This window comes from Erinaceus europaeus, chromosome 2, assembly GCF_950295315.1.
Source record: "Erinaceus europaeus chromosome 2, mEriEur2.1, whole genome shotgun sequence".
Lineage (NCBI taxonomy): Eukaryota > Metazoa > Chordata > Mammalia > Eulipotyphla > Erinaceidae > Erinaceus > Erinaceus europaeus.
Genome location: NC_080163.1, coordinates 132,643,955 through 132,715,789, shown reverse-complemented (window position 1 = coordinate 132,715,789; position 71,835 = coordinate 132,643,955). Strand labels below are relative to the sequence as shown.

Sequence of the window (71,835 nt, the reverse complement as noted above, 5' to 3'; positions counted from 1 at the left end):
ATACTTATATATATTACATATATAATTTATATAATACTTATATATATTACATATATATAATTTATATAATACTTATATATATATATATATACCACATATAAATATGTGATCTACTGAGTAAGCTGCTTCCTGGCCCCTGAACAGTTATTTCACTTTTTTTTTTTTCTTTGTTTTTTTTTTATTTTATTTTATTTATTTATTCCCTTTTGTTGCCCTTGTTGTTTTTTATTGTTGTAGTTATTATTGATGTCGTTGTTGTTGGATAGGACAGAGAGAAATGGAGAGAGGAGGGGAAGACAGAGAGGGGGAGAGAAAGACAGACACCTGCAGACCTGCTTCACCGCCTGTGAAGGGACCTGCCTGCAGGTGGGGAGCCGGTGGCTCGAACCGGGATCCTGAGGCCGGTCCTTGAGCTTAGCGCCACTTGCACTTAACCCGCTGCGCTACAGCCCGACTCCCCACTTTTTTAAGATAGAGAAAGGTGAGAGGTGATCCAGGAGGTGGCACAATGGATAAAGCATTAGACTCTCAAGCATGAGGCCCTGAGTTCAATCCCTGGCCCTACATGTAACAGAGTGACGTCTGATTCTCTCTCTCTCCCTCTTCCTGTCTTTCTCATTAGTAAATAAATAAAATCTCTCTCTCTCTCTCTCTCTCTCTCTCTCTCTCTTTTTGCCTCCAGGTTTATCGAACTACAAATCCACTGCTCCTGGAGGCCACTTTTTCCATTTTGTTGCCCTTATTGTTGTTATTGTTGCCATTGCTGCTGCTGTTGTTGGATTGGACAGAGAGAAATCAAGAGAGGTGGGTAAGACACACATTTGCAGACCTGCTTCACCACTTATGAAATGACCCCCCTGCAGGTGGGGAGCTAGAAGCCTGGTGCTGGCACTACAAATCCACCATTTCTGGTGGTCATTCCCCCCCCTTCTATTTTTTTAGTTAATTTATTATTGGATAGATACAGAGAGAAATTGAGAGAGGAGGGGAAGATAGCGAGGGAAAGAGACAGAGAGGCACCTGCATCCCTGTTTCACCACTTGTGAAGTTTTCCCCCTGCTGGTGGAGACCTGGGCCTGGAACCTGAGTCCTTCCACACTATAATGTGTACGCTTAACCAGGTGCACAACTGCCTGGACACCTTTTTTCTATTTTTTATTAGACAGGACAGAGTAAAATTGATAGCGAAGGGGGAGAGAGAAAGAGAGACACCTGTATGCCTACTTCACTGCTTGTGAAACATCCCCCCTCCAGGTGGGAACAGGGCTCTCAGGTTCAACCTCCTGCACCACCATAAACCAGAACTGAGCAGTGCTCTGGTAATAGAAAACATCATGCTCAATGTAACGATAATAGTTATATAAAAAACTGGATCTGAATTTGTTTTAATCTCTTTGGGCTGTTATAAACAACCTGCATTTATTTTTCACAGTCCTGGGCCCTGGTCATCCAAAATCATAGGTGCTGGTGAAGGCTTCTTGTTGCCTGCAGAATGCCAACTTTTGTTGAGACCTCACATGGTAGATGGGGTTAGAAGCTCTGTGGGATCTCTTGTATAAGAACACTAATCCCATTCATAGGGACTTAACCCTGATGATCTAAGCCTTTCACAAAGGTCTCATTTCTTAAAGGCAGCATATTGAGCATTAGGATCTCAATGTAAGAACTTGGTGTGGACACAAACATTTAGACTATAGCAAGAGTATTCCAAAAGCAGAGGTTAACCAAAAGTTCAAGATCCTGATGTGAGAATAACCATTAAAAATGGAGACCGGTGTGGCTAAAATGAAGTCAGAAGGAAATATAGTCAATACCTTGTTTTGCTAAGAAGTGCTTTATTGGGCTGGGGAGACAGTATAATGATTATGCAAATACCTTTCATGACTGAGGCTCTCAAGTCCCAGGTTCAGTTCCTGGAACATCATAAGCCAGAGTTGAGCAGTGCTTTGGTTTCTTCCTCCCTCCTTTCTTTTCTTTCATCTTTCATTAAAATAAAATAAAATAAAATAAAAGGGGAGTTGGACGGTAGCGCAGCGGGTTAAGCGCACGTGGCGCCAAGCACAGGGACCAGCCTAAGGATACTGGTTTGTCCCCCCCTTTCCCATCTGCAGGGGAGTCGCTTCACAGCGGGTGAAGCAGGTCTGCAGCTGTCTATCTTTCTCTCTCCCTCTATGTCTTCTCCTCCTCTCTCCATTTCATTCTGTCCTATCCAAAAACGACGGCATCAGTAATAACTACAATAATAAAAAAAGAGGGCAACAAAAAGAAATAAAATATTATTTTAAAAGTGCTTTATTTTATCTTTATTGAACTTCACACTTGTTTTGTTTTGTGGCTGCTGGGGAAGATAACTCAAAAGGACTTAAATACCTGAGGCTCCCAGTTCAATTGCTAGCAACACACACACACACACACACACACACACACACACACACACGCAGGTGGTGCCAAGTGCAAGGACCAGCGTAAGAATCCCAGTTCGAGCCCTTGACTCCCCAACTGCAGGGTAGTCGCTTCACAAGCTGTGAAGCAGGTCTGCAGGTGTGTATCTTTCTCTCCCCCTCTCTGTCTTCCCCTCTTCTCTCCATTTCTCTCTGTCCTAACAACAAAGACATCAATAACAAGAACAATAATAACTACAACAATAATAAAAAACAACAAGGGCAACAAAAGGGAAAATAAATAACTATAAAAGGAGAAGGAGGAGGTGGAGGAGAAGGAGAAGGAAACAGATAAACACACCACAGCACCAGAACTTTCCCCAGTGCTATGGTTGTCAGGACTTGCATCTGGGTTCTGTATATAGCAAAAACAGGTGTGTACTCCGAGGTGGATTATCTTGTTTGCTAGCTCTGTTTTTTTTTTTTTTTCCCCTTTTTGTTGCCCTAGTTGTTGCAGCCTCGTTGCGGTTATTATTGCCATTGTTGACGTTGCTTTGTTGTTGGATAGGACAGAGAGAAATGGAGAGAGGAGGGGAAGACAGAGAGAGAGGGGAGAGAAAGATAGACACCTGCAGACCTGCTTCACCGCCCGTGAAGTGACTCCCCTGCAGGTAGGGAGCCGGGGGCTCGAACTGGGATCCTTACGCCGGTCCCTGCGCTTTGCGCTACGTGCATTTAACCCTCTGGGCTACAGCCGGACTGCCTGTTATTTATTTATTTATTTATTTATTTATTTATTTATTTATTTATCTATTTATTATATTTATTTATTTACCTCTCCTTTTGTTGGCCTTGTTGTTTTTTATTATTGTAGTTATTATTGCTGTTGTCATCATTGTTGGATATGACAGAGAGAAATGGAGAGAGGAGGGGAAGACGGTGTGTGGGAGAGAAAGACACCTGCAGAACTGCTTCACAGCCTGTGAAGTGAATCCACTGCAGGTGGGGAGCCTGGGCTCGAACTGGGTTCCTTACGCAGGTCCTTGCGCTGAACGCCATGTGTGCTTAACCCACTGCTACCACCGACTCCCCCTGTTCGTTTTCTTTTTTTTTTTATAATTTTTAAAAAATATTTATTTATTTCCTTTTGTTGCCCTGTTTTTTTTTTATTGTTGTACTTATTACTGTTGTTGTTATTGATGTCGTCGTTGTTGGATAGGACAGAGAGAAATGGAGAGAGGAGGGAAGACAGAGAGGGGGAGAGAAAGATAGACACCTGCAGACCTGCTTCACTGCCTGTGAAGCGACTCCCCTGTAGGTGTATCGCACCAAAGTAAAAGACTCTGGGGTGGGTGTGGGTGGGTGGGGAGAATACAGGTCCAAGAAGGATTCAGAGGACCTAGTGGGGGTTGTATTGTTATATGGGAAACTGGGGAATGTTATGCATGTACAAACTATTGTGCTTACTGTTGAATGTAAAACATTAATTCCCCAATTAAAAAAAAAATCAGAAAAAATAAATAAAATAAAAAAAGAAATGGAGAGAGGAGGGGAAGACAGAGAGGGGGAGAGAAAGATAGACACCTGCAGACCTGTTTCACGGCCTGTGAAGGGATTTCCCTGAAGGTGGGGGGCCGGGGGGCTCGAACTGGGGTCCTTACGCCGCTGTTCATTATTTTTATTTCACAATAGACAGACAAATTAAGAGACAGAGAGGGGCCCAGTGGTGGCATATATTATTAACTGCACATGTTATCATGTTTAAGGACCCAGATTCAGGTCCCTATAGGAGGAAAGCTTCACAATTGGTGAGGCAGTTATGTAAGTGTTTGTCTGTCTCTCTCTCTCCCTATCATCCTTCCCTCCCAATTTCTCTCTGTTCAATCAAATTAAATGAAGTTAAGGAAAAAAAAAAAAAAAGGGAGTATGGCGGTAGTGCAGCGGGTTAAGTGCATATGGCGCAACACACAAGGACCAGAGTAAGGATCTGGTTCGAGCCCCGGGCTCCCCACCTACAGGGGAGTCGCCTCACAGTAAAGAAGGTCTGCAGGTGTCTGTCTTTCTCTCTCTGTCTCTGTCATCCCCTCCTCTCTCCATTTCTCTCTGTCCTATCCAAAAACGACATCAGTAACAACAATAATAACTACAACAATAAAACAACAAGGGTAACAAAAGGAAATAAATAAATGAATAAATAATATATTTTTTAAAAGGCTGGGTGCTGGGCAGTGGAGCAGCAGCAGGTTAAGTACACGTCGTGAAGTGCAAGGACCTGAGCAAGGATTCAAGGGTTTAAGTCCTCCGCTCTCCACCTGCAGGGGCGTCACTTCACAAGCTGTGAAGCAGGTCTGCAGGTGTCTATCTTTCCCTCCCCCTCTCTGTCTTCCCCTCCTCTCTCCATTTCTCTCTGTCCTATCCAACAACAACAATAGCTATGACAACAATAACAACTACAACAAGCACAACAATAAGGGCAACAAAATGGGAAAAATGGCCTCCAAGAGCAGTGAATTCATAGTGCAGGCACTGAGCCCAGCTGTAACCCTGAAGGCAAAAAAAAAAAAAAAATACATATATATATATATATATATATATATATATATATGACTGCAAAATATTTTAAAGAGAAATAGAGAAGGTTACAACAGCACTCGGATATGAAGTGCCATAGACTGAACTCAGGACCTCATACTTGTGATTTCAGAGCTCTCCTGCAGCACCACCTGCTGGCCACTTTTTCTTTCTTTCTTTTTTTTTTTTTAAACAGCACCACTGAATTTTTATTTAACCCACTTTTTCTTTAGTTAATATTATTAATTAGTAAAATAAGTAGCAAACGCTAGAAGAAGAAGTAAAATAAGTATTTATTTACAAAAAAGAGATGAGAGAATCAGAGCATCACTCTGGCATATACCATAGGATCAAATATAGGATCTCATGCTTGAGAGTTTAATGACTGTGCCACCTCCTTTTTTAAAAAACTAAAATATTTTACAACTGTTGTTAAGGGCTGGGCAGATAGCATAAAAGTTATGCAAAAGACTTTTTAAAAAATATTTATTTATTCCCTTTTGTTGCCCTTTTTTTTTTTGTTGTTGTTGTTGTAGTTATTGTTGTCCTTAATGTCATCATTGTTGGAAAGGACAGAGAAAAATGGACAGAGGAGGGGAAGATAGAGAGGGAGAGAGAAAGACAGACACCTGCAGACCTGTTTCATTACTTGTGAAGCGACTCCCTTGCAGGTGGTGATCCTTATGCTGGTCCTTGTGCTTTGCATCATGTGCACTTAACCCGCTGAGCTACAGTCCAACTTCCGCAAAAGACTTTTATGCCTGAGACTCTGAGGTCCCAAGTTCAATCCCCTATACCACCATAAGCCAGAACTGATCAGTACTATGGTCTCTGTACCTTTCTCCATCTCTCTGATTAAAAATAAGTTTAGTGGTCCTGGAGGTGGCACAGTGGATAAGGCTTTGGACTCTCAACCATGAAGACCTGAGTTCAGTCCACCGCAGCACATATACCAGAGTGATTTCTGGTTCTTTCTCTCTCTCTTATAATTTCTCATGAATAAATAAATAAAATCTTTTAAAAATGAGGGAGTAGGGTGGTAACGCAGCAGGTTAAGCACACATGGCGCAAAGCGCAAGAACTGGCATAAGGATCCTGGTTTGAGCCCCTGGCTCCCCACCTGCCGGTGAGTCCCTTCACAGATGGTGAAGGAGGTCTGCAAGGGTCTTTCTCTCCTCCTGTCTCCCCTCCTCTCTCCACTTCTTTCTGTTTTATCTATAATGACAACAATAATTACAACAATAAAAAAAAAAGCAAGGACAACAAAAGGGAAAACAAATAAATAAGAAAAAAATTTTTAAATGTTTAAAAAATTTAAAAATATATTTTTTAAATATTTTATTCCCTTTTGTTGCCCTTGTTTTTTTTATTATTGTAGTTATTATTGATGTCATTGTTGTTGGATAGGAGAGAAGAGGGGAAGTAAGAGGGGGAGAGAAAGCTAGACACCTGCAGACCTGCTTCACTGCTTGTGAAGTGACTCCCTTGGAGGTGGGGATCTGGGGCTCATAAAAAATATTTTATGTGATCCAGGATGTGGCGTAGTGGATAAACCATTAGACTATCAAGCATGAGGCCCTGAATACAATCTTTAGCAGCACACGTAGCAGAGTGATGTCTGGTTCTTTCTTTCCTATCTTTCTCTTGAATAAATAAACAAATCCTTAAAAAAATTATTTTGGGAGTCAGGCGGTAGTGCATATGGCGCAAAGTGCAAGGACTAGAGTAAGGACCCCAGTTCAAGCCCCTGCAACAATTTAAAAAAAAAAGGCAACAAAAGGGAAAATAAATATAAAAAATTTAAGAAAATTATTTCTATTTTATTGTATAGAAACAGAGAAATTGATAGGAAAATGCAGATAGATGGGGAGAGAGAGATCAGAGCACTTTACAGCTCTGGCTTATGGTGGTGCAGGGGACAGAACCTGGGACTTTGGAGCCTCAGGCACAAGAATTTCTTTACATAACCATTATGCTATCTACCCTTGCAATAATTTTTAAAATGTATTTATTTATTTATGAGAGGGATAGAAGGAGAGAGAAAGAACCAGATGTCACCCTGGTACATGAGCCACCCGGGATGAAACCCAGGACTTCATGCTTGAGAGTCAAATCCTTTTTCCTTTTTTATTTCATTTTTTTGCCTCCAGGGTTATCACTGGGGCTCAGGGCCTGCACTGATAAAAACTCATAAAAACTGCAGCAAAGGTAGGCGCGAGGAATAACATCATTGCAAGACTGGCCAGCTCCTCATGGGGCGCGAGCGCTTCCACACTACGATCATCATCTCTGGCATTATGCTATTCCACTGCAGAATACTGTGCCCCAGGATGGTTCCGTAGCCCCCATGTCCACTTGGTCGATTCCAAATTATATTCCTCCATGAGGATAATTTCTGGAACCATCCGTTCCACCCCGGTTCCATGGCTGCCAGTTCTTAGCAACATCGCCCCGCCAGATATTCGTCGGGATGCAACATCATCTAAGTTCATTTCCCACGTCTACGCTCGACCGGACCTGCCAATATACGCGGATATCTTCGCCTACCCTGTCCAACGCTTGACGTCTTGTCACCCAATCTGGTCCCTTACGCCTACACTGAACTTCTCTGTTCCAGACTCTTGGAAACAGAGCTGGCAGTCAGCTGAGGTAAAGAACAAACACCTCATCACAGACCCCTGCAAGCGTCAACCCAGCTTTGACCTAGCACGTTATGATTGGGCCCTCCTCAATCGCTATCGAACAGGCCATGGCCGGTGCGCCGCTATGTTCCATCACTGGGGAGCCAGAGACGACCCGAATTGCCCCTGTGGCTACAGACAGACTATGACCCACAGATTCAAAGGAGGTCTCGAAACTTTACATCCGGCTCAACCTCTCCAGATTCAAAGGAGGTCTCGAAACTTTACATCAGGCTCAACCTGATGCTGTTGACTGGCTACGGAAGAAGGGCAAACGCTAGTAGTAGTAGGGCCTGCACTACAAATCCACTGCTCCTAGTAGTCATTTTTTGATAAGACAGAGGGAAATTGAGAGGGGAGGAGAAGATAGAGAGGGAGAAAGATAAGCAGCTGAAGACTGGCTTCACCACTAGTGAAGCGACCGCCCCGCAGGTGAGGAGCTGGGGGGTAGAACTGGCATCCTTGCACGGGACCTTGCACTTCCATGTGCCACTACCTGGCCCCATAAAAGTTTTTTTCATAACCATTATGGTATTCCCCTCCCTCTCCCCACCCCAGTTTGTTTATGTATTTAGTTTACTCATGAGAGAAAAAGGGAAGGAGAGAGATCCAGAGCATCACTCTTGCAATTGTGATTGTTTTTGGGATCTCATGTTTCTGAGTTCAAAGCTTTATCCAGTGAGTCACCTCCTTGGCCACCATAGAACAGGCATTTTTATCTTTGCTTGTGTGAAAAATGACATTTCAGAGGCAGGGATAGATAACAAAATGGTTATGCAAAGAAACTCTCATGCCTGAGGCTCCAAAGGCCCAGGTTCAATCCCTTGCACCACCATAAATCAGAGCTGAGCAGTGCTTTGGATAAAAAGTAATACTACAGGAGTCAGTGGTAGCGTACAGGGTTAAGCGCACATGGCACAAAGCACAAGGACTGGCATAAGGATCCTGGTTCGAGCCCCCGGCTCTCCACCTGCAGGGGAGTCACTTCACAAGCTGTGAAGCAGGTCTGCAGGTGTCTATCTTTCTCTCCCCTTTTCTGTCTTCCCCTCCTCTCTCCATTTCTCTCTGTCCTATCCAACAACAACAACATCAATAATAACTACAATAAAACAATAAGGGCAATAAAAGGGAATGTATAAATAAATAAATATTTTTTAAAAAGTAATACTAGGGGAGTCAGGCAGTGGTGCAGCGGGTTAAGGGCACATGGCCCAAAGCACAAGAACCGGCTTAAGAATCCCGGTTCGAGCCCCCAGCTCCCTACCAGCAGGGGAGTCGCTTCACAGGCAGTGAAGCAAGTCTGCAGGTGTCTATCTTTCTCTCCCCCTCTGTTTTTCCCCTTCTCTCCATTTCTCTCTGTCCTATAAAACAACAACGACATCAATAACAACAACAATATTAACCACAACAATGTTAAACAAGGGCAACAAAAGGGAAAATAAATAAATAAATAAATATTAAAAAAAATTTTAAAAAAAGTAATACTAGGAGGCTTGGTGGTGACGTGTTAAGTGCATATGGCACAAAGCGTAAGGACAAGCTTAAAAATCGGGGATTCAAGCACCTGGCTCCACACTTGCAAGGGAATTGCTTCAGAAGCAGTGAAGCAGGTCTGCAGGTGTCTATCTTTCTCTCTCCCTCTCTGTCTTCCCCTCCTCTCTCAATTTCTTTCTGTCCTATTCAACAACAATGACAATAACAACAACGATAAACAACAACAAGGGCAACAAAAGGGAAAAAACTAGCCTCTAGGAGCAGTGGATTCACATGCAGGCACTGAGCCATAGTGATAACTCTGGAGGCAAATAATAATAATAGTAATGAAAGAAAATTACATCTCAGCAAGGTATTTTGTCTGTCTTTTGGATCCTTGCCTACAGGTGTCTATCTTTCTCTCACCTCTCTGTCTTCCCCTCCTCTGTCAATTTTTCTGTCTTACCCAGTGACAAAAACAACAACAAAGCGGAGAACATAGCCTCCAGGAGCAGTGGATTCAGAGTGCAGGCACTGATCTCCAGCGATAACCCTGAAGCTTATATATATAACTTTAAGTTCAAAAGATGGTAGGGCCAGGAGAACATTTACACAGCTGAGAGAGAAATTGACTCTGCAAGAAAGAAGGTGAAAATGGAGACCTGTGTGTGTGTGAGTGTGCTTGTGCATGTGCTGGCAGTCCCTACCATTGCTGCTCTGCAGTGAGGGCAAGGTCTCTTCCTTTCTAAGTCACCCCTACACCTGTTACTACCTCCAAATGTCCTTCCTTTTTTTCCTCTTCTCTCTCTAGGTTCTGATGGAATTGGAGTTCAGAGCCCTCTTGTCACCTTCTGCTATCATTTCTCCCCTTCTGTGCGTATGGACCAAAATTCTTTTTTTAATTATTATTATTATCTTTATTGAACAGCCAGAAATCAAGAGGGAAGGGGGTGATAGACAGGGAGAGAGACAGACACACCTGCAACCTGCTTCACCACTTGTGAAGCTTTCCCTCTGCGGGTGGAGACCAGGAGCTGAAACCCAGGTCCTTGTGCATTGTAATATGTGCACTCAACCAGGTGTGCCACCACCTGGCTCCAACCAAAATCCTTTATGGGTTGCAGAAGGTGGGAGTCTGACTTCTGTAATTGCTTCTTTTCTGGATATGGGTGTTGGCAGGTCAGTCCATATCCCCAGCCTGTTACTTTCTTTCTCTAGAGAGGTAAGGTTCTGAGATACATTGGTAAAATCTTTTTTTTTGTCTGCTAGAAGGACAGAGATAGACAAAGAAATCACAGCATCAAAGCTTCCTTTAGTGTAATGTGGATGGACTCAAATCAGGGTTGTGAATTGGCAAAGGAAGAAAATATTAAAGTGAGCTAACTTGCCAGGCATTATTGATTGAGAGTGTATGTGGGGGTTGGAGGAGGGAGGGGAGAGAAGTTAGCCAGGGCCTGGCTCTGGCATACACAGCACCAGGGATTGAACCCCAGGACTTCACACATGTAAACTTTGCCTTTTAGTCCTGAGTTTTACTCTCTGGGATACTTCTCGAGTCACCTGCTCCCTGGTTTTCATCTTTCCTTTTCTCTTAAAGGGAAATAGTCATGATAGAACCTTGTCATCATGAAGGGTTGCTTTAAGGGTTGAGTTACTATTTAGAGAGCACTGAGCAGCAGCCTGGGAGGTGACTCAGCAGGTAGAGCACTGGACTTGCAAGTGTGAGGTCATGTATGTGACACTGTATGTGTCAGAGTTGTGCTCTGGCTTTCTTTGTCTCATAAATAAACAGTCTCTCAAAGAAAACAAATAGGGGACTTACAGTGGCACCCCTGGTTATGCGCACAGTGTACTAAGCCCAAGGATTCTACTTGGAGCCCTGGCACCCCACCTGCCATGGGGACGCTTCACAAGCATTGAAGCAAGTCTGCAGGTGTCTATCTAATAAATGGGAGAAAAATCGCTACTAGGAGTAGTGGATTTGTAGTGCCAGCACTGAGTCACAGCAATAATCCTAGAGGAAGGCATACACACACACTCTCTAAAAAAAAACCTGAAGCACATTTTCTTTTATTTATTTTTTATTTTTGAGAGAGACAGAGCGAAAGACACAGAGAGAAACACCAGAGCACTGCTCAGCTCTGGTTTGTGGTGGTACAGGGGATTGAACTAGGGACTTCGGAGCCTCAGGCATGAGAATCTCTTTGCATAACCATTATGCTCTCACGCCCTTGAAGGGTACTTTGAATGGTGCTTGGTACATAGAAAGTGTAATAAGTGAGGGAGTCGGGCGGTAGCTCAGCAGGTTAAGCGCACATGGCACAAAGCATAAGGACCAGAGGAAGGATCCCGGTTCCAGTCCCCGGCTCCCCACCTACAGGGGAATTGCTTCACAGGCAGTGAAGTAGGTCTGCAAGTGTCTATCTTTCTCTCCCCTTCTCTGTCTTCCCCTCCTCTCTCCATTTCTCTCTGTCCTATCCAACAATGATGACATCAATAACAAAAACAACAATAAATACAACAATAAACAACAAGGGCAACAAAAGGGAATAAATGAATATTTTTAAAAATTAAAAAAAGAGAGAGAAAGAAAATGTAATTAGTACTTGTTAAACTATAAAAGTCATTAGGTTCCAGAGAGAAAGAGAGAGTTTCTAATTTTCAGGATAGCATGTCATGGGCTCCTTCCACCCACTCCCCTTTCACCAGAGCACTGCTCAACTCTGGGTTATAGTGGTGTGGGGAATTGAACCTGGAACTTCAGACTTTTTGCATAACCATTATACTATCTCTCCAACTCTGTCTCTCTTTAAAAAGCTTTTTTTTCCTTTATAGCATTTTTTAAGATATTTATTTATTCCCTTTTGTTGCCCTTGTTATTTTATTGTTGTATTTATTATTGTTGTCATTGTTGTTGGATAGGACAAAGAGAAATGGATAGAGGAGGGGAAAACAGAGGGAGGAGAGAAAGATAGACACCTGCAGACCTGCTTCACCGCCTGTGAAGTGACTCCCCTACAGGTGGGGAGCCGGGGGCTCGAACCGGGATCCTTATGCTGGTCACTTGCACTTTGTGCCATATGCACTTAACCCGCTGTGCTACCGCCCGACTCCTCCTTCATAGCATTTTATCATATCTAAAGTTTGATGTGAAGCTATTAATTTTGGGAGGGGGTACTTTACCAGTACTAGTCTTAGTACCCCATCTAAGTGAAGGGCATTATTGGACTTTCAAGGGGCTTTTTTATTTGATAGATAGCAAGAAGGGATAGTTTATGAAGGAGTAAGAACAGGGCTGGTGGAACAGCTCACTTGGATGTTGTCTGGTTTTGCCATGTATATGACCGAGGTTCAAGTCCAGCTCCTGTCACAGTGGAGGAAGCTTTTTTTACTGTAATCTCTCTCTGTGTGTCTCTCATTGAAACAAACAAACAACCTTACTATACACAAGAAGACCAAATCCCGGTCCCCACCTGCAGGGAAAGTTTCATGAGCTGTGAAACAGGTCTGTAAGTATCTTTCTCTCCCTATCACCCCATGCACTTTTTAATTTCTCTGGGTCCTATCAAGTAAAAAGAAAAAAAAAAAAGAAGAAAAAGAAAGAAAAGGGTGGGGGTAGATGGCATAACAGTTATGCAAAGAGACTCCAAAAAGGCAAAGCTTATGCCTCAGGCTCCAAAGTTCCAGGTTCAATCCCCCCACCACCATAAGCCAGAGCTGAGTAGTGCTCTGGTAAAATAAATAGAAAGGAAAAAATGGTTGTTGGGAGTTCTGGATTCTTAGAATAGGCAACTAGCTCCAGTGATAACCCTGGTGGCAATTAAGAAAAAGAAAAGAAAGTTCATGTCAGAGAGGTAGGGTTTTGTTTTGTTCGTAAGATTTTTAAAATTTGTTTATTTATGAGAGAGAGGAGGAGAGAAAGAAAGGATCAGACATTACTCTGGTACACATGCTGCCAGGAATTGAACTTAGGACCTCATGCTTGAGAGTCCACTGCCTTATCCACTAAGCCACCTCCCAGACCACAAGAGAGAGGTAGGATTTGAACCAAGTTCTACCTTTCATGCCTGCAACTGTCCTCCTTTTTTACTTTTCCTTCTTGTTGTGGGCCCACTCCCTTCTCAATCCCCCCCCCCACCCCGCACCCTTGTGCTTTGCATCATGTGTGCTTAACCTGCTGCTCTACTGTCTGGCCCCCAACAAATCTTTTAAAATTTTTATTTATTTATTTATTTATTCATTTATCTTATCATCATCATCATCATTTTTTTTTTTTTTTTTTTTTACCACAGCACTGCTCAGTTCTGGCTTCTGGTAGTACAGGGCATTGAACCTGGCACTTCCGAGCCTCAGGCATGAGAATGTCTTTGCATCACCATTTTGGTATCTACCTCAGCCCCCTTCTCTAGTTTGAACACATACCACTAGGTGGATTGCTGAGGCTCTGTGCCAGCACTTGGAACCCAGGGATGCTGATGGCTCACCCCCCCTCCCTCCACCTAACAACCTCCATTTGTTATTTCTCTCTGACTTTAAAGTTTAATGAGAAATTGAGAGGAAGGGGTGAGATAGAGACATGGAGAGTAGAGAGACCCCCGCGGACCTGCCTTACCTCTCCTCTCCATGCAGGTGGGGAAGGAATGGGGCTCCAACCCTGGTCCTTGTTCACGTTAGTCTGGGAATTAATTCCAGCGGGTTCCTCACCACCCAGCACAGGTGCTCAAATCATTTTTCCCTGGAAGGAGGTTGGAGCAGTGGAGGAGACAGATGGGGACGGACCCATGGCAGAGACAGGGGGGGCAAAGGCAGATTTCCAGGGCCCTTATTCTGTCTCTGTGACCACCCCTCCAGGCCATGGAACCCGGAGCCTCACCAACATAAGCCTGGTGCTCTGCTCAGTGAACCCTGTCTCCTGCCTCTATCTAGCTCCTCGGAAGGAAGCTTCCAAGAACATATCTTGGGAACAGACACCCTGCCCAAAGCAACAACTAGTTCAGACCAAGAGGCAGTGCCGTGAGAGCAAGGCCAGCCCAGCAGGGGCCCTGCTGGGTTATGTCGCTGCCTTGTGGACACGGAGCAGAACGCAATTTACAGGAAAAGAGCTGGGGGGCGGCACCCCCCCGCAGGTTATTAGGGTATCCTGACCGGGAAGAGCCTAGCAGGCAAAGAATGAGAGGAGAATGCTGAATCAAGGTCAAGCAGACATCTTAAGCAGGCATACTTAAGCAGAACTTTATTTTTATAGTCTCATAACACTGAGATTAAGGCAAATATCTCCAAGGCTTTGGTCACTAATATAAAAACCACCAAGGCTTTGATTATTAATACAAAAATCACCAAGTAAGAACAGCACAGGTAGGGAACACCTCCTGCTTTGTAGAACATTCACATCCCAGGGGCACTTTTCTCCATAGAGATCACATCACAGCTTCTATGTCTTTTATTATTCCTGTACCTGTGTGTTAGGCAAATGTCCTATTGAACAAGATTAATATTCAACCTGTATATTTATGCCATTCTCTTGCCCATATGCATCACAAGCTGTGGTCCATAGAAAGTTCAAGCTTAGAACCTGAAATGTAATTGGCATATTGCCCCCAAGTAAAAGACTCTGGGGTGGGTGGGTGGGGAGAATACAGGTCCATGAAGGACGATAAATGACATAGTGGGGGTTGTATTGTTAAATGGGAAACTGGGGAACGTTATGCATGTACAAACTATTGTATTTACTGTTGAATGTAAAACATTAATTCCCCAATAAAGAAATAAATTTTAAAAAAAAAGAAAGAAAGAAAGTTCAAGCTTATTATGTTTCTAGGGGCCTTAAACAGCCCATTTTTCATAAAATCTGTTCCATTGTTTGATCAGGGAGTTTTGTTTTGTTCCTTACTTATAACCTACTTATTTGATAAGAGATAGCCAGAAATCTAGAGGAAGCAGAGGCGATATAGAGGGAGAAACAGACCTGCAGCACTGCTTCACCACTTGTGAAGCTTTCCTCCTGCAGATGGAGACTGGGGGCTTGAACCCAGGTGCTTGAGCATTGTAACATGCACTCAACCAGGTAGACCACCACCTGATCCCTGTAGCTCTCTTTATCTCTCCCTCTCTATCTCCTCTCCCCCTCTCAATTTCTCTATATCCTCTTCAATAAGGTAGAAAAGAAGGGAGGGGGAGTGGCTGCCAGGAGCAGTAGATTTGTAGTACTGGTACCGAGCCTCAGTGATAACCCTGGTGACAATAAAAAAAAAAATAAGCAAGTAGTCATGCACATTATTATAATTTCTTGCAGTCTGCCAGATGACCTCATTTTGACTTGTGTTTTTGGGTGTTGAAACTGGGACTGCCACTGTTCAATAGAAGAGTCCATGATACATGGTAGAATTATTTTGGGTTGGTTTATAAGACTGGATGCCAAGATGAGTGACTCAGGAGCCTGTTCCTGATGCATAATGTGAGGAGGAGGGGCACAAACTCACTTTCCCTGAGGAATAATAAGTTTTATCTAGTGGGGAGCTGGAGGCTCCTTAACTGGTACCTGCGCTTTGTACCACATGCGCTTAATTTGCTGTGCTACCGCCGACTCCCAAGAACATGATTTCTAAGGGCGGGGGAGACAGCATAATGGTTATGCAAACAGACTCTCATGCCTGAAGCTCCCAAGTCCCAGGTTCAATCCCCCACACCACCATAAGCCAGAGCTGAGTAGTGCTCTGGTGTTTCTCTCTGTGTGTGTTTCTCTCTCTCTTCATCTCTCTCAAAAATAAAATAAATAAAAATTAAAAAAAAAAGAACATGATTTCTAATGGGTGGATAGCATAATGGTTATGCAAAGAGACTTTTAAGTAAGGCTCCAAAGCCCCAAATTCATTCCCCTACACTACTATAAACCAGAGTTATAAACTGTGCTCTGATAAAACAAACAAAACCACCGTGGCTTCTTTTTATCCATACTATTCAATGCTGTTTACATTTGAATGGATGCTACCTTTTTTGTCTTGTTTTGCGTGTATATATGTATGTCTGTTCATTTTTGCTAAATACAATGTTGTAGGAATATGCTAATTCTTTTGTAAATGTATATACATACATATCTCTCACCCAAAATTTCATATATCCTTGTAATTTATTCTGTAAATTAACAAATTTTCAAAATAGTACAGAATTTCTTTTTGGACTGAAATTGTTAAATACATTGTATATTCTTTTTTTTTTTTTTCCTCCAGGGTTATTGCTGGACTCGGTGCCTGCACCATGAATCCACTGCTCCTGGAGGCCATTTTTTTCCCCCTTTTGTTGCCCTTGTTGTTGTAGCCTCGTTGTGGTTATTATTATTGCCATTGTTGATGTTGTTCGTTGTTGGATAGGATAGAAATGCAGAGAGGAGGGGAAGACAGAGAGGGGGAGAGAAAGATAGATACCTGCAGACCTGCTTCACCGCCTGTGAAGCGACTACCCTGCAGGTGGGGAGCCGGGGGCTCGAACGGGGATCCTTACGCCTGTCCTTGCCCTTCGCACCACATGCGCTTAACTCACTGCGCCACCGTCAACCCCCAACTGTATATTCTTTTCAACATTCTGAAGACTTTCACTTTAAAAAAAACAATTATTTATTTATTCCCTTTTGTTGCCTTTGTTGCTTTATTGTTGTAGCTATTATTATTTTTTTTAAAGATTTTATTTATTTATTAATGAGAAAGATAGGAGAAGAGAGAAAGAACCAGACATCACTCTGGTACATGTGCTGCCGGGAATTGAACTCTGGGCTTCATGCTTGAGAACCCAGTGCTTTATTCACTTCGCCACCTCCCGGACCACGACTTTCACTTTTTTAAAGACAAAATTAAATTAATTCGCCAATTAAAAAAAAGTTTTATCTAGTTAAGCGCAGGTGGCACAAAGTGCAAGGACTGGCGTAAGTATCCCGGTTAGAGCCCCCAGCACCCCAACTGCAGGAGCGCCGCTTTGCAAGTTGTGAAGCAGGTCTGCAGGTGTCTTTCTCTCCCCCTTTCTGTCTTCCCCTACTCTCTCCATTTCTCTCTGTCCTATCCAATAATGACAACATCAGCAACAACAATAAAACAACAAGGGCAACAAAAGGGAATAAATAAGTTAATATTAAAAAAGTTAAAGGAAGTCAGGCGGTAGGGCAGCGGGTTAATCTCATGTGGCGCGAAGCGCAAGCCCAGATCCAGGTTCCAGCGCCCGCTCCCCACCTGCAGGGGAGTCGCTTCACAGGCGGTGAAGCAGGTCTGCAGGTGTCTATCTTTCTCTCCCCCTCTCTCTCTGTCTTCCCCTCCTCTCTTCATTTCTCTCTGTCCTATCCAACAACAACAATAAAACAACAAGGACAACAAAAGGGAGTAAATATTTTTTAAAGAAACGAACAACAAAAAGGAAATAAATATTTTTTTAAAAAGATTTTATTTTATTAATGAGAAAGATAGAAGGAGAGAGAGAAAGGGCCAGACATCACTCTGGTACATGTGCTGCTGGGGATTGAACTCAGGCCCTCATGCTTGAGAGTAGTTCCTTAACCACTGCACCACCTCCCGGACCACAGGAAATAAATTTTTTAAAAAAAAAAAATTTTAATGTAGGGAGTCGGGCTGTAGTGCAGCAGGCTAAGCGCAGGTGGCGCAAAGCACAAGGACCAGCATAAGGATCCCGGTTCGAACCCCGGCTCCCCACCTGCAGGGGAGTCGCTTCACAGGCGGTGAAGCAGGTCTGCAGGTGTCTATCTTTCTCTCCTCCTCTCTGTCTTCTCCTCCCTCTCTCCATTTCTCTCTGTCCTATCCAACAACGACAACAACAATAATAACTACAACAATAAAACAACAAGGGCAACAAAAGGGAATAAATAAATAAAATAAATATAAAAAAAAATTAAAAAAAATATTTTAATGTAAAACATTAATTCCCCAATAAAGAAATAAAAAATACATATATATTTTTAAAAGTTTTATCCAATTACAGATACCACGCAGAAGGGCTCACCTAGAGACTAGACAGAGCCCAAACTAACAATATCTGCATTTGTTTACAAGGAAAAGCTACACATTGAGAGGGAGGAAATGTTACTTGCATAAAAGCGAGATTATGATATCTAAATTCTTTGCGAGCTGCTTATATACTTAAAGGACTGTCATACCAGTTTAAGTTATTTTGACCCGACCATCTTTCTTCCTCTCACCCACCCAATTCTTTTATTTTTATTTTTATTTATTAGCTAGAGACAGCCAGAAATTGAGAAGTAAGGAAGAGATAGAAAGAGAGACACCTGTAGCACTGCTTCATCACTTATAAAACTTTCCACCTGCTGGTGGGAATGGGAGGCTTGAACCTGGGTTCCTATGCATTGTTAAATGTGTGCTTAACCAGGTGTATCACCACCCACCCTTCTACCCAATTCTTTCTATGAGTGTTGTCTCTAATAAACTTATTTTTTTCTTAATATTTTATTTATTGTATTTTAGTGAGAGAGAAAAACCAGAACACTGCTCAACTCTTGGTTATGGTGGTGCTGGAGATTGAACCTGGGATCCTGGAGCCGTAGGCATTGAAGTTTTTTAATAACCATTATGCTGTCTCCCCAGCCTCCTAATTTATTGCATGATTTCCCACACCCATCTTTTTACCAATTGTAGTGAAATACACAGAACAAAATATACTATCTTAACCACTTATAAGTGTATAGTTATGTGGTACTAGATATTTTTATTACATACAATCATCACCAGTACTGTTCTCTGTATATAATTATTTTCTATTCTTCTTTCTAGTCTTTGGCAAACCATTCTATTCCTTATTCCTCCTCCTACCCCCCATCAAACTTTTTTTTTTTTTTTTGGTCTTTTTGATAGGACAGAGAGAAGTTGGGAGGGGTGAGAGACATTGCAGCACTACTTTACCACTCATGAAGCTTTCTCCCTGCAGGTGGGGACTGGGGACTTGAACTAGGGTTCTTGTGCATGGTAATGTGTGCGCTCAACCAGCTGCACCACTGCCTGACTGCCAGAACCTTCCATATTTAATGGATTTGCTCCTGTGGCGCTACCTCCCTGGTCCCCTCATTCTACTTTCTGTCTCTCTGAATTTGATTGCTCTAGCTACCTAATATAAGTGGATTCATATAGCATTTGTCTTTTTGCAGCTGACTTACTTTATTTAGCATAATTTCAGGGTCATTAATGTAGCATCTCAGAATTTTTATTTTTCAAAGTACTGCTCAGCTCTGGCTTATTTATGGTGGTGCTAAGGGTTGTAACTGGGAACTTTGGTACTTCAGGCATGAAAGTCTCTACCTTTTAAGACTGAACAATATGGGGGCCAGGTGATGGCAAGCACCTGGTTAAGTGCAGGCATTATAGGGCACAAGGACCCAGGTTCAAGTCTCTGGTCCCCAACTGCAGGGAAAAAGCTTCACAAGTGGTGAAGTAAAGCTGCAGGTGTCTCTGTCTCCTTCCCTCACTATGTCGCCCACTCTAAATTTCTCTTTGCTTTTATCAAATAAAATATTAAAAATACATGTTTTTTTGCTGGGGCCCAGCCCAGCATGTTATTAGGGTAACCTAAAAGATGAGGGGCGTCGGCAAGAATGAGATGAGAGACACATTAACTGCTTTAAGAGCATTAAATTATCCTTATTTATTAGGTAGAGACAGCCATAAATTGAGAGGGAAGGGAGTGATAGAGACAGAGAGACACCTGCAGCCCTGCTTCACCTCTCATGAAGCTTTCCCCCTGCAGGTGGAGACCAGGGGCTTGAACCCAGGTCCTTGCACACTATAATGTGTGCGCTTAACCAGGTGCGCCACCACCCGGCCACAAGATATAGATTATTAAAAATCACCAAGGATTTGATTATTAAACAAAAATCGGTAGTTGGCCGTAGTGCAACGGGTTAAGCGCACGTGACGCAAAGCACAAGGACCGGGTAAGAATCCCGGTTCCAGCCCCGGCTCCCCACCTGCGGGGGAGTCACTTCACAGGCGGTGAAGCAGGTCTGCAGGTGTCTATCTTTCTCTTCCCTCTGTCTTCCCCTGTTCTCTCCATTCCTCTCTGTCCTATCCAACGACGACATCAGTAACAACAGTAACTATAACAACAAATGAAAAACAACAAGGGCAACAAAAGGGAAAATAAATATAAAAATAAAGGGAGTCGGGCAGTAGCGCAGTGGGTTAAGCACTCGTGGTGCGAAGCAAAAGGACCGCCTTAAGGATCCCAGTTAGAGCCCCTGGCTCCACACCTGCAGGGGAGTCGCTTCACAGGCGGTGAAGCAGGTCTGCAGGTGTCTATCTTTCTCTTCCCCTCTCTGTCTTCACCTCCTCTCTCCATTTCTTTGTCCTATCCAACAACGACATCAATAACTACAACAATAAAAAGATAACAAGGGCAGAGAGTCCGGCGGTAGCACAGTGGGTTAAGCACAGGTGGTGCAAAGTATAGGGATCCTGGTTCGAGCCCCCGCTCCCCATCTACAAGGGGGGTTGCTTCACAAGTAGTGAAGCAGGTCTGCAGGTGTCTGTCTTTCTCTCTACCTCCTGTCTGAGTTTCCAAAATCCCAAATTCAATGCCTACCTTCCTTCAGATCTGAGTTAAAAAAAAAAAAAATTGCTGTGTGTGGTTTATGATGGTGCTGGAGATTGAACCTTGGGTCTTTGTGCCTCAGGCATGAAAGTTTTTTTTTCCGTTTTTATTTCATTTTTTTTTTTTTTTTTTGCCTCCAGGGTTATTGCTGGGGCTCAGGGCCTGCACTACAAATCCAATGCTCCTAGTGGTCATTTTTTGATTTTTTTTTTTTGATAGGACAGAGGGAAATTGAGAAGGGAGGAGAAGATAGAGAGGGAGAAAGATAAGCAGCTGAAGACTGGCTTCACCACTAGTGAAGCAACTGCCCTGCAGGTGAGGAGTTGGGGGATAGAACTGGCATCCTTGCATGGGACCTTGCACTTGAGTGCGCCACCACCTGACCCCATAAAAGTTTTTTTCTTTTTTTTAAATTTTATTTATTTATAATTTTTTATTGGATAGAGACAGAGAGAAATTGAGGGAGAAGGAGGAGATAGAGAGGAAGATAGACAGAGACCAGATAGATAGACACCACCTGTGAAGCGACTCCTCTGCAGGTGGGGAGCCGGAGGCTGGAACTGGGATCCTAACTGGTCCTCGGGCTTTTTATAACCATAATGGTATTCCCCTCCCTCTCCCCGCCCCAGTTTGTTTATGTATTTACTGTTTATTCATGAGAGAAAAAGGAAAGGAGAGAGATCCAGAGCATCACTCTTGCAATTGTGATGCTAAACATTGCTTTTGGGACCTCGTTTCTGAGTTCAAAGCTTTATCCAGTGAGTCACCTTCTGGGCCACCACAGAACAGGTGTTTTTATCTTTGCTTGTGTGAAAAACTACATTTCAGAGGCAGGGATAGATAGGCACCTGGAGGTCCCAGGGGACTGCAGGCTGTATTAGCTATCAACAGGCAAGGGAGTGGGGCCAGGTAGATAGACATTATAAAGGTTATGCAAAGGATCTTTCCTGTCTGAGGTTCCAAAGTCCCAAATTCAATCCCTACCTACCACTAGAGCTGAGTTAAAAAATAATAATAATAAATTGCTTGCTGTGGTTTATGATGGTGCTGGGGACTGAACCTCTGATTTTGGAGCCTCAGGCATGAAAGTCTTTTCTGGTGGAAGAAGGAGGAGGAGGGGGGAGAGGTGGAAGAAGAGAAAGAAGAAGAAACATACTTTGTGTGACCTACACTTGAACATGGTGTAAAACTTTGAATTCTTTAAAAAAATAAAATAAAATAAGAAGACCTAGTGCTTAGGAACTATCTTAGGAGTTCTGCTAAAGTCTTTCATGCCTGTGGCTTTAAGAACCCAGTTTCAGTTCCCCACACCTTATCTCGTTTAGCTTGAGCTGAGAAGTGTTCTGGTTTTTGTGTGCTTTTCTCCCTGGATCTGTATCAGGAAAAGAAAATGAAGAGAATATTGGGAGAAATACGGGAGCCCTTTGGCTGGCTCTATGGCGCAGGCGCTGCCATGCGAGCTGCTTGACACGGTACCAGCTTCACAGGAAGTTCAGCGCAGCTGGACTCTCCAGGCCAAACTGAAACCATCTTGCCTTTTGCCATGTAGAGGGCTTGGGATTAAGCTCTGTGTGGTTTTAATAATCTTGGCTCAGAGCCTGACCAATAACAAAAATAATGACAAAACCTGCACTGCACTCTGTAAGACTCATCATAATGGAACAAGCAATATCAGTAACAGAATTTTTCAGGAGGCTCCTATAGAAAGAATTGTTTCCCCCTTTATCTACACCACTTCCTTTAGTATTTCCCCTAAAATATGGAGAAAGATTGGTGGTTCCCACAGTGGAGGAGCCACCTTACATAGAGTAATTAATTAAAAAAAAAAAAAAAAAGACATGCCAGCAATGCTGACCAGACTTCCCTGGACAGACGACCCCACCAATGTGTCCTGGAGCTCCGCTTCCTCAGAGCCCCACCCTACTAGGGAAAGAGAAAGGCAGACTGGGAGTATGGATCAACCAGTCAACACTCATGCTCAGCGGGGAAGCAATTACAGAAGCCAGACCTTCCACCCTCTGCAACCCACAACGATCCTGGATCCATACTCCTGGATCCATACTCCCAGAGAGATAGAGAATGGGAAGGCTCTCAGGGGAGGGGATGGGATATGGAGATCGGGTTATGGGAATTGTGTGGAATTGTACCCCTCTTATTCTATGGTTTTGTTAATGTCTCCTTTCTTAAATAATAATAAAAAAAAAGACAGCTGCTTCACCACTCATGAAGTGTTCCCCCTGCAAGTGGAGAGTGGGGTCTTGAACCTGGCTGGGTCTTTGTGCATGAGCTTCACTAGGTGTGCCACCACCCACTTAGTCATGGCCACCACTTAGGCCATGACTGCTTTGTTTTTCATGTATTTATGCAGTGCCTTGGAATGAACCTAGGAATTCCCACATAACATCATGGTCACTTAGTGGCTTCTCTAGGCCAACTTTTTTATTCTTCTTATTTGAGAGACAAAGAGGAGAAACTGGGCTGGGGAGACAGCATAATGGTTATGTAAAGACTTTCATACCTGTGGCTCTGAGGTCCCAGGTTCAATCCCCGGCACCACTATAAGCCAGAGCTGAAAAGCAGGGGGGGGGGGGGAAGAGGAGGAGGAGGAAAGTAGAGTGGAAACTATAGTATTGCTCCACCATCTCTATAGATCCGATTTCCTCCAGCATCATTCATCATGTTCCCAAGTGGTGCTGGTAAAGAAATGCTCCACTCAGTGAGCTATTTGTTTTTTTTCTCAATTCTTTTTAAATCTTTATTTATTGGATAGAGACAGAAATCAAGAGGGTAAGGGGAGATAGAGAGGAAGACACCTGTGGCACTGCTTCACTACTTGTAAAGCTTTCTCCCTGCAGGTGGGGACCAGGGGTTTGAACCTGGGTTCTTGTGCGTTGTAACGTGTGCTCAACCAAGTGTGCCACCACCCGGCCCCAAGCTATTCATGTTTTAAGTGTAGAAATACTCTCAGAGGGGACCAAAGATAGCTTACTGGGTAGGGTGAATGTCTTGCCACAGTGTTCAAGTCCTGGTATTACATGTGAAGAGTCATGGCACTGAAGGATATTCCAGTGCTGTGTTCTCTCTTCCTCTGTCCAATTGGGGGGAAAAAAGTTCTGAGGCTAGATGGGGAAAAAATATTAGTCTAGGCTGTTTTAGAGACAGAAATCAAGGGGCAGGGGAGATAGTATAATGGTATAATGGTTATGCATAAAGCCTTTTTTTTCAAAAAATATTTATTTTTTTGCCTCCAGGGTTATCATTGGGGCTCACTGCACTATGAATCTACTGCTCCTGGAAGTTTTTGTTACTCTTGTTGTTGTTGTTGGATAGGATAGAGAGCAATAGAGAGAATAGGGAAAGACAGGTACCTGCAGACCTGCTTCACCTCTTGTGAAGTGAACCCCCTTGCAAGGGAGCTGGGGGCTCAAACACCGGTCCTTGAGCTTTGCACCATGTGTGCTTCACCCGCTGTGCTACCACCCGGCCCCATTTTTAAATATTGCAGACAGAAATTGATACAGAAAGAGACAGCTGTAGTCCTGCTTCACCACTTGTGAATCTTTCCCCCTGCAGGTAGGACCACCTAGGTCCATGTGCACTGTGAAGTATGTGCCTAACCAGGTGTGCCACCGCATGGCCCCCATAAAGCCTTTCATGCTTGAGGCTTCAAGGTCCCAGGCTCAATCCCCCATACCACCATTAGCCAGAGTTGAGTAGTGCTCTGGGAAAAAAAAATTTGCTAAATATCATTTTTCTTTCAGTAGAAATTTAAAGCTTTCTTCCTCTGTAAATTGTAGGACTCTGAACATTGGATATGACAGTAAACAGACAACTGGCCAATGTAGAGAGATTTATAAGAGACAAACATATAACTTCCCGTTAGTAATAAAACACTTGCCAGATAAAATCTCAACCATCTCATCAGTTGAAATAAAATGTTTATTTGGTCCAGGGACCATCCTGTGTAACTCAGACTCAGTACTACTGGATGAAGAACTTTTCACAGTTTGGGATTATACCTGTTTCTGCAACTGACAGTCAAAACAGCAAAAAGACAACAGGGGATGTTCCACATAGCAAATACTTTATTTTCATATTAACATTAAGACACAAACATTAAAAACAGAACACAGAAATTCCACTGTTTTCAAAGCAGGTACAAAGGATATATACAACAGTGAGAAATCTTGAATTTTCTTAAGTTCACTCAAACGAGAAAACAATCACAGAGATAGGGATGAAGTGAGATGGTAGGGCTGAGCTTGGCAGCACACAGACTAGAGTTTTGGTCTACAGAGGTTGTTATCTTACACCAGGCACAGGGAGGGAGTTAAGGTTGGGAGTAGGAGGAGATGAAGTTTCTTTTCTTTGGAGAAATCAATTGCAGCCACAACTGATATGTATTTCTAAAATATCTAAATTTACTGGAATGCAAGAATTGGCAAGATTTGAGATTCATCTAACTTCCTTTGGTTCTTATAATTTAGGAAACTAATCAACATCAGGTGAGTGTACTTCAACAGTATTTAAATCCTAACCCTGTCCCTGCTAAAGAGAAAGGCAGTCTGGGTATAATCACTAGCACTTCTGAAGAATTCTGCCATTTAATTAAAATCTCTGCTTCTGAAGCTGTAGGTATGGACAGTTGTTCTGAATCATCAACATATCAAAAGGAGTTATCTCCTCTGAGAAGCAGTGGCTCCTTCCCAAGCCATGGATGAAAGATGTCCTAAAATAAGGCACAACTGGAGGTTACGCAATAGTTCATCCTGTACAGTATGTACCTTGCTGTACATGAGGTCCTGGGTCTGAACCTTCACACAACATAAGAACACCACAAATAGCACCAAGTGTTGGTGGACAGGTGCTGTAATGTCTCTTCTCTGTCTTTCTCTCTCTCTCATCTCTCAGACAAAAAGACTGGGCCAGGCAACCTACTCAATAATATTAACACACGAGTGAATGAAGCACTGGATTCACTCCCTAGTGTCACATTTTTTTGGGGAAAAAAAAAAAAAGCATGATTATAACATGGAACTTTGGGGGATTAATATACTGATATGTTGCAACAAACCTTTGCTAGTGAGAAATGCTAGAAACAGCTCATTTGATGATAGGTCAGTTGTTTTAAATAAGCTGTTTTCAGCAACAGCCTGAGCAGTTTCTCTTAAAATAAAAATGAGATTAAAAAAAAAACAAAAAAACAGAGCACTGCTCAACTGATTTATGGTGGTGTGGGGGATTGAACCTGGGCCACTGGAGCCTCAGGCATGAGAATCTCTTTGCACAGCCATTATGCCCATTCACTACAAATGACATTTCTGTAACACTTATTTAAAAAAAAGGGCACTGAGAGCCCATACTTGGGGGCAGCAGCAGCTTAGCAGAGTATCCTTGAAATTCACACAGTTCTCCATCTAGCCAGTCAACCCACAAAATATTTTTAAAGTTTGGAAGGGAGACAAAGTAGAGGAATTTGGGACCAAACATTGTTTTACATGGGGAAACTTCTACCTGGAAAGTCCAAGTTCATGAATGTAGACCCACTCCCACTTTAATACTTAGCTTTATTCAGATAAGAACTCTTTCAAAATATTGAAAAACAAACACACAAATGAAACAAAGCTACCAAGCCCATCTGTTTTCAACAGCATTCTGAAAATGTTTATCTTTTTAAGCCTCTCCTGGTTAGCTCTTTACTCCCAAAGTCTAACACTGAGAGAGACTCAAGAAAGAGCTCCCCCCTCCCACCCCACCCCTGCTTTAGTGAGAGGAAATAGGAGTGGTTTACAAGGCCATGGCTTCCATAAAAACTATCCTGAGAACCTTGCTGGCTAGGAAAAAAAGGTCTTCCCTACTGCTTAAGTAACTGGAACTGGTACCTTTGAATGACTCTACTATATGATGAATTTAATGCACTTGACATTAGAAAAGGCCTATTAGAGCCCATCAGTCATCTTCATCAATGGGTTTTAAGACCAAGTTACTAAAAGGTTATCAGTTTGTAAAGTCAAATTCTAAGGTTCTATAGTTCTCTTGTGTGTTTCACAGATGACTTCTGCATTCAAACTGCTGGAGATGGTTTGTCTCTTCAAGATATGAGCATGGTCAAGTCAAATACTTCCAGTACCAAGACAACCCAGTGGGGTATCACATCCTCCAGAAAATGTCAGGTGCACACATAAAACATATCCCAAATGACTGCTGGGAGATGATACTTGATACTCTGAGACCCAGCAGGAAAACTGATTGAAAACAGACTCTCAACAAAGAATCACAAAGGCTTTAAATGCAAGAAATAAATACAGCAAACACACCATCTGTAATATTACAAAGACCTAGTGTCCCAGAATCATACTAAACCAAAAGAACTGTGGTCCTAAAACTTCTAGGTCATGATAATAAGCAGGGACCTTATCTTGTTCAGGACAATTAGGTACCAGCAGATGTTTGACATTATCCAACAAAATGCCTGATATACTTCAAGACCATGGTCAGATTACTCCCATTTATAGATGTGGACTGTCTTCTCTGTTAGAGTAGCTAAATAGTTGGAGTGGTTCCCCTCAAAGGGGCAGATGTCCAGGATGGGCTGATTAGCTGTCAGACTCTGGAGTAAGGAGCCACTGCTAGCATCCCACAGCTAAAGAAAACAAAGAAGATAAATGTCAGGAGTCATTCAAATCAGCCTGGGGTTTGCTTTCTTGATCATAGAGAAAATTTCAGATGAGCGCCACAGAGAGACAGATGGGGGGGGGAGGGAGGAAGGGGGGAGGGGAGAGAGAAGAAGAAGCAGCAGCAGCAGCAGCAGCAGAAGAAAACAGAACAGAGAGGAGAGACAACAGAACATCACTCTGACATTTAGGATGACAGGATCTTGACCTCAGGATCTCATGCTTGGAGTCAATACCTCATCCTCTGTGCCACCACCTAGGTTGCATCATTTTTTTAAAAAAATATTTATTTATTCTTTTTCTTTAAAAATTTATTTTCCCTTTCGTTGACCTTGTTAACATTGTTGTGGTTACTGATGTCGTTTTTGTTTGATAGGACAAAGAGACATGGAGAGAGGAGGGGAAGACACAGAGGGGGAGAGAAAGACAGACACCTACAGACCTGTTCCACTGCTTGTGAAGCGACTCCCCTGCAGGTGGGGAGCCAGGGGCTCGAACCGGGATCTTTATGCCGGTCCTTACGCTTTGCACCACGTGCGCTTAACCTGCTGCACCACTGCCTGACTCTCAAATATTTATTAATTATTGGATAGAGACAGAGAGAAATGGAGAGTGGAGGGGAGACAGAGAGTGAGAGAGACACCTGCACCCCTGCTTTATCACTTGTGAAGCTTTCCCCCTGCAGGTGGGGACCAGGGGCTTGAACCCAAGTTCTTGTGCACTGTAGTGTGAGCGCTTAACCAGGTGTACCACCGCCTGGTCCCATCAACAGTTTTAAAAGAAACTTCAGAGAAACACTGTCTGGATGGCAAAGGAGACCATCACTAACTGTTATGAAGCTGTACAAGGCTGGCATGTCCAAAAATACTTAACATATGGCCTCATGTAGTATAATGAACAATTAGTCTACCTGTGAGTGAATATCTACTATTCATTCCTGCAATCTATGTGCCAGGCACTATTCTAGACCATTTCCTTCCCTCCATTCCCCTCTCCCCTGTCCCCCCTTTTTTCCTGGTTGTCACTAAGGCTTCACTGCTCCAGATACTCTTTTCAGAGATATATATGGACAGACATACACACAGAAAGGGAGAGAAAGAGGAGTTGGGCGGTAGCGCAGCCGGTTAAGTGCAGGTGGCTCAAAGCCTAAGGATCCCAGTTCAAGCCCCTACCTCCCCACCTTCAGGGGAGTTGCTCTGCAAGTGGTGAAACAGGTCTGTTGGTGTCTATCTTTCTCTCCCCCTCTCTGTCTTTCCCATCTCTCTCCATTTCTCTCTGTTCTATCCACCACCAACAACATCAGTAACAACAACAATAATAAAAACTACAACAATAAAACAGTAATGGCAATAAAAGGGAATAAATAAATATTAAAAAAGAAAAGAAAGAGAGATCACAGCTCTATCAAAGCTTCCCCCAGTACAGTTGGGAACATGCTGGAATCTGAGTTGTACGCATACTATCCAGGTGAGCTACTGCGCTGCTGCTTCTTTTCTTTACTGGGAGGCAGAAAGGAAGTGAATCAGAGCATCACTCTGGTATATGTGACACCAGGGAAATGAACCCTGCACCTTGAATACTTGAGCGTCCACCTCTTTATCTATTGCACCTCTGGAAGTGACAGACTGACCCCCACATTGTAAATGCTCCAAACATTTCATCTCTAGCTAAACTGATGAAAATGATCACTGAATCAACATGGATTTTAGATATATTATGTATTTATTTGCCACCAGAGTGACTGAGGAAGCTTGATGCTTGTATGACTCCACTATTATGGTGATGATTCCCCTACCCCTTTAATTTTTTTAAAAATTGTATTTATTTATTTATTGGCTAGGCAGCCAGAAATCAAGAGGGAAGGGGAGACAGAGCCAAAAGACAGAGAGACACCTGCAGCCCTACTTTACCACTTGTGAAGCTTCCTGCCTACAAGCGGGGACCAGGGGTTTGAATCTGGGACCTTGTGCACTGTAATGTGCACTCAACCAGGTGTGCCACCCCCCTCCCCCCCCGCCATGCTAGTGACAGAGAAAAAGAAACACCTGTGGCACTGTTCTATTATCACTTGTGAAGCTTCCCCCTGCAGGTAATGGCTGAGGGCTTGGACCTGGGTCCTTGTGCAATGTAACACGTGTGAGCTGAGTGTGCCAGTGCTTAGCCCCCAGATATATCTTTTTTTTTTTTTTGCCTCCAGGGTTATTGCTGGGGCTTAGTACCTGCACTATGAATCCACTGCTCCTAAAGGATATTTCCCCCCCTTTTGTTATCGGTTATTATTATTGTTGTTGTTATTGGATAGGACAGAGAGAGGGGGGGAGACAAAGATAGACACTTGCTTCACCATTTGTGAAGCACTCCCCCTGCAGGTGGGGAGCCAAGGGTTCAAACTGGGATCTTTTTTTCCTGGTCTTTGAACTTTGTGGAAATGTGTGTTTAACCCACTGCACTACCATCTGGCCCCCGATGTCTTTTTTTTTTTTTTTTTTAAATTAACCAGAGCACTGCTCAGCTCTGGCTTACGGTAGTGCAGGGGATTGAACCTGGACTCTGGAGCTTCAGGCACAAGAGTCTCTTTGCATAACCATTATGCTATCTACCCTCGCCCCCGATATATCATTTTTTAATGTTCACAGGCCTAGGGGCTGGATAGTGGTGTAGCTAGTTGAGCACAAACATTATAGTGTGCAAGTACTTAGGTTCAAGCCCCTGGTCCTTCCTTCACCTGCAGAGGGAATGCTTCACAAGTAGTCAAATAGTGCTACAGGTGTGTCCCCTCCCCGCCAATTTTTGTCTTTATTAAAAAATAGCCTCACCAGGGCAGAATTTGATGCTTCATCCCCATGACACACCAGGATGCTGCCACTATTCTCAGGGTTTTGGAAAATGGCACTTTTGGTCAGTAGTTTGCAAGTGGGTCCTCCAAGGAATGTCTGTACAGGATGGCAGGAGCAGACTGGCTCTCCAACATCATTCAGCTTGTAGGACATTTCCATCAATACGCTTCGTATAGTGTTGTGATTTTTATCTATAAGATATAGAGATCAGTGTTGTTCCATGAGGGTGGTTCAAAGAAATAAATAACAGTACAAATGGAAAGCAGAACCCTAGACTAGGATAAAGTAAGTTATCCACAATAGGTTTTTGTGAGTGCTTGGAACGAACTACTCTTTCTATAGTAAAATCATACTTTACCAGACCTCTGCTCGGATTTTTATCTTCCTTAACCCCTTAGACTGGCTGAAAGTTAATTTTTCCCTTCTTTCTACTGAAGAACTAAGTCATTAGTCCCTGATATCCTACTTTTTAGAACTGCTTAAGCAATTTTAAGTCCAGTTGAAGTATTAAATCTTTTTTCCTAACATTGACTCATGAAATTATAAGCTAATAGGGATATAGTTTCACAGCATTATTACAGAAGAGGGACCATACCTCTGGTTCTGCTTGGAGACAAACAAAAATTACATAATAAATGGTACCTGGGACCCCTAAGCTTTTCCTACAAGTCTCAGCAAATCATAGCCTCACAGACAAAGCCAAATAAAGTCTGCTGGGGAAGTTTCTCAGCACAAATCCAAAGTGAAATGGTTTTATCTAGCAGGGGCCAGGTGGTGGTGCATCTGGTTGAGTACATGCTACAATGTGTAAGGATCTAAACTTACTCAAGCTCCCAGTCTCCATCTACAGGGGGAAGCTCTGTGACTGTTGAAGCAGGGCTGAAGGTGTCTGTCTCCCTCCCTATCTCCCCTCCTCTCAATTCTGGCTGTCTACATCCAATAAATAAAGATTAATAAAAATGATTAGATCTAGCTACCATATGTATTATGCTTGACATTAAAATGTATCTAGCTACCATATGTATTATGCTTGACATTTAAATCTACTTGACCATCAGTACAGTTTGACCAGAATTCAGATCTAAATTTGTACCTTTCAGGATAGAGAGAACCTATGAATTGAAATACAGTTTCCTTTTAGAAGAGCTCTACCTCTGCTTCTGAAGGCATTAAGAAATTCACAGTTGTCTATGTCCACCATGTATGTCCCTCTATTTTCCACCAATCCTTGTTGGTCCAAAGAAGGCTATCCTTATCTGGGCCTTTGTCTTATTTTTTACATTTGTATATATTTTAATACACCACCACCACTACCCACATGCTTACTGAACTAGAGCCTGACGCATGGATGACAAATATTCTATTAACTGATTGGTCTATTTTCCAGCTTCCAGGGACTTTCTTTTAAACTGATCTAAGGGGTAACTTAAAGGTTTCAAGAGCAGGCCTCCTTACTGTACCGCTGCTATTTAGTATTATGTTTTCACTTCCTAGTAGTAACTGGCAGAATTTGTCCTGCATCACACAAGTAAGGAAGATTCTATGGACGGACATGGAGTTAACATTCTCATGTAATAGCAAAGCTGTAATCTAACCCAGGGACACTTAGAGAGGATAAGCTTTCTTTCTCTCCATTCAAAGAGGTCCCATAAAGACATCCAAATACTTACCAGGTCTGTAAGTCACAAGGCAGTGACGAGTACTGCCTTCTGTCTGAAAGTCTACGCAGCCCCCTGGCTCCAATGGCAGTACATGAGGCCAATGAGTAAAGCCCAATTTCAGCTCCCAGAAAGAAGCACTCTCCAGGGTCCCAGCCAACAAGCCACCATATGGAAATGCAGCTGAGGCAGCTCTGGGTAAGTATGACAGGGATACCAGCGGGCATCTGAAGGAGAAGGAAACCATAATTGATTATAGCACGTGAACTACTCCAGACTCCATTAATAGGAGCCCTTGAGCACATTCCTGCCCACTGCTATAGAAGTTAAAAATTTGTGGGCCACTATTCTCCAACACCTAATAAAAACTACCGTAACAATCTATAGAAAAACTGCATACACAGATGCAAGGGGAAAACTTTGTGAGTGGCGAAGCAGTGTTGCAGGTGTCTCTATTTCCTTCTCTTCTATCACCTTCTTCCCCCTTCATTTCTGGCTGTCTCTACCCAATAAATAAAGATAATAATAATTAAAAATTCATACATAGTATTCTGTGCTAACTTTCAGGAGACATAAGGTATATAAGAGAAAAAAAGCCATGGAATTTTTAAAAACATATTTTAATTTTATTTATTACTGGGAGGCAGAGAGAAAATGAGTGGGGAGAGGGAGATAGACACCAGTAGCTCTGCATAACCACTTGTGAAGCCTTCCCCCTACAAGTGGAGACCTGAGGACTTGAACCAGGCCCTTGTACACTGTTAATGTCAGCGCTTAACTAGGTGTGCCACGGCCTGGGCCTCAGCCACGGAATTTAATAGGTACATTTACAAGAATGTTTGACTGCTGAGAAGTTTCTGGAAGTGATCTAGCTCTACATAAATGAAAAGGATGGAAATGCAGTTTATACACCTGATAAAACTAAGCTTTAGTAAAACAAAGCTGAAGCTGTCAGATTCTCTCAGTTAAAATAGTTTTAAACATTATGACCAGAATTACATTATATGTTTTTAACATGAGGGGGAGAGAAAACAGTAGAATGTTACTCTGGCACATATAATGCCAGATACTGAACTTGGGATCTTGTGTTTCTAGGTTCAATGTTGTAGCCACAGTACCACCTCTCAGGCTGTGTGATTTGCAGACTGTGCTTCTATAAATTTGTCTTAGTTACTTTTGCCAGACTTCACATCTTTTACCATAAGTTTAACCATCTGCAGGCCCACGCCAACCAGAATTAAATAAGCTTAGGATTTAATAACCATTGCTGACAACATGGAGATCACAACTCTATAATATGGTATTCCATAGAACAAGCTGAGTAAATTTGGACCAGGAAATTTTTTTTTTTCCATGTTGAGGTCTCATAACGAGACAGATTTCACTGTTCCTAGGCCAACCATTTGAGACAGATATAGAGAGGAACAGATACTAAACCCCACTTGTGCAATGGCATGCCCATGTGGTGCTAGAGATAGACCTGAGTGAGGTGAATCACAAGGTATATGCCCTGGACCAGTCAGCTCCTGGAATAGGGAAGTTGTAAATCACTTATTTTTTTTTTAAGTTTTTAAATTAACTTTATTTATTTATTGGGTAGAGACAGCCAGAAGTTGATAGGAAGGGGGAGACAGAGAGGGAAAGAGATAGATACCTGCAGCCCTGCTTCACCACGTGCAAAACTTTCTCTCTGCAGGTGGGGACTGGGGGCTCGAACCTGGGTCCTTGAGCACTGTAACATTTGCACTCCACCATGCCCCTAAATCACTTATTTTTATTATTATTATTTTAAATATTTATTTATTCATTTTGTTGTCCCTGTTGTTTTATTGTAGTTGTTATTGATGTCGTTGTTGTTGGATAGGACAGAGAGAAATGGAGAGAGGAGGGGAAGACAGAGAGGGGGAGAGAAAGACAGACACCTGCAGACCTGCTTCACCGCCTGTGAAGCGACTGCCCTGCAGGTGGAGAGCCGGGGTTCGAACAGGGATCCTTACGCCGGTCCTTGTGCTTTACGCCATGTGCATTTAGCCAGCTGAGGTACCACCCGACTCCCTATTATTTTATTTTTTCTCTGCACACTGCTCAGCTCTGGCTTATAGTGGTATGAGGGATTGAACATCCCAAGTTCAAGACTGGAGCCTTACGCAGTCTTTTGCATAGTCATTATGCTGTCTCTCTATCCCATATCTTTTCCTGTGTTTGGACAAGTGGTTATTAAAATAAGTCTACATTAATCATATATATTTTTAAACATTTATTTTCTTTTGTTGCACTTGTTTTATTGTTATAGTTATTGATGTTGTTTTGGATAGGACAGAGAAATGGAGAGAGGAGGGGAAGATAGAGGGGGAGAGAAAGATAGACACCTGCAGACCTGCTTCACCGCCTGTGAAGTGACTCCCCTGCAGGTGGGGACCTGGGGGATCGAACCAGGATCCTTATGCTGGTACTTGCACTTTGCGCCACGTGTGCTTAACCTGCTGCGCTACCACCCGACTCCCCGTTAATCATATTTAAAATTTTTAAAAAGATTTATTTTCCCTTTTGTTGCCCTTGTTTTTTATTGTTGTAGTTATTATTATTGTTATCGATGTCGTCATTGTTGGATAGGACAGAGAAATGGAGAGAGGAGGGGAAGACAGAGAGAGGGAGAGACAGACACCTGCAGACCTGTTTCACGGTCTGTGAAGCGACTCCCCTGCAGGTGGGGAAGCGGGGGCTGAACTGGGATCCTTATGCCGGTCCTTGCACTTTGCGCTACGTGCGCTTAACCTGCTGCGCTACCGCCCAGCTCCCCATTAATCATATTTTACAGATAAAATTCAAAAGAGTAAGATGTATGACCAAGGTAAAATATAATGATACGATTCCAAACACAGATCTGACTTCATTTTGGCATATTAGTGATAAGTGACTCTTAAGAATCCGGTCATACAGGATACCAGAGTTATCCACCATGTGAGATATTGTTCTGAAAAATATTTCAATGTTTTCAGAATTTGCCCTCTGTGAAGATTTCATCTGTAAAATACTTTCTGAAGATACTTTTAATACAGTAATACCTCAAGAGAAGGCTGCTGTGTATTGCAAAAAAGTGAGTGGCTCCCTACCTGTTTCTCTGAGGTATTAACTCCCGGACAGCACTACTTGTGTTTCGAAGATCATATATCATAATCGATCCATTCACCAGGCCAGCATAGATGTAGTTATTTTCATCAAGGCACCAGCAACAGCTCCAGACAGGTCGTCCAACATTATAAGTCTGAACCACTGTGTTTGTCTCCAGGCTACGGGAATAAGAGATACTTTTATAACTATACATTAAGAAAGCAAATACATTATTGTTTAAATGACAATCTGTTTAAATCACACACACCCTAACTATGTGATGCAAAGGATAGAATTTAGGACCTCATGTTTGAGGGCCCAAAGCCTTATCTACTGCACCACCTCCTGGGCTGATTCCCTAGCAATTTTAAAAACTCAAAAGCTAGAGAAATGCAAATAAAGACAACAATGAGATACCACTTCACTCCTGTGAGAATGTTAATATACATCAGAAAAGGTAACAGCAGCAAATGCTGGAAAGGGTGTGGGGTCAAAGGAACCCTCCTGCACTGCTGGTGGGAATGTAAACTGGTCCAACCTCTGTGCAGAACAGTCTGGAGAATTCTCAGAAGGCTAGAAATGGACCTATGATCCCTATGATCTTATAATTCCTCTCCTGGGGAATATACCATAAAGAACCCAACATACCCATCCAAAATGATCTGTGTACACCTATGTTCTTAGCACAATTTGTAATAGTCAAAACCTGGAAGCAACCCAGGTGCCAACAACAGATGAGTGGCTGAGCAAGTTGTGGTATATATACACAATGGAATACTACTCAGCTATAAAAAATGGTGACTTCACCATTTTCAGCCGATCTTGGATGGACCTTGAAAAATTCATGTTAAGTGAAGTAAGTCAGAAACAGACTGATGAATACGGGATGATCTCACTCTCAGGCAGAAGTTGAAACACAAGATCAGAAGAGAAAACACAAGTAGAACCTGAACTGGAATTGGTGTATTGCACCAAAGTAAAAGACTCTGGGGTGGGTTGGGGGAGAATACAGGCCCAAAAAAAGATGACAGAAGACCGAGTGGGGCTTGTATTGTTATATGAAAAACTGGGAAATGTTATGAATGTACAAACTATTATATTTACTGTCGAATGTAAAGCATTAATTACCCAATAAAGAAAAAAAACAAACAAACTCAAAAGCTGGGGGCCGGGCGGTAGTGCAGTGGGATAAGAGCACATGGCGCAAAGCACAAGGACCAACATAAGGATCCTGGTTTGAGCCCCCAACTCTCCACCTACAGGGGGGGATCACTTCACAGGTGGTGAAGCAGGTCTGCAGGCGTCTATCTACCTCTCCCCTCTGTCTTCCCTTCATCTCTCAATTTCTCTCTGTCCTATCCAACAACAATGGCAGCAATAACAATAACAATAAACAACAAGGGCAACAAAAGGGGAAAAACAGACTTCAGAAGCAGTCTTCAGAATGCAGACACTAAGATACAGCAAAAACCCTGGAGGCAAACAAACAAACTCAAAATCTATGTGTGTGTGTGTGAGGGCGGGGCGGGAGTGCGGGGGTAGCATAGTTGTTTAAGCAACACATGTTCCTGCCTGAGGTACCAGAAGCCCCAGGTCCAATACCTGGCAAAACCATAAGCAAGAGATGAGCGATGTTCTGCTGAAAATAAATCAAGGCCCGACAACATATTTATTCCCTTTTGTTGCCCTTGTTGTTTTACTGTTGTAGTTATTGATTATATTGTTGTTGGATAGGACAGAAATGGAGAGGGGAGGGGAGGGGAAGAGAGAGGAGAATAGAAAGACAGACACCTGCAGACCTGCTTCACTGCTTATGAAGTGACTCCCCTGCATGTGGGGAGAGGGAGTCTTGAACTGGGATCCTTATGCCAATCCTTTCACTTTGCACCATGTGCGCCTAACCCACTGTGCTGCCACCCGACTCCCCTGAGTTGATTTCTAGGATCACAAGTATCAGTACATTATTCATGGTTCTCTTCACCACTCCTGAAGCTTCCCCTCTGCAGGTTGGGGAGCGGGGGCTTGAACCTGTCTTTTCACATGATGATATGTATGTTTAACCAGGTGCACTACCACCTGGCCCCAACCTAGTTTTGTTAAATCCTGAACCATTGTCTTCTGAGCTCCAAATTCATTAAACTTACAATGTAGTACTTTCCTGCAGGTAGGGATGGGGGTTTGAACTCAGGGGCTTGTTTATGCTAACATGTGTGCTAGCAGGGATTGAGCAGCTAAGCTCACAAATGCAAGCCTGGAATTAGACTGCTGAGCTATCTCCATGGCAGTTACTCTGTGGACATTTTCTTTTTGCTGAGGGTTCCTCTCCAACCACCATTTGTGCCTCTGTGATTTCCCTCACTGCAACGGACATGTTTATTTTTTCGCTTTTGGTAAGGTAGAGAGATACCACAACAATAATCATGAAGTTTCCCATGTGTGAGGTGCTCTCATGTGACAGCCTGGGCTTAAATTCAGGTCGCCTGTTAAGTGGTAAGGTGTGGACTCTTAAGTATACTATCTCCCAGCCCACTAAGCCCAATTTTAAAAGTAATAAATACATTTTAAGTTTAATGAAGGGGGGGCAAAAAAGGCCACTGGGAGTAGTGGATTCATAGTGCCAGCAATAAGCCCCAGTGATAACCCTGAAGGCAACTGAAAAAAAAAAAGGCAGGGGTATGGCTATGCAAAGAGACTCATGCCTGAGGCAAAACTAAGATTATCATAACATATATACTAATTTCTATGTTCTTTACATCAAGTTAAAGCACAGGCCTGTATTCTTCTTCAAAACACTTACCTGGTCAGTTTAATAGTGTTGTCGAGGGAAGCAGAGAGCAATAAGCCTTTGGGTTGATTGCTGAAAGCTAGACCACGGATCTGCTTTGCATGCATGGGAATGTACTGGCTGCTTTTCATGTTAGCAGTGCTTAACATCTTAACACCAAAGCCTGTAAAAGGAAAGAGAAAGTGTAGATTTCTAAAAGTCAATTTAGAGCAAAGCAAAATGTTTGTAGCTTGTTCCTTTGTTCACCTTTGTTGGCTTGTAAATCACTGGGGAAAAGCTTGTAAGATAACAATTTCTAACTGACACACACCCTCACTTGAATAGCATGCTGCCTTGCTATATTATATGTTCAAGCCTGGCCCCTATCCAACTGAAGGAAGCTCTATGATTTCTCTCTCAATCTGCCTTTTTGTCTCTATGAGAAAATGTTTGCCTAGAAAATTGAAGCCCCGGAGACGATCAAATAAACAAAGGAAAAGAAAGTAGGAGGGGCTGAACTAAATTGAATGCACATATTACAGTGCACAAGGACCTAGGTTCAAGCCTCTGGCACCCACTGCAGGGGGAAAGCTTCATAACAGGGGAAGCAGGGCCCTCCCTCTCCTCCCCTCTTTGAGTTTCTGTTTCTATCCAGTAAAATTAATTAAAGCAAAAACAAAACACATACACACAAAGAGAAGAATGCCATTTTTTTTTTTGAGGGGGAGGCCCATCAAAGCCTATCCAACGACAATGACATAAATAACAACAGTAAAACAAGAGCAACAAAAGGGAATAAATAAATATTTTCAAAAGATGGAGAGAGGAGGGGAAGACAAGAGAGGGGGAGAAAAAGATAAGACACCTGCAGACCTGCTTCACTGCCTGTGAAACAACTCCTTTGCAGGTAGGGAGACGGAGGCTCGAACCGGGATCCTTGAGCCAGTCCTGCACTTTGCACCACGTGCACTTAACCCGCTGCACTACCATCTGACTCCCTGCAATAGATTTTATAACCCCATCACAGTACTTTGTCATCGTTATAACTCATTTCCACTATAGTACAAGGCATTCATTAGTGTAGAACTTTCACATTCAAGAGAAAAAAAAAAAATCAAATCTATTGTCAGCAAAGTTGAATTCAGATCACTTGGACACAGCCTACAGAAATTCTACACCAAACTGGAGGCCCTAGATTCAACCCCTGCACCACCTTATGCCAGACCTGAATCTATAGGCTCCTGCAGATACATCTTAAATTTTTATACATCTTTGCAATAGAGGTCTTCTACACAAACCATAGTCAAACTACAGACAGGCATACCATCTCTAATTTGTGAACATTTTAGTATATGTCATAACAGTAACATATGTAACTAACCTGGTGGCTGACTGTGCCATGAGGGCCACAGCCAGTGAATAAGGTTAGCAGTTACTATTCGAGGACTCTAGCACACTAAGGCAACAAGTGATACCGAAGCATGACTCTAGTCTCGATTCAACTCTGCTTTCTTGTGCATTAGTACATTTTCAGACAGGCATCACCTCTTATGAATGAGAAGACACTTGGGAATTTTGGAATTACATTCTATTTTACCTCTTAAATGTTTGAACAAAAAAGTTTAAGGGCCTACACTGACTGAACTAGCTGATGTGACAATAGTTACTCCAGACCTTTAATTTTTGGGTCTCCAGGATTATCGCTGGGGCTATCTCTGTATTACAAATCCACTGCTCCTGAAGGCCATTTTTCTCATTTCTGTTGCCCTTGTTGTTATAGCTGTTGTTGTTGGATAGGACAGAGGAAATTGAGAGGAGAGGAAGACAGAGAGGGGAGAGAAAGAGAAGACACCTACAAACCTTCACCTTACTCAGGTCCCTGTGCTTTGCGCCACATGCACTTAACCCGCTGTGCTACCACTCGACTCAAATATTCTAATCAATGTATATATTTCTAGAAGTGGGAAAAAAAAGGGTCTCTCTTTATACTGACTGTGTTGGAAGTCAGGCATTTTTGCATGAAAAAATGTCATGACTTTTTTTACAACCCAGTATTTGTTGCTATTTCTTACTGGGATAATGACAAAACATCCGTTTTTTAAAAAAATTCTTTTATATTTATCTATTTCCCTTTTGTTGCCCTTGTTTTTTATTGTTGCTGTAATTATTATTGTTGTTGTTGTTGGATAGGACAGAGAGAAATGGAGAGAGGAGGGAAAGACAGGGAGGGGGAGAGAAAGATAGATACCTGCAGACCTGCTTCACCGCCTATGAAGCGACTCCCCTGCAGGTGGGAAGTCGGTGGCTCGAACCAGGATCCTTAAGCTGGTCCTTGTGCTTCGCACCATGTGCATTTAACCCACTGCGCTACCACCCGACTCCCATATTCGTTTTTATTAAATATCAATTATTACATAAACACACTTAAGGAATTTGCCAGATCCTAGAAGACTACTCTAAACCAGATCTTTATTTTTCTAGAAAACCAAGTGGGAAAAACTTTATTTTATTTTCTCCTAAAAAGATTCAGGAGAGTGGTCCAGGAGGTGGTGCAGTGGATAAAGCATTGGACTCTCAAACATGAGGTCCTGAGTTTAATTCCCGGCACCACATGTAGCAGAGTGATGTCTGGTTCTCTCTCTCTCTCTCTCCTATCTTTTAAAATCTTAAAAAAAAAAAAAAAAAAGATTCAGGAGAGTCAGAGAGACCAAGAGGAAGATCACAGATCTTAAGCAAGGGAAAATCAATACTTATTAAAATATTTGAGGAAATTAGAACCAATAAGGTAAGCATTAACGAAACCCACTAATGAAGACACACTGGGAGGTAACTCACTAGTGAAGGCAAGCATCTTGCCATTTGTTGGGTTCAAGCCCCATCATATTGAGAAACTGTAACACTGAACAAAGCTCTCCATGGGTGGTGGAGCAGTGGTATATTTCTGAAATACTAAATTTTGTTTTGATTTTACTGTTTTACACATATTTCCAGTCTAAAATGAATCTGTAGCTTTAATGGGACATATGCTATCCCTGATTAACACCAGAATTTACACTTTGCTTCCAAATAGCTCATCTTCTCACTTTATCTTGTTCATCAATGTCTACAACTTTCTAGTCAACAAATTACAGAAAGAAGTCAACAGAATATATACATTAACAGGGAACTGACTAGGAAAAGGTGATTTGTTATGCTTTTGTCAGTGTTTACTCAGTAACGAATGCTAGATCCTAAGGAAAAAAAAAAAGGCAGCAAATGGATTCCAATCATGACTATAAAAGCTGAGGTTCTGAGAGTTTACCTGGAAGGAAGGAGGCCTGAGGGGAAGGTTGTGATACCACCAAGCAGCTCATAGAATTGCAATGTGTCATGATTCGGCAGTTTCCTGTCTGAGACACTGTAAAAGACTTCTGCAAATGGTATTTCTGCTGGCCCTGGCTGGAAGGCAGACAGTTTAGGAGACGTGCTTGTGAGCCCAAGAACTGCTGTGAATTCTGGTCTTGATGCTCTACGATTAGTTTCCTCAAGTCCTAGAATGAAAAATATTCTATAAGTATGAAGATTTTGGGACTGGGTAGTGGTGCAACATGTGTACTGTCTTACTCTTTCAACTAGAAAAAAAACCTATTAAGTGGTCAGGGAGGTGGTGCAGTGGATATAGCACTGGACTCTCAAGCATGTGATCCCAAGTTCAATTACTGGCAACATATGTGCCAGAGTGATGTCTGGCCTTCTCTCTCTCCTCACCTTATCTCTTTCATTAATAAAATCTTAAAGAGAATAGAAAATCATGAAATAAGTAATTTTGTATTTAAGCACTGAATTTAAACTGCAGTATAAAGGTGAACTAAATCTATAACTTAATGTGTGTACGTAAACTGCCTTCAAAATAAATCCCAGAAGGGATTTTATATGTATTTTGGACAAGATCACACAGAAGCAGCTGCTTTTATAACAACAGTAGCCAGTTCCACATCTCTTTTGATCAGTTTATAACAGTGACATGATGTGAGAGTTATCTGGACCTCGTTTATACATTAAACCATTCTGGGTGATGATTTATTTTCTCTGCTTGTAGGGTAACTTGGGACAGAAAGTCAAATGACATTGTTTTATTATTTAAAAAATGTTTATTGTATTTATTTGATAGAGATAGAAATTGAGATGGGGAAGATAAACAGAAAGAGAGATACCTGCACCCCTGCTTCACCACTCACAAAGCTTTCTCCCTGTAGGTGGGAACTGGGGGCTTGAACCTGGGTCCTTGCACATTGTAACATGTGCGCTAAACCAGGTGTGCCACCACCCGATCCCAATATATACATATTTAAAAAAATTTATTCTCTGTTGTTGCCCTTGTTCTTTTATTGTTGTTACTGATGTCATTGTTGTTGGATAGGACAGAGAGAAATGGGGAGAGGAGAGGAAGACAGAGAGTGGGAGAGAAAGATAGACACCTGCAGACCTGCTTCACTGCTTATGAAGCGACTCCCCTGCAGGTGGGGAGCCAGGGGCCCGAACTGGGTTCCTTGCACTTTGCGCCACGTGTGCTTAACCTGCTGTGCTACCGCCCTACTCCCGTCAAATGATAATTTTATAGGTCTGATATTCTATAAATTCAGTTCCAGCCCAGATCAAAGGAAAATGTGATGGTGCCTGCAGGATAAATACACCACTCTCAGTGGCCATTTTTTCTTTGATAGAGAACAACCGGGGGCTGCAGAGGGTGTAAAGAGGGAACGAGAAAGACACTTGCAACACTACTTCAGTGCATGTGAAGCTTCCTCTGACACAGGTGGGCACCGGAGACTTGAATTAAGGTCTTCTTACATGGCACTTTACGTGCACATCCACCCTGTTCCACCCACTTTCCAATTCTTCTTCTTCTTCTTCTCCTTTTTTAAATCATCTTTATTTATCACCACTTTCCAAAGTTTCCTGGAATAGAAAGAGTAAACTTACCTGGACACGACTATGAAGTTTAGAGCATTCATCAGTAAGGACCTGAAGTTGGAGCCGGCACTGTGCAGACTCTAATTCAGCCTGCTTCCTTAGCATCTGCTCCTTCAGTAAGGAACTAGAAGGGAAGCCAGCAACAGGTGAAGATTAGAAAGGTTACAGAATTCCTTCAGCAAGATGACATAGTAAGTTTATAATTTATACATCTTACTACAACTCATAACACAACAGAATAAAATATGTCATCAACAACAAAAAAACCCTCAAGTCCAAAAACATATAGAAAAGTAATATGCAAAGCTCAAGCCATGAATCTACTGGGTATTCAGTGTAAATACAGGCAATGATAGCCAGGTTTGTTTCCTCCTAGAGGATGAGGACTAAAAGTGCTAAATCAACAGGCTGTTCAGTGCTTCAGCACAAGTCAAATTATGAAAGAGTAAACTGACATGGTAAAGTGTGTGGTCTACCAGGTAAGGCATATCTGATTTTATCTACACAGAAACTACAAACTGTTGCGGCTTCTGTTCAATTTCAGTAAAGTTGCTAGAATCAAGATCAAGAAAATTAGCTTCCTGCTTTCAGCCTGGAGAATTGTGGTAGAACAGAAGACAATCATCCAAGGGCGATCTGAAATTGTGACTGGTTTACTAGTAATCCTAGGACAAAGCTATCCAAGCATAAGACTGGTTTAAAGATGTCTGATATCAAGGCTTAGGCTGAGTATGTTGTGGAATGGGCTGCAAAGGATCCATATGGCTTCCTTACGACAGTTATTTTGGCCCTTACTCCATTGTTTCTAGCAAGTGCTGTACTGTCCTGGAAGTTGGCTAAGATAATTGAGGCCAGAGACAAGGAGCTAAAGAAAAAGGAAAAATGTAAAGAGAATATTGCAAAAGCTAAACGACTGAAAAGGACTGAAGTAATCAACAGACTTTGCAACCACTGGAAAATATTACAGCTTTGGAAGTATCCCCTAAAGCTTCTTCTCTGGATTTTATGACAAAAGTACAACTTTGTAAATGAATTCTGGAACATATGGAAGAATCGTGTTCTGACCTCATCTTGTCAAAACTTTTGGACTCTGGTGTAAATGTCTTGCTGACAGTTGTAAATTGGCATTTATTATGCTATAAACTCTTTTAAAAAATATTTATTTATTCCCTTTTGTTGCCCTTTTTAGCTATAAATTCTTTATAACTGGCTTAGTTATTTACCATATAGGAGCTGCTGTACTGAAATGACATTCTGTGGAGAAAAGTGATTTGGTTTATACCTACTATTCACGTAATAGGGTTCTTTTCTAAACAAAAGAAATCAAGAATGTGAAAATCACAACTGCTTTCTGAGTAAAAGGTCTACTGTAACTTAAAAGAGATACAGTGTGTTATGTCTTCATCATTATTGCTTATTTTTGGGAATATAATCATTTTGGGTTTTCTAAAAGCAAGTAATGTTAATCACTGAGTACTTATATATTTTTTGCCTCTAGCTTTTGAGATACCAGTAATTATTAGACATTAAGTATTTTTAACCTATTAATAATTTTATAAAGAACTGTCTTTTTATCTTGGCTGTGTAGACTACCACCTGCTAGATATAACACTTTTTTGTACTTATTTATACTGCCATTTTTATTGATGACTCTTTTGAGTACCCTATGATTTCAAGCATGCAGGAAAAATGCCAAACCTAGTACTATGGGGCTTCTTCCTTAGTAGTAGTTAAACCACTGTGTCAGATAATCTACTGATTGTATGCATGCTACTATTGTTTATTTCATTCTTTGTCTTAATCTATGTGGTAGTAATGACATATTTTTGCTCAAACAGGTTCATAGTGAAAATGAAAACCGTAAGTTTCTTTTTTTCCCCCAAGTTTCTTTTTTGGAAAACTTAGAATTTTAGCTAGTAATAGTTCATAAGTGGTAAAGAAAGGCTTAAATGTGGGAAAACTTTATTGGGCACAGTAGTAATTGGGTGAAAAAGCTTAATTATATGAAATTGTAGATCATTTATTTAGAGTGAAAGTATTTTTTTCAAAGGAAGTCTTACTGCTACAGAGTCTGCAATCCTTAAATAACACTTTGTTATAATATTGAAGAGAAAAAGATTTCCCTCATTTAAAATATTATAAATGAGACTTTTTACTATTAAACATGGCTTTTGTTAATGCACGGGGCCACTTCATTCACTGTCACTGTTTAATAGCTTATTAATTCTGTTTTCATCATGAATTTTAAAATTTAGAAATATTTAACAGCTTTAATTTAAAAATGAAACCAGATGTTGAAATAAATTTGATACATTTTAATAAAAAAATTAGGTCAGCAGCATTTTACACATATCAGATAACTGAATGTAAATAATTACTAAAAAAAAAAAAATCACAATAGCAACTCTAAAAATAGCAACCATGCCCTTTACTTCATCTAGGTCCCCAAATTTTGTATTTAAAAAAATATTTATCTTGTTGTCCGGGAGATGGCGCAGTGGATAAAGCATTGGATTCTCAACCATGAGGTCCCGAGTTTGATCCCCGGAAGCACATGTACCAGAGTGATGGCTGGTTCTTTCTCTCCTCCTATCTTTCTCATGAATAAATAAATAAACTCTTTTAAAAATATATTTATCTTATGACAGAGAGACAGACTTAATAACCAGCGTATCACTCATGATATGGCATATGTGTTATCAAGGACTAACCCTGGAGCTTCACATCATATACAAGTCTTGCACTCTACCTGAGATCTAGGTTCAAGCCTAGCCCTTACTGTATTAACAGAAGTTTTGCTGTTCTGGTCTTTGCTCTAAACAAACGATAAAACAAAACAAAAACAGTAAGGGGTAGGGAGACAGCTAATTCAGCAGAATGCATATGTTATCATGCACAAGGACCTACGTTCAACTCTTCAATCACCATATGGGAGCATAGACGACAGAACTGTCAAAGGTGGCAATGAAAATTTATATTTAGGGCTGGAGAGACTGCATAATGGTTATGCAGAGACTTCATGCCTGAAGCTTTAATGGCCCCACTATATTTATTCAATTCCCAGCACCACCATTAGCCAGCCAATTTATACAGCCAAAAGCACAATGACTAGATCAAAGGACTAGACTTGGGGAAGAGTTGCAGAAGGTCATGAAATGGCTACAAAGATGGAATCCGTGGTCCGGGAGGTGATGCAGTAGTAAAGCTTTGGAGTCTCAAGCATGAGGTCCCTAGTTCGATCCCCAGCAGCACATGTGCCAGAGTGATGTTTGGTTCTCTCTCTCCTCCTATCTTTCTCATAAATAAATAAAATCTTAAAAAAAAAAAAGTGGTCCGGGAGGTGGTGCAGTGGATAAGGCACTAGACTCTTAAGCATGAGGTCCTGAGTTCGATTCCCCGGCAGCACATGTGCCAGAGAGATGGCTGGTTCTTTCTTCCTATCCTTCTCATGAATAAATACTTAAAAAAAAAAAAAAGATGGAATCCCTGATCCACTGTTCCTGGTATTTAGCAGTAGACTCTGGAAGTAATGTAATGCCCAGAAAAGAATCTGAACAGGCTACAGATAATCCAGTCTATCTTTTTGCTTAGATCTGCCTCCCCAGCCAGGTGGAGGTATTCTGTAGGCATTCTATAGCTTTTTCTGCAACTTTGGCTTTCAGGGGTGAGGGGAGGCTTGTGATACCATGTACTTTGCCTCCCCAGATCTTATCACCAAAAGCTTATAATGTTAGAGTGGATTCCACATTCATGAGCATGCTCAAATGCCCAAATACTCTGGCAGAAAGAAGAGTTGCTTTATTCTCAGTCTACCTGTTTCAAGTAGCATGACACTCAGGTTCTGGAAACAGAGGTTTAAAAAGTGTTGAGCACACAGAACAAACAAACTTACCCATCACTTCCAGGACTTTTCTTGGATCTCCTCTTATAGGAAAAAGATTTTCATGACTTAGCTATCATTTTTCCTTGATGCCACATAATATAACACTGGTTAGTATTCTTTAAATGATAGGGATAGAGAAACTATTTAAGGGGGTAGGAGATGCTTCACATGGTAAAGTCCATACTTTACCATGCGTGAGGACCTGGGTTTGGGCGTCTAGCCACCATATAGGAGCACTTACATGAAGAAAGTTCATGAGTGGTGGAACAGTGCTGTATTATCTCTCCTCTTTTTCTCTTACTCTCTAAGAGTCTTCTAGAACAGAAGAATCGTGGGTGCAAAGCCCTAATGATAACTCTAATGATAACATTTAAAAATTAAACTAGGGGAGCCGGGTGGTAGCACAGCGGGTTAAGCGCAGGTGGCGCTAAGCACAAGGACCGGCATGAGGGTCCCGGTTCGAACCCCCGGCTCCCCACCTGCAGGGGAGTCGCTTCACAGGTGGTGAAGCAGATCTGCAGGTGTCTGTCTTTCTCTCTTCCTCTCTGTCCTCCCCTCTTCTCTCCATTTCTCTCTGTCCTATCCAACAATGACGACATCAACTACAACAATAACTACAACAACAATAAAAAAAGACAACAAGGGCAACAAAAGGGAAGATAAAATAAAAAATTACAAAAAAAAAATATTAAAAAAAATTAAACTAAACTGGAAATCAAAACTGAAAACCAGTGTTTTGATGTGTAACTAAGAAATATATTAGTTTGACTTTAGACATGGCTAAAGTAGGTTTAAGGAATCTCATTTATTCTACTTTCTATTTTATTTCTATTTACAATAGATTTTTAAAAATTATTTTCCATTTTGTTGCCCTTGCTTTTCTTATTTTTTTTATAGTTATTACTGTTGCTATTGATATCATCGTTGTCCTTAGATAGGACAGAGTGAAATGGAGAGAGGAGGGGAAGACAAAAGAAGAGAAGAGAGAGACACCTGCAGACCTGCTCCACTGCCTATGAAGCAATTCCCTTGCAGGTGGGGAGCTAGGGGCTTGAACTGGGATTCTTACACCGGTCCTTACGCTTCGCACCATGTAAACTTAAGACACTGTGCTACCACCTGACCCAGCAATAGATTTTTAAAAATTATTTATTTATTCCCTTTCTTGTTGCCTTTGTTTTATTATTGTAGTTATTATTATTGTTGTTATTGATGTCACTGTCGTTGTATAGGACAGAGAGAAATGGAGAGAAGGGGAAGGCAGAGAGGGGGAGAGAAAGATAAGACACCTGCAGACCAGCTTCACTGCCTGTGAAACAACTCCTTTGCAGGTGGGGAGACGGCTCGAACCGGGATCCTTGAGCCGGTCCTGCACTTTGCACCACGTGCACTTAACCCGCTGCACTACCATCTGACTCCCTGCAATAGATTTTATAACCCCATCACAGTACTTTGTCATCGTTATAACTCATTTCCACTATAGTACAAGGCATTCATTAGTGTAGAACTTTCACATTCAAGAGAAAAAAAAAAAATCAAATCTATTGTCAGCAAAGTTGAATTCAGATCACTTGGACACAGCCTACAGAAATTCTACACCAAACTGGAGGCCCTAGATTCAACCCCTGCACCACCTTATGCCAGACCTGAATCTATAGGCTCCTGCAGATACATCTTAAATTTTTATACATCTTTGCAATAGAGGTCTTCTACACAAACCATAGTCAAACTACAGACAGGCATACCATCTCTAATTTGTGAACATTTTAGTATATGTCATAACAGTAACATATGTAACTAACCTGGTGGCTGACTGTGCCATGAGGGCCACAGCCAGTGAATAAGGTTAGCAGTTACTATTCGAGGACTCTAGCACACTAAGGCAACAAGTGATACCGAAGCATGACTCTAGTCTCGATTCAACTCTGCTTTCTTGTGCATTAGTACATTTTCAGACAGGCATCTTCACAACCTGCTTCACTGCTTGTGAAGCCAACGCCCTGCATATGGGGATCCAAGGGCTCGAACTGGGATCCTTCAGCTAGCACTTGTCCTTAGCACTATGTCTACATTACCACTGGCCCCTATTTTTTTTTTTAATGCTATAGAGAGATTCTATCTTTCAGGTCACCTTCAGAAAACGTACTGCATACACTGAAGTGATGCTTTGACTTGCTTCTCTCTCCTTTCTGCTTATGAAACTATCATATATAATTTAAAAAATATTTATTTTTTAAAAATTCAAAAGTGGGAGCTGGGCAGTAGCTCAGTGAGTTAAGTACACATGACGCAAAGTGCAAGGACTGGCGTAAGGATCCTGGTTCGAGCCCCCAGCTCCCCACCTGTTGGGGAGTTGCTTCACAAGTAGTTAAGCAAGTCTGCAGGTGTCTATCTTTCTCTCCCCGACTTCCCCATCTCTCGATTTCTGTCTATCCAACAACATCAATAACAACAATAATAACCATAACAAGGGTTAACAAAAGGGGGGAAAAATAGCCTCTAGGAGCAGTGGATTTGTGGTGCAGGCACTGGGCCCCAGCAATAACCCCGGAGGCAAAAAAGAAAAAAAAAAAAGATAAATGACTCTTCAGATATGCCCACAAAGAACCAAAGGGAAGATTCCAGTTAGAAATACTCTTATCACCTACCTTTTCTTTCTTTCTTTATTTTTTTTTCCTCCAGAGCACTGCACAGCTCTGGTCTAGGAGACTGAACCTGGGCCTTTGTAGCCTCAGGCATGAGACTCTCTTTGCATAACCATTATGCTATCTTCCTACCTTTTCATGCGTTCATGTTCACTAGTGTCCAAAGCTGTCAGGGTTCGGGCATAAAGGACAACGATGTCACTATGCTTGGCTTTCTTGTTACACTATAGAAACCAATGGGACATAATTAGTGTGGGTCTAGAAATTTAATCAACATTTTGACTATGTAAAACTCAGAATTTACCTGGGGACATTTTCGTGTCGGTCCTTTAAGCCATTTAGAAATACACCTATACCCAAAGAGATGGCCACAGCGTAATGCTGAAAGCCGGTGGTCCCCAACATTGGTCCACTGTTCCAAACATATTGTACAGGTGTCCCCTTCTTCGTCATCCATTGTAGCAGAAGACTGGAGCGGGTTGGGCTTCTGGGGAGATTGCTAAATGAAAATCGTAAGTAGCATGCAAAATTAGATTCATCAACTCAGGTCACTATAAAGTACTTGACTTGTGCATCAAAGAAAAAACATTAGAAAAACAAGAACAAAGTTAAGCTTACCAAAAATGCAATGTAATTAGGTGTTTATTTATACTTAAATGTAATCTGAAAGGACTACTTTTCCCATTTATTAGATAAAATAAATTTCTGTCTGATGACATATAGCATTGTTAAGTGCTAAAGATGAAATGGGAATCTTTATTAACCCCCCCCCTTTTTTAAATTGTCACCAAGGTTACTGCTGGGGTTTGGTGCCTGCAGATTAAATTCACTGTTCTTAGTGGCCAATTTTTCCTTTTTAAAATTTCTTTTCTTTTTTCATCAGAGCACTGCTCAGCTCTGGCTTATGGTAGTACAGGGGAGTGAACCTGGGACTTTGGAGCCTCTGACATGGGTCTCTTTACAGAGCCACTAGGCTATCCCTCCCCCATTCTTTCCTTTAATATGGGGGAGGTAAAGAGGAAGAGACCAAGAGTGACACCTGCAGCTTTGCTTTGCTGTTTGTGAAGCTTCCTCCCTGTAGGTGTAGATATGGGGCTTGAAACCTGATCCTTATATATGTTCAGCTGGTTGTGGCACTGCCCGGCTTCCAGAACATTTTTTTTTTAAGGATGATAAGTGTCATTTTGAAAATAAAAATATTATCACATAGCAATTATATCTTGTATAATAATCCATCAAGTGTATTCATATCTTCTATTTCAACTAATATTTGATATTATCAGATTTGGTAGTTTATATGCCTACTTCTTAATCCACAATCGAACCTCCTTGCGTATAAATGCTGCAAGATTTCTATTTTAGCCCACAGCCTCCTTTCCAAATAAAAATTCAAATCTTTCATTTAAAAGAATGTTTATATTACCTGTTTTGGGAGGGTGTCTCCTCCACCCACACATATAATTTCTTGCTCTGCTGAGATACCTTCTGATTGTTCTGTGAAGTCATTTCCAGAAACAAAAGGATAGATAATAAAAGACATAATTTAGGTAGAAGTAGCTAGCAGGAGAGCCAGATTCACAACTTTCTTTTCTTTATCCTTATGCTGGTCCTTGCGCTTTGCACCACGTGCGCTTAACCTGCTGTGCCACCGCCCGATCTCCTCTTTTCTTTATTCTTTATTATTATTATTGTTTATTTTATCTTGTCCTCCTAAGAGCTGCTCAGTTCATGCTTATAGTGGTGCTGGGAATTAAGCAGGGACCTTGGAGTCTCAGGACAAAAAAGTTTGCTGTATAAGCCACTATGCTATTAACCCCATCCCCAGATTCCCATTTCTAATTATTTTTCTTGCTTTAAAAGTGATGACAAATTTCCCCAAGAAGCACTACTGAAACTAAACCCTAAAATATCATTCCACTTGCAATCTTTTCTTTCTTTCTTTCTTTTCTAAATACTACAGCACTGCTCACCTCTGGCTTATAGTGGTACACAGGACTGAACCTGGGACTTTGCAGCCACAGGCATGTCTCTTTGCATAACCATTATGCTATCTCCCCTGTCCTGAAAATGTTTAACACAAAATGGATCAGTTTTTTAAAATATAAACATTACCACCACCATGCCTAGCAAAATAATGTGAAACTATTTATTATCCAGATATTTAGTGTGTATATATATATATATAAACATTTTAAAATTTAAATTTATTATTATATACTTTTACTTTATTGGGGGATTAATAGTTTACAGTCAACAGTAAAATACAGTAGTTTGTACATGTGTATCATTTCTCAGTTTTCCAAATAACAATTCAATGCCTGAAATTTATTATTGGATAGAAACAGAAATTGAGGGGCTGTGTGGTGGCACACCTGATTGAGTGCACATGTTACAGTGTGCAAGGGCCCAAGTTCAAGTCCCCAGTCCCGACCTGCAGGGGGAAAGCTTCATGACTGGTGAAGTAGGGCTGCAGGTGTCTCTCTGTCTTTTTCCTTATCACCTCACTTCCCTCTCAATTTCTGGCTGTTTCTATTCAATAAATAAATAAAGATAGTAATATATATATAAAAAAAAATGTGGTCCGGGAGGTGGCGCAGTGGATAAAGCGCTTGACTCTCAAGCGTGAGGTTCTGAATTCAATCCCTGACAGCACGTGTGCCAGAGTGGTGTCTGGTTCTTTCTCTCTCTTCTCCTATCTTTCTCATCAATCAATAAATAAAATCTTAAAAAAAAAAATTGAGAAGGGAGGAGATAGAGAGGGCAAGAGCCCTACTACACCACTTGTGAAGCTTTCCCCTTACAGGGTTTGAACTTGGGTCCTTTGTGCATGCTCATGTGTGCACTTAAGCAAGTGAACCACTGCTTGGCCCCAGTATCTAGTCTATATTTAAAATTTCATGTTTTTTTTTTTTACTAGAGCACTGGTCAGCTCTGGCTTTTGGTGGTGCAGGGTACTGAACCTGGGACTTTGTTTTCTTTAAGTTATTTATTTATTTGTTTCCTTTTGTTGCCCTTGTTTTCTTATTGTTGTTATTGATGTCGTCGTTGTTGGATAGGACAGAGAGAAATGGAGAGGAGGGGAAGACAGAGACGGGGAGAGAAAGACAGACACCTGCAGACCTGATTCACCGCTTGTGAAGCGACTCCCCTGCAGGTGGGGAGCCGAACGCTAGAACTGGGATCCTTATGCCGGCCCTTGAGCTTGGCGCCACCTGTGCTACTGCTCGACTCCTGAACCTGGCACTTTGGAGCCTCAGGCATGAGAGTTTCACTACATAACCATTATGCTAACTACCCCCACCCAAAAATTCAATTTTTTAAAAAAGATTTATTTATGAAAAACATAGGAGGAAAGAGAGAAAGAACCAGACATCACATTGGTACATGTGCTGTCAGGGATTGAACTCAGGACCTAAATACTTGAGAATCTAATGTTTATCTACTGTGTCACCTTCCAGACCACTCATTTTATTTATTTATTTATTGGCTGCCAGGAATTTTGTTGGGGTTTGGTGCCAACATGAAGATTCCAATGACTCCTGGTGGCTGTTTCTCCCCATTTTCTTTTGCTAGAGGGCAAAAGAAACGAGATAGGAGATGCCTACAACATTGCTCTACCACTTTTGAAGCTTCTCCCCCACAAGTGTGGACTCTGTGTCTTTGTGTATAGTGATCTGTACACTCTATCAGGTGTGCCACCACTAGACCCTCTCCAAACTGGTTTACAGCTGGTTTTTTGAGTGAATCATTCCAATATAAGTTCTAGTTAAGGTCACTATAATGAGCTTGATTTATTGTCTACTTAAGTCTTTTTCATTCCACAACAATTTCCCTTCACTCTTTTCTCTGCCAAAGGTCATCTGGATGTTTTTACTCTATCTCTTAGCCAGAGCACTGCTAAACTCTGGCTTCTGGTGGTGTTGGGGACTCAATCTGGGAAGTTGGCTGCCCCAGACATGAGTCTTTTTGCATAATATCACTCATCACATTTGAACATTTATAAGCATTCAGACCATAAAAAATTATTAACTTAAAAATTGGCAAAATGACCCTGGGTCCATGCTCCCAGAGGGATAGAGAATGGGAAAGCTATCAGGGGAGGGGGTGGGATATGGAGATTGGGTGGTGGGAGTTGTACCCCTCCTACCCTATGGTTTTGTTAATTTACCCTTTCTTAAATTAAAAAAAAAAAATTAGCACTTAATGTTACCATGAGAAAAGGTATGGGGCCAGGCAGTGACACACCTGGCTAAGCACACACATTACAGTTCACAGGGATACAGGTTCAAGCCCTTGTTCCCCACCTGTAGGGAGAAAGCTTCACGAGTGGTGAAGCAGTGCTGCAGGTCTCACTGCCTATTTCCACCTCCCCTCTCAATTTCTATCTCTAGCCAATAATAAATAAAAATAGAAAAATAAAAAGCTCCTAGATTTATTGAATTTCAAGTTCCACCTGTGGTTGTTCTGGAGGGCTAGACCAAATGATTTACTGGGCGACATTCTGGCCCCAAGCAAAATGGTCCCATCCATGCTCTATACCCATATAAATCAGTTGCTAAGAGTTTCAGTAGAGGGGTCAGCACAGGGTAAGGATCCCAGTTCAAGCCCCTGGCTCCCCACCTGCAGGGGGTCACTTCACAAGTGGTGAAGTAGGTCTGCAGGTGTGCGATTATGTGATAGCTTGGTAGAGCATAGGGGAGCTCTCCCATCCTTGGATGGAGGTCTAGATAGACACCCCGCTGGTAAATCTCTCTCGTCATAGAGGTGAGCCAAGAGGGGAAAAAGTCTCCCAGACTAAGCTTGCCTTGTTAGTCTCTCAAGCCTACAGAAACCCCAATACTTCCCTCCATTAACTGCAAGCCACATGGCCACCTACTTTAAGATTCACTTACTCTAAGTTCACAGAGAACACACCTTATTACACACTCCTAATAGTGCCCTTTGATGTCCTTAATTTGCTTATCTTCTATCTTGCCTTAACTGGTTCAACCCCTCAAACGCCTTTGGGTAATTAAATGCCTGCATCAGGAGATTAATTATCTTGACCTTTATGTATCTACATCAATTCTTGTCATACCAGCCCCCTACCATAGGGGCAAGCCGACCTTAAGAAACCTGTAATTTCTGACATATTTGAATAATGTTCTTTGTTTGGTTTTCTACTTAAACCTTGCCCACCTGCTAATAAACGAGACCTGAGCACGCTGCAGGTCTCCCCACTGTCTTTACTTCGTGTTGTCCCTTGTGCGAGCGAGAAAGAACCAGTCCGTTACCTTTCTCCTGGAGATCACCCCGCCAGAGACCCCGACATGCAGGTGTCTATCTTTCTCTCTCCCTCTCTATCTTCCCCATCTGTCAATTTCTCTCTGTCCTATCCAACAGCAGTAACAATAACAACAAGGAAAGCAAGGGCAACAAATATAGGAAAACTGGTCTCTAGGAGCAGTGGCTGTCTTCCCCTCCGCTCTGCATTTCTCTCAGTCCTATCCAACAACATCAACAACAATAGTAAAACAAGGGCAACAAAAGGGGGGGGAAGGTCCACAGCTGAATTGTACGGGTGTGTGTGTGTGTGTTAAATTATCACAACGCAGACCTTAAAGAACTTCTAGTTTTGAGAGTTGGCTGGTAGCACAGCAGGTTAAGTACACGTACTGCAAAGCACAAGGACCAGCATAAGGATCCCGGTTCGAGCCCCCAGCTCCCCACCTGCAGGGGAGTTACTTCACAGGTGGTGAAGCAGGTCTGCAAGTGTCTGTCTTTCTCTCCCCGTCTTCCTTTCCTCTCTCCATTTCTTTTTGTCCTATCTAACAATGATGACATTAACAACAACAATAAAAAACAAGGGCAACAATAGGGAAAATAAATAAATAAAAGAATTTCTAGTTTTGCTGGAGAGATAGCATAATGGTTATGCAAACACTTTTCATGCTCTAAAGTTCTGGGTTCAATCCCCTGCACCGCCATAAAGCAGAGCTGGGCAGTGCTCTTGTCTGTCTCTCTGCAGCTCTCATTAAAATACATACACACACACACACACCCGCGCATTTCTAGCCCTTTAGAGTATAGGCTTTCTGGACATTAGCTTTGTGGATCCAAACTTGCATAAAATATTCACCTTCTAAAACGACATTTTCAGGTTCCTCAGTCTGAACAGTGATCTCTTCATACTCTGTGGAGCTGCCACTGTCAGAATCAGAAGTACCTGACCCTTGCAATTCTTCAGAGACAGGATTCCTCATCTCTGAATCAAAAGAGGTGTTTGGCAAATGAGGCTGGGTCCTGCTCACTTGAAAATAAGCATCCAATGGCGCTCTTGACCTATGTATGCAGAAAGACAACATTATAGTACAACAAACCATGATCACAAGAATAAACCAAAGCAATCTGAAAGTAAATCCTAGTAATTGCAATGATTTCCAAGCCATTAAATGCTGCCTTAAAAACAAACAACATCTTGAACTCAAAACTTTATACTTGTAAGTCTACTGCCACACTACCTCCTGGCCCACTAAAGGTGCCTTCTGAAAGTCAAAGTGGGACTAGCAGACTTAGGCAGATACTGGCTGGTATATTCTCCCTCTCACTGAATTATTACTATAATTATTACTCACACTGGAACTTGTCCTTCTATTGAAAGCTAATTTTGCTTTATTGATCTCTGACAATGAACTATCTATTAGAGAACACGACTAGCAATGTGTTGTTAGGAGGTCCCAGGAAAAAGGGAAAGTGACAACAGGCAGGAAGAGACGCTCCACGTAGAAGACCAAGAACTCTTTGGTTCCCATGTTATCAGAAGATGTCATGCTTAAGATGTCCCAAAGAGTTAAGCAAATACTCATGAAGCTGCAGAAATTGCCACACACCCAGTTGTGCTGAAGACAAGATTTCCATGCAATAATCATAGGAGCTGAGTGAATAAATATAGTTATAATCTAAGAGGCCTCCACTCAGGCTAAAGAGATAATGGGGAAGTTGGGTGGTAGCGCAGTGGGTTAAGTGCACGTGGCGCAAAGCATAAGGATCCTGGTTCGAGCTACCGGCTCCCCACCTGCATGGGGGTTGCTTCACAAGCTGTGAAGCAGGTCTGCAGGTATCTATCTTTCTCTCTCCCTCTGTCTTCCCCATCTCTCTCCATCCTATCCAATAACAATGATATTAATAATAACTACAACAATAAAACAAGGGCAACAAAAGGGAATAAAACCTAAAAAAAGATAAAAAAAAGGAGAGATAACAGAGTTCTTTATTTTTTAAGTTTTATTTATTATTACAGACAGAAATTGAGAGGGGAGAAGGGAATAGAGAAGAGAGACAGAGAGATGCCTGCAGCCCTGCTTCACCACTCATGAAGCATGAAGGTGGGGACCAAGGGTTTGAACCCAGGTACTTGCACACCATAGTGTGTGCACTTAAGCAGGTGCACCACTGCCTGGTCTCATAATGGAGCTCTTTATAAGGACCCATTTCTTGCTAACGCATGCACCTCACTTGAAAATCCCACCTTTTTTTTTTTTTTTGTGGGAGCACCACCTCACCTTCTTTTTTTTTTTAAATATTTATTTTATTTATTTATTCCCTTTTGTTGCCCTTGTTGTTTTATTGTTGTAGTTATTATTGTTGTTGTCGTTGTTGGATAGGACAGAGAGAAAATGGAGAGAGGGAGGGGAAAACAGAGGAGGAGAGAAAGATAAGACACCTGCAGACCTGCTTCACTGCCTATGAAGCGACTCCCCTGCAGGTGGGGAGCCGGGGGCTTGAACCAGGATCCTTACGCCAGTCCTTGTGCTTTGCGCCACCTGCGCTTAACCCGCTGTGCTACAGCCCGACTCCCTCACCTTCTTTCTTATCCCTTCTCATCCAGGAGGGCTATTCTCCTAATAAATTTGCCCCCGCCCTTCAGCTATTTTCTAAGAGGCCAGGAACCATCATAATCCAGAGCTGAGCAGTGCTCTGATCAAAAGAATTCTTAAAAATTCTAGTTCTAGGGCTGGGGACACAGCATAATGGTTATGCAAAAAGGCTTTCATACCTGAGGCTCTGAAGTCCCAGGTTCAATAACCACCCCTACCATCAGCCAGAAATGAGTAGTGTTCTGGTTTCCTGGGTCTTTTTCTCTTATTAAGATAAAATAAACAAAATATTGATTTCTTTTTCTAGTTACTCCCAAGGTTATCCACTGCCTCATGCAGTCCCAGAGGGAAAAGACTTTAGACTATGTAAATACTAAATCAGGGACTGCAAGTTTCATCTTCCAGGAATCCATCAATAGGTTAAAGAAAGGTTATTCTCTGGGAATGAGGTTTCTTTTTAAAGATCTATTTATCTTATGAGATGACTTTACATAAGAGAGTAAGTACCATTCTGGTACATCTGGTACATGCAGCAGTGACAGGGATCAAAGGCAAAGTCTCAGGTATGCAAGTCCAGCACTCTGGCAATTGAGGATTTTCCTCTGGGTTTTAAGGCTGTACTTTCAGTAAAACAAACAAATCTAGTAAACCTTTCATTTTCCCTGGCAGTCTCAGCCTTTTATGTAGACGCCCCCCCCCCCCTTGCAGGACTTTACTAGTCCAGGTTAAAAAAAAAAAGTTCAAATAGAAAGAGAGGAACAGAGAAGAAGACATGAGACACCACAGCATCAAGCTTTCTGAGTTGCCACAGTTCTCCCCTGTGGTATACTGGGATGAGGAAGCTGTTGCATTCAGGGCATGTGTATGGTAAAGCAAGAGCCCTTGTACTAGCCCCAACATCTACATTCTATAATTCAGATCCTATAAATAGCAAGCTATCCTCTAACAGCTTAGATTTCTGGATGTAAATCTCTCTGGAACAATCACAAGGAATTTGGTTTCTGTGATGTTTTATTACTTTGTGTAAATTAGCATCTGATTTATAAATATTACTGTCTTATGAATTGGTTAATACACAAGCAAGTGCTCATCATAAAAAAAAAAAAAAGGCGGGGGGGCAGGTGGAAGTACATCAGGTTAAGCACACATAGTATGAAGCGCAAGATCCCACACAAGGATCCCAATTCAAGCCTCCAGCTCCCTACTTGTGGGGGGGGTGGGGCTTGCTTCACAAGCTGTGAAGGTCTGCAGGTGTCTCTTTCTCTCCCCGTCCTCCCCTCCTCTCTCCATTTCTCTGTCCTATTCAACAATGGCAGCAATAACAACAACGATAAAGCAGCAAAAGGGAAAAAATAGCCTCTAGGAGCAGTGGATCTGTAGTGCAGACAATGAGCCTCAGTGGTAACTCTGGAGGTCAGAAAAAAAAATCTGTTTCCTGCTCCTCAAGAATAAATGCATGGGAAGTCGAGCGGTAGCGCAGCAGGTTAAGTGCATGTGGCACAAAACACAAGGACTGGTGTAAGGGTCCCAGTTCGAGCCCCTGGCTCCCCACCTATAGGGGAGTCGCTTCACAAGTGGTGAAGCAGGTCTGCAGGTGTCTATCTTTCTCTTCCCCCTCTCTGTCTTCCCCTCCTCTCTCCATTTCTCTCTGTCCTACCCAACAATGACATCAAGAACAACAATAAAACAAGGACAACAAAAGGGAATAAATATTGAATAATCAAGGCTCAAGACAGTTTCCAGAGACACCACTCTCACCCCATAGCCCACATACCTAAAGAGGGTTTCCAAGATGTCTTCAGCAATGACACAAATATGAGTCATTTTTTTCCAGTGTTTTTCCCCCACCCCCACCCCAGAGTGTTATAGAACAAATGAAGCTGAAGCTTAATTCTAGCTGTTAGCACAGAAAATGAGTCAGATTCTAAGTGTTAAGAGTCAACACCAGTTCAAAATTCCTCTATACTACAGCTATGAGACTTTGAATAAAACCATTTACCAGGGCCTGTCTTTAAAAAAAAACAAAAACTAGAGCACTGGTCAGCTCTGGCTTGTGATAGTACTGGGGACTGAAATTGGCACCTTAGATCAGTCTCAAGTATGAAAAGTCTTTTGCATAATCACTAGGCTATCTCCCCTACCCTGAATTCTATCTCTTTATACATCATGAAAACATTTAGGTCAAATATCAAATAAAGTATTTCTTTTATTATTTTATTATTTTTTATTATTATCTTTATTGGATAGAGACAGCCAGAAATCAAGAGGAAGGGGGGTGATAGAAAAGGAGAGAGATAGAGAGACACCTGCAGCCCTGCTTCACCACTTATAAAGCTTTCCCCCTGCAGGTGGGGACTGGGGGCTTGAACTTGAGTTCTTGTGCATTGTACATGTACTCAACCAGGTGCACCACCACCCGGACCCACAAATAAAGTATTTCAAATAAAGGAGGCTTATAAAGAAAATTATTCTCAACTGAAACAGTCTCAGGTAAAAGGAGTTGGACTGCTGTATTCTATTGAACCAGACACATTCCAAATTAATCCATATTCTACTTTTCTTTTTTTTTTTGCTTTTTTTAAATTTTATTTATTTTATTTATTTATTCCCTTTTATTGCCCTTGTTGTTTGATTGTTGTAGTTATTATTGTTGGATAGGACAGAGAGAAATGGAGAGAGGAGGGGAAGACAGAGAGGAGGAGAGAAAGATAGACACCTGCAGACCTGCTTCACCGCCTGTGAAGCGACTCCCCTGCAGGTGTGGAGCCGGGGTTCGAACTGGGATCCTTACGTCGGTCCTTGTGCTTTGCGCCACCTGCGCTTAACCCGCTGCGCTACAGCCCGACTCCCCCATATTCTACTTTTCTTAAGACTTTCTAAATCCAGCCTACTCATCTTAAAAAGTTAGACTTCAAAAGTCTAAGGTGTCTCTAAGTGGTAAACAATAGATAATCCAATGCACAAAGGATCTGAGGTGCGTAGAAAGGAGCTGCATGTTAAGGAACACTTTAATGTGAGGTTCAAGCCCTCAGGCCCCACCTACAGGGGAAAAGCTCCACAAATGGTGGAGCAGTGCCACAGGTCTTTCCTTCTGTGTCCATTTCCCTCTATTATATATATATTCCCTTTTGTTGCCCTTGTTGTTTTATTGTTGTAGCTATTATTGTTGTTGCGGTTGGATAGGACAGAGAGAAATGGGGAGAGGAGGGGAAGACAAAGGGGGAGAGAAAGACACCTGCAGACCTGCTTCACCGCTTGTGAAGCGACTCCCCTGTAGGTGGGGATCCGGGGGCTTGAACTGGGATCCTTACGCAGTCCTTGCACTTCGTGCCACCTGCGCTTAACCAGCTGGGATACCGCCCGACTCCCTTCCCTCTATTTCTTTTGATCTCTCACCCTCTATCAAAGTGAAAGGGGGAAAAATGCATAGTAGGATAAGTGGAGGCATTGTGCAGGTACCATGCCCAGCGATAACCCTAGTGAAAAAAGAAATTAATGTACAAAATGCAAAAGACTTAATGTCAGCCTTTGGTACTTGCCCCTAATTTTCAAAGCACATCATTGTAACTTACTCCCTTAATTACTTACTTCTTTTTTCTATAGCACTGTTCTGCTCTGGCTTATGGTGGTGTGGGGGATTGGATTTGGGACCTGGGAGCCTCAGGCATGAGAATCTGTTTGCATAACCATTATGCTATCTCTCACACCCAAGCAATTTTATTTTCATCTGCCTTATGAGAAAATGGAAGTTCAGAAAGGTTACCCAACTTGCCAAGTATCAGAACACTAATCTGTAGAACACCACAGAATGCGAGCCTACAGCTTCTGGTACGAATCCCTTATTTTACACATTCATTTACCTGGTACCATTTGTCCTCTGAGACCCACCGGTTCTTGCCCTACGAGAAGACCTCCTCCTCCTTGCTCTCACTGGTCCCACATTATGGTTTGAAGATGGAGGCCTCAGGAATTCTAGCATGCCATGAAGTCTCTGCAGCCCACTGATGAAGCTATTCATTGAATCCAATGAAGGTACTTGACTGGCACCAGATCTTTGCCTATAATCCTCTAAAGCTCCTGGATTGTTCTGTGCACTGTTTTCTCCCAAAGATTCTACTTCTTCTGTCCGGTTAATGGAGTCATGTGGAGCAGACTGGGGCAGGGGCAGTTCCGCTTGGCTGCCTGACACTTCCACAGGAGTAGGCTGTTCAGCATGATGATCTAAATGCACCTGAGGACCATATTCCATTGCTTCTTCGGCCATCACTAGAGAATACTTGTAAAAAAAAAATAGTAAAATAATTAAAAGCATGTCATATTGTAACCATTCTATAGTGTCTTAGAATTTAATGTTCTTCTTGGTTAAAACAGCTGCTTAAAGAGGTTTTACTTACTGAGTTTAATTTAAAAGTGTCTTTGGGGCTGGATGGTGGTGGCACACCATGTTGAGCACACAAGTTAAAATGCCCAAGGACCCTGGTTTGAGCCCCCCGCCCCCACCTGTAGGGGGAGAGCTTTGTGAATAGTGAAACAGTGTTGCAAATGTGTGTTTCCTTTTTTAAAAAGATTTTTAAAAATATTTATTTGTTCCCTTTTGTTGCCCTGTTGTTTTATTGTAATTATTGTTGTTCTTGATGTTGTCATTGTTGGATAGGACAGAGAGAAATGAAGAGAGGAGGGGAAGACAGAAGGGGAGAGAAAGACAACTGCAGACCTGTTTCACCGCTTGTGAAGCGACTCCCCTGCAGGTGGGGAGCCGGGGGCTCGAACTTGAACCGGGATCCTTACACCAGTCCTTGTGCTTTGGGCCACGTGGGCTTAACCCACTAAGCTACCGGCCGACTCCCAATGTGTCTATTTCTTTCCCTCTCTATCAACCCTTCCCTCTCAATTTCTGGCTGTCTCTATTCAATAAATGTAATTAAAATTTTAAAAAAGTGTTTTGGGTGCAGTCTGGAAGGTGGCACAGTAGATAAAGCACTGGACTCTCAAGCATGAGGTCCTGAGTTTGATCCCCCACAGCACATGTACCAGAGTGATGGCTGGTTCTTTCCCTCTCTCCTACCACCATCTTTCTCATTAATAAAATCTTTAAAACAAGTCTTACTATCCCTCAGACTCTGGGTTTGACTGCTAGCATTACACAGGAGTACTACAGACAGAAAGATGGGAGCCCCATAGTTAGTGGAGTGGTGGTTTGGTTTCTCCCACACTTTGAATTAACTGCCATACACATGGCTGAAGTTTAAACCCTGACACCTGTGCGAGCGCCACAACACGGGGGATGTTCTGGTGCTGGGGTATTTCTGTCAAGTAAAACAATGGAGGAAAAAATAGTGAAAATGCACACTTGCAAGGTCCTGGTACCACAAAAAAAGGAGGTGCAGGAGCTGCTACAACCTCAGCAAGACTGAGGAAGTAATTCAGTGACAAAGCAGATGCCTTACATGGGTTAAGACTGGTTCGAGAATTTAACGTCCCTCTTGGTTAAACAGCTGCTTAAATAAAAGGCTTTACTTAACTGAGTTTAATTCAAGTGTGTTTGGGGCTGGATGGTGGCACACCATGTTGAGCACACAAGTTAAAATGCGCAAGGACCCGGGTTTGAGCCCCCAGTCCCCACCTGCGGGGGGGGGAGCTTTGCAAGCTGTGAATTAATTAGTGCTGCAGGTCTCTCTCTCCCTCTCCCTCTCCCCCTTCCTCTCAAAGCCTGTCTCTACCCAATATGTCAATAAAGATAATAAAAAAATTCAAAAAGGGGGGTTGGGTGGTAGTGCAGTGGGTAAAGCATATGCAGCACAAAGTGCAAGGATCAGTGTAAGGATCCAAGTTCGAGCCCTGGCTCCCCACCTGCAGGGGGGTGGTTTCAAGAGCGGTGAAGCAGGTGTCTTTTTCTCCTCCCTCTGTCTTCCCCTCCTCTCTCCATCTCTCTCTGTCCTATCCAACAATGATGACATCGACAACAACTACAACAATAAAACAAGGGCGACAAAAGGGAAAATAAATAATGGTTATGCAAACAGACTCTCATGCCTAAGGCTCCAAAGTCCCAGGTTCAATCCCCCGTACCACCATAAGCCAGAGCTGAGCAGTGCTCTGGTAATGAATAAGTAAATAATAAAAATAAGGAATAGAGACAGAAGAAAAGCAAGGGTCTGGGGAGATAGCTAACTTGTTAAGGTGTCTGAATTGCTATGGATGTAACCTAAGTTTGAGCCCCAGAACCACAGGAGCGATACTATGGCAACAGAGAAAGCTTCAGTGCTGTGTGGTCTGTTCTCTCTGAATGGAGAAAGTGATCTAGAATAGTGAAATTGCTTATGTACAAGGCACTGGTTCCACCAACATCAAAAAAGAAAGCAGGCCAATAGCTACCAGGATGCTAATATTAAAACAATCACAAAAGAGCAGTGGTAGATAAAATAATGGTTATCCTAACAGATTCTCTTACCTGAGGCTCCAAAGTCCCAGGTTCAATCCCCTGCACCAGCATAAGCCAGAGCTGAGCAGTGCTCTGATGGGGGTGGGGGGTGAATTCACAGGAAAAGAAACCAGTAACAAAATTTATGAGGTAGAAAAGTAGGAGAGTATTGCATCTTGGAAAGAAAATTTCTTTTTTTTTTTTTTTTGCCTACAGGGTTATTGCTGGGGCTTGGTGCCTGCACTACCAGTCCACTGCTCCTGGAGGCCATTTCCCCCCATTTTGTTGCCCTTGTTATTGTTGCTGTTGCTGGACAGAACAGAGAGTAATTGAGAGAGGAGGGGAAGACAGAGGATGATAGAAAGATACACCTGCAGACCTGCTTCACCACTTGTGAAGTGATGGTGGTGAGCCGGGGGCTGGAACCGGGACCCTTTCACCAGTCCCTGCGCTCTATGCCATGTATGCTTAACCTGTTGCGCTACTGGCTGACCCCCCTGGGAAGAAAATTTCTAAGGAAGGAATATAAAATGCTGAGAAGAATGGCCACTAAGACTTAACAATGTGGAAATGACAGATAATCTAGGTATTTCTGAGGTGAGGGGATCAGAAGTCAGACAGTAGTTAGCAGAGTGGATGGAGAGGGTTCCAATAAACATGATAGACAAAAATACATCTGTTGGGACTATGTGATAGCTTGGTAGAGCATAGGGGAGCTCTCCCATCCTTGGATGGAGGTCTGGATAGACACCCCGCTGGTCTCTCTCTTCATAGAAGTGAGCCAAGAGGGAAAAAGTCTCCCAGACTAAGCTTGCCTTGTTAGTCTCTCAAGCCCACAGAAACCCCAATACTTCCCTCTATTAACTGCAGGCCACATGGCCTACCTTACGCAAAAGTTCACAGAGGAGAACACACCTTATCACTCCTAGCAGTGCCCTTTGATGTCCTCAATTTGCATCAAACCTTGCTTATCTTCTCTCTCTATCTTGCCTTAATTGGTCCAACCCCTCTTCTCCCCTCAAACACCTTTGGGTAATTAAATGCCTGCACCAGGAGACTAATTATCTTGACCTTTATGTATCTGCATCAATTCTTGTCATACCAGCCCCCTACCATAGGGGCAAACCGACCTTTAAAAAAACCTGTAATTTCTGATAAATCTGAATAATGTTGTTTGGTTTTCTACTTAAACCTTGCCCACCTGCTAATAAACGAGACCTGACACCTGAGACTTGAGATCTGCGGTCTGAGCATGCTGCAGGTCTCCCAGGTGTCTTTAATTCGTGTTGTCCCTTGTGTGAGCGAGAAAAGAACCGGTCCGTTACCTTTCCCCTGGAGAGCACCCTGCCAGAGACCCCGACAACATATTTCTGTAGATATCCCTGAAAAACCAGGAACATTACAAAAAAAGGGGGGGGAAGGCTGAGGGGGAATAAAAGACAAAGCCAACTGCAGAGCATGATATATACAAATCAATTTTTTTTTTTGCCTCCAGGGTTGTGCCTGTACTGCGAATCCATTGTTCCTGGAAGCCATTTTTTCCATATTTGTTGTTGGATAGACAGTGAGAAACTGAGAGAGGAGGGGAAAATAGAGAGGGGGAAGAAACCTGCTCCACTGCTTGTGAAGAGACCCTCCTATAGGTGGGGTGCCAGAAGCCATTTCTCTGCTTGATAGAAGCTAAGCCTTGAAACAACAGAAACCCTCGAGATAAGTTTCTAATTCCCGCAGGAAAGATGTTTGCCAGAAACTAAGTGACATACCATATAGTTATAGTGACATACCATATAGTTATAGTTTAACAGAAATAGTTGCAAGGGACCCTCCACCGCGATCTCTGCCTCCCCCTTCCCCCTATGCTCCCCCTTCCCCAAAGCCTTAAAATGCCTGTGAACACAATAAAATTTTGCAGCTTGATCAGAATCCTGTCTTGCTGTCATTCTTTCGTGTCTCTTGTCCCTGTCATTCCAGGTCCTGAGGTTCCTAGCCCCTGTTCACCACCCCGCTGGCCGGGGGACCAGGGGGCTCAAACAAGGGTCCTTGAGCTTACTATGTACACTTAACTGCCCAGCACACTATAAATTAAAGCTCCAAAGTTCCAGGTTCAATCCCCCACACCACCATAAGCCAGAGTTGAGCAGTGCTCTGGTAAAAAAAAAAAAAAAAAAAAAGTAAATAAATGCAGATAAGGGGAAGGGGAATTGGCTGAAAACATGTAAGCTAATTATAATTAATTCATCTCTTAGTCAAGTAAACATAGGTTAATGTAAATATAAAGAAAAAAGGCAGTTTGAATGAGACATAGAAGAGCAGCATGAGAAATGGCACAGCAACTGTAAAGTAATTTTAATGAGTTAAGTAAAAGTCTACAAATCACTATGAAAAACTGCAGGAATAGGCATGCTGTTAAATACAATGTATTTGAATTTAATTCGGGTACAACATATTCCCAACAAATTTTAGAAAATAAAGATATTGTGGTGGTTTTGGACTATGCTTAATAGTCATCTCCTCTGCTGACAACTTCTTTACAGGTTGGATGCAACAGGATAGTATGTTCAAACTGTGCTGTATACAATCCTTTAATGTCACACAATGGTGGGTATGGGTCTACAATGCCCAAGTCACACAGATTCTTCAATGCCATTAAGTATTTACTTTCTCCCAAGCGATCCAGCCATCTGCGGCAGAAGGCAGAAGGCAAGGGTGCCCAAGTTTTCATTGATGACACTTTACAAGTGCTCTGTTCTGGGGAGCCTTATTGGCACATGCCCAACATCAAAATTTTTCATGTAATGCAAACATTCCATATCATCATGACCAACACCTTTCCCTGTGCTACCAAAAGTTTCAGTAGCATATATTTCCCCTTCCTCCACTCTTGTTGCTTCTCCTCCTTTCACAATGGGCACTGTTTTCCCAGCATGTACTCTATATGGCCCAATTGAATGTCCATTTAGATTACGGATTGGTTTCACTTGCTATGTTTTTCCATCTATTTCAACTTCTTATGACTCCATAACTTCTTGGATGGCCTCACCGACATCAAAGAGACGGACATCAATTCCAGCACACTTTATTCCAGTATTAGTGGCATCATCTACAGCTTTTAATAGTGTATCATATTTGGGATTGAAAGTGACAATAAAAGCACAGTCGATAATCCTACCATTTATGTGTATTCCAAAGTCTATCTTGCAAATGTCATCATACTGTAATACTGTCTTGGCACTGGCATTGGGAGTATAATGGGCAGCACAGTTATTGAGAGAACATCCTATAGGAAATGCCAGGACGGCATTTAATCCATTCTCTTTTCTTAGCTTTTGTGAACAGTCTTCCGACTTTTCTGGCTTCACCTCCAACGTTGTAGAAAGGGACATCATGGGTCAGAGCCCTGTACTCCCATGCTACCTGGGGAGAGTAACTACCCAGGACATTTACACATTGGTTATGTATCAATACCACCCAACTGACACCCTAGTATTCTTTAAAGAAAACTAGCTCAAGGAAAAAGAGGGAGTGTTTCTGGAGGTAGCACAGTTGCTAGAGTCTTGGGCTTATAAGTGTGAGGCCCAGGCTTCATACCCTGGACTGTATGTGCCAGTGGTGTTTCTCTCTCTTATATTTTCTGTTATCAATAAATAATTCTTTATGACAAGAAAGATCTAAATGAAGTCAGGAGATAACTTATCTGGCAGAGTACACACTGACAGTGCTCAAGGGCCAGTTTGAGCCCCTAGCCACCACACACCATACAAAGGAGAAGTTTCATGAATATTGGAGTAGTACTATAGTATCTGTCCTCTCCCTCTCTGTTTTTCCTTTTCTATCTGGAAAAAAGAAATTCAGCTGGGAGTAATGGAATGGTGCACTGATAAGTCCCAGAAGCAAAATAAATCATTAAAACAGTCCAAGGGCCAACAACATGACACGACACAGCAGGAAGCAGGAAGAACCATTATCTTCCACATGAAATTTGCATGCATGAGGTCCAGTGGTCTGTCCCCAGCACTACACTAAACAGTGCTCTAGTCTAAGAATTGAAGCAAATCCCCACCTGCGGGGGGTGGGGGGGAGGGCGGCGGAAACGGAAGCAAATCCATGCTGTCTGGACGTATATATGTGCAGTAATCTAAAACAAGCCCAGGCATGAAAAATACCAAATTCAGGGGGCCAGGCGGTGGCACACCCGGTTAAGTGCACATAAAATTAAGTACAAGGACCTGGGATCGAGCCCCCCCACTCTCCACCTGCAAGGGAGAGGCTACACAAGCATGAAGCAGGTCTCCAGGTGTCCTTCTCGCTACAGCCCCCTCCCCCACTCAATTTCTCTCCGTCCTCTCCAATAAAATGGGGGAAAAAGATGGCCGCCAGGAACAGTGGATTCATAGTGATAAGCCTGGAGGCAAAAAAAAAAAAAAAAGGGGGGGTAGGGGCCAGTTTTGACTGTAAGAGGAAGGCAAAGAAGTCCTATCCAAATGCGATGCATTCCAGCACCAAAAACTGTACACAAAGGTGCCAGCTATCCAAGTCTGCCAACACACACACACCTAAAAACCCGGAGCAAACCCAACCAAGCAACAAACACTCGACATCTAAGAACCGGATACGGAGAGATACAAACATACTAGTGGAGAGAACCTTTCACCCAGGCAGCAAGGTCTGTGGCACTGTGTTTTTGAAACAAAGCTTCAGCGACCCCACCAGCCCCCGACTTAATAACCCCCAGCGAGCATCACCCCCAGCTTGGTGCAACCTGCTCCTTAGCCTCAGCACCCACCTCCCGCTATTTCTATTTTTTTTTCAATTATCTATTTATTTCCCCCCCTTTACTGGGGGAATTAATGTTTTACATTTGACAGTGAATACAATAGTTTGTACATGCTTAACAACACAACCCCGACTAGGTCCTCCGACATCCTTTTCCAGGATCTATTTTTCTTCTTAATTATCTTTATTTACTGGATCATGACAGCCGGAAATCGAAAGGAAGGGGTTAGAGAGCGAGAGACAAAGGCCATCACTGCTTCACCGCTCGCAAAGCTTTTGCACCTGCAGGCGGGGGAGACCAGGGGCCTGAACCCGGATCCTTGCGCATTGTAACATGTGTGCGCTCAACCAGGTGCACCACTACCCGGCTCCACTATTTCTATTTCTTTTTATCTGTGTGCTGGGGAAGCAAGAGCTTCAACAGGTCTAGCCACCCCTCTCACCTTGTTTTTTTTTTGTTTGTTTTGTTTCCTACGTGCCATCTCAAGCTTTGTCACTCAGACTTCACTGCCCACACAGCCGACCGGAAGACGGTCCCCATGAACCAGAGGCGACTGCTCGGTCACTTACCCGCGGGTCCTTCGACCGGTTTCCTTGTTTTTTCTTCTTTCTCAGCAAAAGGGGGGAGGGGCGTTCTGGGCGCGCTTACGTCACAATCGCAGTGAGGTCAAATCGAACTACGGTGGAAACCACGTTCCTCAGGCCGCTGGAAATGGACGCCAGCCCTCCGCGCCGCATGAATAAAGCTCGGCTCCCTCCGGGCTATGATCATCCGGGGATCTTGGACTCTCCCCTCCCCCCAATCCCGCAGAGCCCCCTCCGCCGCCCCCGCAGTCCGCCCGCTCCCCGGGCGCCGCCCGCCGAGCGCGGGGTTCGAGTCTCAGCTCGACCTACGGGGCCGCCCCGCGCCGCAGAGCCTCTTCCAGACCGCAGGGCTCCATGCCCGCCACAAGTCCACCGCAGGGCGGCGCCCTTAGACACCACGTCCGAGGATCAAGTCTGGGAAATTATCCCGAAGGCCGCGGGAGAGGGAGAGCGCTCTCTTCACCTGGAGCGGGAAGGTCACGGCGGCTACCCTAGGGCCGCAGAAACGCTACAGCACCGCCGCTAACCGCCGCTTCCCGAACAGCTCAAGCCGCCCGCCTGAATATCCGCCGCGATCTGCTCCCATTGGACAACAGCACCAGCCGGCAGCCAATAGTCTTTCTCCTTCTTGCTTTGGCCCAGCGTTGAAACAGCGACGTTCTCATTGGCAGGTCCTTCGAGGACTGCTACGCGCCTGCAAAGAGCCCTATTCTCATTGGTAGAAACCAAAGCCAGTCTTGTGTGCCCTGCCCTCCGAGAGAATTACGGAAGTAGCTGACTAGTTATTTGAACGTTCTGGCGGGAGAAAATTGTAAGGGAGAGATTTCTTCGCGCATTTTGAAAATATAAAACAATTGTGAGTCCTGGAGCTTCTCCCTAACTCCTTAGTGAAGGAGCGATATATTTATTTATTTAATTTTTTTTCTATTTCCTTTTTACCGGAGGACTGCTCATCTCTGGTTTATAGTGGTGCAGGAATTGAATCTGGGACTTTGAAGCCTCAAGCACAAGAGTCTGTTTGCATATTCATTATGCTATCTACCCCCGCCCAAGGGGCGATCTTTAGCCAGATAGCTAATCCAGTCATTTCAAAATATAACTCTAGAATTCCAGAACCTGGAAAGAAACTTGAGCTATTCTGTTAATCTGCCTTTCCTTTTTTTTTTTTTTTAATTTATAATTCTCTTTCTTTTTTGTAATTTATTTATTGGATAGTCAGCCAGAAATCGAGAGTGAAGGGGATGACAGAGAGGGAGAAACACAGATACCTGCAGCACTGCTTCACCACTCACAAAGCTTTCCCCCTGCCGATGGAGACTGGGGGATCGAACCAGGGCCCTTGCTCATTGCAACATGTGCGCTCAACCAGGTGCGCCACCACCCGGCCCCTCGTTTGTTTTTATTTTTTTAATTGAGAGACCAGGGCATCGCCCTGCCATTTATTATCTATTTGTTTTTGTCAGAGCCTCATCCATAAGCATATCAAAGCATGTCCTCTACTGCTGAGTCACTTCATTCTCTAGAGAAGACACTTAAGGATTAGGGAAATAGCTTAGTGGTTATGCAAAAAGACTTTACTGAGTTCAGTCTCCTTCACCATAAACTGGAATTTAACAGTGCTCTGGTAATTAATAACAACAGCAACAACAGCAAGAACATAAAAGACCAGCTGCATAACGACTGAATCATTCGGAAATGATTTCTTCCTTTCTTCCTTCTTTCCTTCCTTTCTACCAGAGCACTGCTCAGCTCTGGCTTATGGTGGTGCGGAGGGGGGGGGTGGGGGAGGGGTTGAACCTGGAACTTTGGAGCCTATTGCATAACCATTACTCTACCTACCCCCACCCCCGGAAATGACATTTCAATAAAGGACTTGTATCCAAAATACAGAGAGAAGGCTGGGGAGATGGTATAAAGGTTCTGCAAAAAGACTAGTCTGCAAAAAGACTAGTTCTGCAAAAAGACTAGTTCTGCAAAAAGACCAGGTGCCCCGTAGTGGCGCACCTGGTTGAGGCTCACATATTAGGATGTGTAAGGACCTCCCAATCCTCACCTGAAGGAGGAAAGTTTCACAAGTGGTGAAACAGTGCTGAAAGTGTCTCTTTGTCTCTCTATATCACCTTTCCTTTTTGTCTTCTGGCTGTCTCTATCAAATAAATAAAAGATAATTAAAAAAATAATAATAAAGACTACCTGCCTGAGGCTCTGAGTTCCTAAATTCAATCCCTAGCACCACCATAAACTAGAATCCAGCGCTGTGTGTGTGCCTCTCTCTTATGCACACTAAGAATTAAAAATCAAGGGGCTGGGTGGTGGCGCACCTGGTTGAGCGCACATGTTACAGTATGTAAGGACCCAGGTTCCAGTCCCTGTTCCCCACCTGCAGGGGGAAAGCTTTGCGAGTACTGAAGCAGGGCTGCAGGTGTCTCTCTGTCTCCCTATCCCTCCCCCTCCAATTTCTTGCTGCCTCTATCCAATAAATAAGTAAAGGTAACAAATAAAGAAAAAAAGAATTAAAAATCGGGAGTAGGTGGTAGTGCAGTGGGTTAAGCGCACGTCCCTTGTGCGAGTGAGGAGAAAAGAACCGGTCCGTTACCTTTCCCATGGAGATCACCCCGCCACAGACCCCGACACCCTTTGAACTATGTGTCCTTAACCTCTGGCCCCTTAGAGTTGTTTTCTATTTGAAACAGTAGAAATGCCTCTCTGGACCCATAGATAACTCCATGAGATGAGGGAGAAGGATGTCCAGCTTGTGTCTTCTAATTTCTTGTCCAGGGACTCTTATTTTCAGTTTCATTACATATCTTCGCAAAAGGGAGACAGTTTCTCTAATATTTCTGTGAATGAATAAATAGAAGGTTATATAACAATCAAATGAGGGCCAAGCTAGGAACAAAATCATTTCCACACTACATGATCAGGTAGCAACTGCATGTCCCCTGGTCTGACTAATGATCTGCATCCACATTCAAAT

The 71,835-nt window shown here is 42.6% G+C and overlaps 1 protein-coding gene, 2 non-coding genes and 2 pseudogenes across 4 annotated transcripts; 1 reads left to right on the top strand and 4 right to left on the bottom strand.

Annotated features, from left to right (window-relative positions):
* Nucleotides 1-24,763: 24,763 nt before the first annotated feature.
* RFWD3 (ring finger and WD repeat domain 3) lies at nucleotides 24,764-61,379 on the bottom strand. Of its 2 annotated transcripts, XM_007527595.3 has the most exons (12): nucleotides 60,940-61,379; nucleotides 55,342-55,544; nucleotides 50,647-50,717; nucleotides 49,528-49,722; nucleotides 49,356-49,447; nucleotides 42,705-42,819; nucleotides 41,044-41,272; nucleotides 37,776-37,926; nucleotides 34,981-35,157; nucleotides 31,880-32,094; nucleotides 30,189-30,400; nucleotides 24,764-27,341 (listed from the first exon to the last, which is right to left on the bottom strand). In XM_007527595.3, the coding sequence occupies exons 1-12, from the start codon at nucleotides 61,341-61,343 to the stop codon at nucleotides 27,198-27,200; spliced, it is 2,208 nt and encodes a 735-aa protein (XP_007527657.1). In that variant the 5' UTR covers nucleotides 61,344-61,379; the 3' UTR covers nucleotides 24,764-27,197. The 2 variants fall into 2 exon arrangements, with proteins under 2 accessions (XP_007527657.1, XP_060041152.1); XM_060185169.1 differs by lacking the exons at nucleotides 50,647-50,717; nucleotides 60,940-61,379 and having other exon boundaries at nucleotides 55,342-55,471.
* On the bottom strand, nucleotides 39,111-39,240 carry LOC132537368 (small nucleolar RNA SNORA3/SNORA45 family). Its single transcript, XR_009548810.1, has one exon. It is a non-coding gene; the product is annotated as a small nucleolar RNA SNORA3/SNORA45 family (small nucleolar RNA).
* LOC103117526 (small integral membrane protein 15-like) lies at nucleotides 43,399-43,839 on the top strand (annotated as a pseudogene).
* LOC132537367 (small nucleolar RNA SNORA3/SNORA45 family) lies at nucleotides 48,368-48,497 on the bottom strand. Its single transcript, XR_009548809.1, has one exon. It is a non-coding gene; the product is annotated as a small nucleolar RNA SNORA3/SNORA45 family (small nucleolar RNA).
* Nucleotides 61,380-65,247: 3,868 nt separating the features above from the next.
* LOC103117533 (methionine aminopeptidase 2-like) lies at nucleotides 65,248-67,143 on the bottom strand (annotated as a pseudogene).
* Nucleotides 67,144-71,835: the final 4,692 nt, after the last annotated feature.

Excerpts from the sequence above, each read along its gene's own strand:
- RFWD3 (XM_007527595.3), bottom strand. The coding sequence starts at position 61,343 with ATGGCCGAAGAAGCAATGGAATATGGTCCTCAGGTGCATTTAGATCAT. Across the intron at positions 49,448-49,527 it reads CGACACGAAAATGTCCCCAG|TGTAACAAGAAAGCCAAGCA; the intron begins GTAAATTCTGAG and ends TGGTTTCTATAG. Across the intron at positions 42,820-49,355 it reads GAACATGAACGCATGAAAAG|TTCCTTACTGAAGGAGCAGA; the intron begins GTAGGAAGATAG and ends CTTCCCTTCTAG.